This window comes from Hyalella azteca, unplaced genomic scaffold, assembly GCF_000764305.2.
Source record: "Hyalella azteca isolate HAZT.00-mixed unplaced genomic scaffold, Hazt_2.0.2 contig6464, whole genome shotgun sequence".
Lineage (NCBI taxonomy): Eukaryota > Metazoa > Arthropoda > Malacostraca > Amphipoda > Hyalellidae > Hyalella > Hyalella azteca.
Window position 1 is genome coordinate 14,634 of NW_025936625.1, and position 72,089 is coordinate 86,722.

At 37.2% G+C, this 72,089-nt stretch overlaps 2 protein-coding genes across 6 annotated transcripts; one reads left to right on the forward strand and one right to left on the reverse strand.

Annotated features, from left to right (window-relative positions):
* The first annotated feature begins 5,162 nt into the window (after window positions 1-5,162).
* LOC108679160 (putative carbonic anhydrase 3) lies at window positions 5,163-26,035 on the forward strand. The gene is made up of 8 exons (XM_047880846.1): window positions 5,163-5,539; window positions 7,654-7,683; window positions 8,860-9,036; window positions 21,198-21,336; window positions 22,556-22,728; window positions 23,010-23,176; window positions 24,419-24,505; window positions 25,609-26,035. Exons 1-8 carry the CDS (start codon window positions 5,488-5,490, stop codon window positions 25,633-25,635), a joined length of 852 nt encoding a protein of 283 aa, XP_047736802.1. The 5' UTR covers window positions 5,163-5,487; the 3' UTR covers window positions 25,636-26,035.
* A 3,516-nt stretch (window positions 26,036-29,551) lies between these two features.
* Window positions 29,552-39,424, reverse strand: LOC108679162 (splicing factor 3B subunit 1). Of its 5 annotated transcripts, none has more exons than XM_018167744.2 (4): window positions 39,303-39,424; window positions 35,165-35,244; window positions 31,626-34,940; window positions 29,552-30,524 (listed from the first exon to the last, which is right to left on the reverse strand). In XM_018167744.2, the coding sequence occupies exons 1-4, from the start codon at window positions 39,406-39,408 to the stop codon at window positions 30,345-30,347; spliced, it is 3,681 nt and encodes a 1,226-aa protein (XP_018023233.1). In that variant the 5' UTR covers window positions 39,409-39,424; the 3' UTR covers window positions 29,552-30,344. The 5 variants fall into 5 exon arrangements, with proteins under 5 accessions (XP_018023233.1, XP_018023234.1, XP_018023236.1 ...); XM_018167745.2 differs by having other exon boundaries at window positions 35,165-36,918; window positions 39,303-39,366; XM_018167747.2 differs by having other exon boundaries at window positions 35,165-35,981; window positions 39,303-39,347.
* Between the last annotated feature and the right edge of the window lie 32,665 nt (window positions 39,425-72,089).

Genomic DNA, 72,089 nt, shown 5'->3' on the forward strand with positions numbered 1-72,089 from the left:
ATCGCAGGTGCATGATATTAAGAAAATATTGCAACAGTATAATACAGTTGTTATCATCATATGATGAGAAATCTAGGAAATGAAATAATAGAATGAAAAAAGAAGTAGAATGAAAAGAATGAGAAATGTTGATAATATAATTGATGAAGGAAACAAACTAGTATTAAAATAAGAGGGGAACAAACACATCAAGGCGAAAAACAGATCGTCACGTTGTACATGGATTCAATGCTGACCGTTAAGTATAGGTTGATCAACTTTTCGGCACGCAGAACATTTCCGTGTGTACAAGTTGCTAGCTGCACTATGTGAACTTGGAGCCATTTAATGGCTGCTGCCGTCCGTTACCCATTGAATGGCCACTAAAGCTTTCCTTAAATGTCGTGAACTATAAACTGTTGGGTGCATGGGGCACCGAGTAAAAATATCTTCATGAAATCAATCAAAGACTTACATGTGTAATTGTTAAAATTATGAATACTATTTGACCTGACTTGCCTAGTTCTAATCTGATTTAATAAGCTTTCAGCACTTTGAGTCATCAAACAGTTTTTACATATTATGATCGCATTGACGTTGATATAATTGTTAGTTTCATGGTCAGAACTACACTGATGATTAGAGAAACAGCAGGTAACGCTGAAGGTGCCTGCGTATTTGAAATAATATTTCCTTCGCGATGTAGTGCATATCTTTTTGTGGCACTGCATTTGTTCAATATATTAACTTTATGGTTTGCTGCTCTCCATATATTAAAGGTATATGTTTTATATTAGCTATCTTATGGATTAAATTTTCACACTTATACTCTTTTTCATCAATTATTTCAGAGCGAAAACAATCAAACTATCCATGCGGCAACATTTCTTCTCGCTTCGAGTCACCGACATGTGGAACAGCCTCCCTGATAGCATCGTTGACGCTCCGAGTATGAACTCCTTCAAAAACAGACTAGACGAAGCTATGCAGGAGCATATGTTCAGTCTTAAAATGCCTAGCAAATTACGGACCAGGCAATAATTGTAATTCCAGCAGCTATGGTGCTAAACTTATTGCATGCTGGACTCCTGCAGCTATGGTGCTGGACATAACAATCGTCAGTTATGGAAAGATCGGGTTCCAAAGGCCGGATCCCTTGTGAATCAAGTCACGAAAAGTACAAGAATCGGCAACAGGCCAAGGGCCTATTTCTTCAGTAGGCCGACACTTCTATTCTAACTATCATTTGGTTGATAACAAAAAATAAACACATTTTATGACTCATGACGGTTACATACAGAAAAATGATAGAAAACTCAATGAATTATTAAGTGATCTTACATGAGTTCACTATTATATAGAAAAAGATCGGGTTCCAAAGGTCGGATCCCTTGTGAATCTAGTCATGAAAAGTACAAGAATCGGTTACATACAGAAAAATGATTGAAAATTTAATGAATTATTAAATGATCTTTCATGAGTTGAGTTTCACTATTATTGATTGCCTTACAAACGTCAATTATTACACGTACGCTTATGAAGTTTTAAAAAGCAAAATATACGTATTATTATAACATAAATCATAATCGTGCATAATAATAAAAATGAAGATGAATAAAATCTAGTTTAAACAGAATGCTAAGTGCTAAACATAAATTAATTGTAATTCTAATTTACATATTGATTGGCACTCGAGATATTCTGATTGAAATAAATACAAACATAGTAGCCTGAACTTTATTTCTTTTCTCTGAGTTGCGGGAGCTGATGGAGTTTAACGTGCTCACCTAGAACATGACTGCTCTAGAACATGAGTGGTCAGCAGTCTGATCTACGCGGAGAAGCTGTAACGAAAATGTTATTGCTCACTATTTTTGAGCACTTGATAATTGAAAAGTTATTGCTCACTATTTCTAGAAAACGCATTGAAAATTCATCCGATAAATCCCGATCTATTAGAGTAGAGCATGTAAATTCTCGTTATGTACCAGTTAATTCCGTGACCAATATTGGAGTTTTTATCATATAGTTCACACAAAAACCAAAATTATTTTAGAAAATCGGATTATTCATAACACTGCAATTTTTTTTGCTCTCAATCTGAAAATTTTTGCATTATGTCTGACTTAAGCTTGTCAATAATCATGAAGAATAAACTATTTTCCTTAATAAGCAAACTGCAGCACATTCACTTGATATATCTAATTAATGAGTGCACTGGCATGCGAGCATGGGCATGTCCACGCCAAATTTCCGCACTTGAGCGGGCTGGCTGCTCCAAACTAAGCGGTCGTTTTGGAGCAGCCATCATACAACGCACGACAGGCAATAGAGAGACGCGAGACAGGCACGGCGAGAACGAATGACGATGGTGACATGCTAGGAGCATGACAGAGCCTACAAGATGAACTTGTTTATAATATCAGCCTTGGTATGAAATCCATGTTCCGTTTGATGTACAAGCTATACCTTTTCAGAATGTTCCTGGTAAACGGACTGCATGTCTGCAAAAACCAAAAATCGCTGGCTTTTTTGTCCTTTCTAACTAATTGGTTTTGACTAGCCGATGTTGCGAAACATGAAATTTATAATGTTATTTCAAATCAGAGGCATGAATTGGTGTTAACTGGTCAGTGTTCAGTCTACTGACCCAGTTTTCTTAAGGTTGTATTGTGAAAGTTCAAGGGCTGCCTGCATGGCGGGGGTCAGATAAAATATGAAATTTCTACTTTTAGCCCCTCAAATTATTTGCATTATCACAAGGACTTGTTCCTGTATTTTGGATATAATAAATGATTTTAATTTTTGGGGAGCATCGTATAATTGTGTGTTCTATTCTCTCTTTTTATTAAACATGAAAGTATAATCGAAGTAATTTTCGACAAGTGTGTCAGGTGAGATTGAATGTTGATATATGAATAATTGGTAAACTAATGTTTATAACAATAGAACAGTATGAGTTAAGTCGATTTCTTTATCTATGTAACAATCGCGATAACTGAAAAGGATGACAATAATTGATGAAATAAAATATATTTTATCTCTCTCGAAATTTACTGAGCAGCTTGTAGTCAACCAACGAATTATTCCGGATGCAGTCTACCACGGCTGTGGGTGCGAGAGCGTTTTGTGTAGCGCGTTCGCCGTCGACATGACCCTGGCTCACAAGGCGCTACTTTTAAAACTCGGTGAGCTGAGATGGCAGGAGCATTTGACGTGATATTGGAGCATCGGCGAGCGGTACATGCCTGAGCTCTCACGTGGAGCCATATTGAGGCAGCGAAACATACACAGTGCGATTTGAAAGAGTGATACAGTTTGTGCCTGTCGCTACATTGAGGCAGCGTGTCGTGCATTTTGAGCGCAGTCGTACATGCCTGAGCTCTCACGTGGAGCTCCAGATTTAGATCCATAACACGCATTGAGGCATCGAAATACACAGAGGGCAGTTTGAAAGAGTGATACAGTTTGTGCCTGTCGCTACATTGAGGCAGCGTGTCGTGCATTTCGAGCGCAGTCGTACATGCCTGAGCTCCCACGTGGAGCTCCAGAATTCGATCCATAATACGCATTGAGGCAGCGAAATACACTGAGTGCAGTTTGAAAGAGTGATACAGGTCGCTACATTGAGGCAGCGTGTCGTGCATTTCGAGCGCAGTCGTACATGCCTGAGCTCTCACGTGGAGCTCCAGAACTCAATTCATAACACGCATTGAGGCATCGAAATACACAGAGTGCAGTTTGAAAGAGTGATACAGGTCGCTACATTGAGGCAGCGTGTCGTGCATTTCGAGCGCAGATTGAAGAGAAAATACTCTCTGTGTCTTTGATCATTACGAGGTAGCATAGCACTCTAATGGACGCAGTTTGGAAGAGTGAATTTCTTTGTGTCTTCGGTCATTTTGAGGCATCGTGCATGACACATTTAGACTAGTACGAATGCAGGGCGTGGGCTTTACTGTGATGGAGACAGGGGCAACGTCTGAAATTAGTTTGGAGGAGTGATAATTCATTGGCTTTCACTTGCTTTTTCGTATTATAGTGTAGAACAATATCTAGTCTGAAATTTAATACCTTTTGACAGATATGCTACGACATTTTTAAAGTCGATCTTGCTACCTGATTCTCTAATATAAGGAAATGAACTCTGTGTTGCAAATTTGCGCTAAAATGAAAAACATTCTGGTGGAGCTCAAATGATATATTCGTGATTAGCAAATGATATTAATGTTGCTTATGTGGCAACCTTAGGGTGGTGACACGTGGTTAACGCGCTGTAACCTCACCATGGTGGTAATACGTGGTTAACGCGCAACATCACGTCGTGCACACGCAGCAACTCAACGAAATATCTCCAATGTACTAAATTTCTCCTCGTACATGTGACAGTCCACACTCGCACTCTAAAAGAAAATATTCTTAGTTATGCAATCATTGGATTTATGCCTAGATGAGAGTGTTTTTATTTATACAGCTTACGGAAAATTAAAAGCAGGAAAATTAAAAGAAGCTATAACGCGAAAATTTTATATATTGTTTCTAAGGTGATCACTGTACGTGATGCCGTGAGTGGGTTATTCATAAACTTGATATTTTATAGCCAAAATGATTTTTTGTTTCGTTGTATTTAGTAGAAAATATTCAATGAGGCCAAAATCTGATGCAAAGTGAAATCAGTAAGATCGTTATAACCTAACGACTAACTTGTAAACGTTAATAGTTTATGAAAAGTTAAGAGTTAATGATAGATTTAGAAGACGATATGTGAAAGTGAGTAACAGAAAATTATTATTCGACTCAAACGGAAAAGCTTACTTCTAATCCGTTCAGAACTTCACTGTGAATGCGATTAAGTATAGACAAAAGTCATTTTCTAGAGGCATCAGTGAACATATTTGCCTCTTGATTTGTGTCAAAGTTTTTGCTTTGAAGTATTTATCCTTCTTATTGAAGTATTAAATTTTTCATGCTACGTAATTTACTTTATATAAATTTGTCTAAAATTTTCATTCTTTATTAGATTTTATTAATTATTTTTGTGCAATAGAGAATAAGAATTCATTATAGCAAAAAAAAAATAGTTTATTCATTCGGATGTCTTTAATGGTACCCAAGCTCATTATTTTATTACGAGTATGTGTCAATTCTTACAAAGGTCATAGAAGCAAATCTGTGATTCTTGAAGTGTGACTATCAACAACATGGCATGAAATTTAAAAAAATTCGCTGCGTTGACGAGGAAATGATACTTGTGTTGTGACATTAACATTCTGCTCACTTTGCAGGCGTTAGCTCCCAGTTCCAAAATATAATGTGTATATTTTCATATTCTTCTGGTAAATACGCAACGTTGTCGCTCTAATTTGTTTGTCGCTCTAATTTGTCGCTCCATGAAAATGTACAAGAGAACTTTATTCGCATCCACACTATAAAGTTTCAGGTTTTTATTGTAGAGTGTGATATAACTTCGGGTGCAGCATCAGCGAGTTGAATTAATTGACTTACAGGATGATCTCTTCAGTGATATTCTTGTTCATTCTCTTACTGGCCGTCAGGGAAGGTAAGTTAAACGCATATTATTTATTCGGATGGTTTTCATATTGTTGATTAGTTGTCTTCATGATCATGTTATAATAAGTCGTGTTCACGTCACCCTACCAAGACTAGAATAGCTTCATCATGTTAATAATGCAACATTTGCTCTGGAAAAACGTGTCATATTTGAGCGTGGTAATTAAAAACATGCAAGGGGGATTTCGGTTTCATTCTTGAATACAAAGTTGATGTCCGAAAATAGAAACGTAGAAAGTCGTCACGCCCCGTCTCCATGTCACATAGTTGTTGCTATGATAGCAGCCGATCAACCTGATAGCAGCCGAGCTCGGGCACAATAAGGTGAGTATAGGGAACTATAGACCGCGTGCGCTAGCTGTTGCGCCTGCACGAGTCGGGTGCTAGGCAACAAGAGCGCATGCGCTAGCTGTTGCGCCTGCACGAGGCGGGTGCTAGGCAACAAGAGCGCATGCGCTAGCTGTTGCGCCTGCACGAGGCGGGTGCTAGGCAACTAGAGCGCGTGCGCTAGCTGTTCCGCCTGTACATGGCGGGGGCTAGGCAACTAGAGCGCATGCGCAAGCTGTTCGAGGGCACAAGACGGATGCTAGGCAACAAGAGCGTGTACGTTAGCTGTTGTTGCTCAGCATATATATGATTTCTCTAGGTCTCGCGCTCAACGATACTTTCACTAGTGTTTAGTCAATAATTTTTGCTGTATTGGTACTCATGAGAACAACCTTGAAATGAATCTTGAATAATATAATCTTAATAGAAATATTGATGAATTGACATATATTAGTTTAAGTTAAAGTTAATGAGTTTGATAAGTTAAAAAAGTTTATGTTGAGATGAAAAGAGATAATAGAGTTGAAGCAGTTAATATATACAGTATGTAGGATTTCAAATTGAAGCAGTTAGTTTGTTGCGCCGTTATAATGTAAAAATCGAATAAACAAGTCTATGTATACATATGTATGGTAATTAGGTAGTTCTCGGGTGTTCTTTTCAAATCGTGTATACTAATGATAATTATTATCACTACAATAGTGTCTGAGATGAGAATAATACAATATCTTAAACATATTCTCTTTAGTATAACTTGCACTTTTAATAATCTTAACACCCTATATGAACAGTTCGCTTGAATAAAAATGTTATTGGCTAGGAATAAGTTGCTTAATATAAGCCAGATTTTAGAATGAATAAGTAAATCTCTGGCAAATCCAAACAAAAAAGAGACTTAAACTACAATATCATAAATTTAATTATGAATGCTTCTAATGATTAGGTCAATTTCAACTTCTCCTGCTTTGTATTATTTTGTAACGTAGGCGATTGTGTTTTGTTTTCAGCATTAATGTGTCAATACACACCGGTGTATTCAATATGTTAATACTCATTAATGTATTCAATTAGCTAATACACACCGGTGTATTTAATGTGTCAATACACACCTGTGTATTCAATGTGTCAATACACACCAGTGTATTAAATGTGTCAATACACACAACTGTATTCAATACAAGGACGTAGATGAAGCATTTTAATCTCTCTGTTTTTTTCTCTCACTTGTGTCTGGCAACCTCAACCTAAAATTGATGGTTTCTTCTTAATCATTAGGGCTAAATATAAGCCAAGGTTTAATGTCAAGACGACAACCTCAATAATGTCATTGAGATAAAACTGGCGCCTCAAAAGATAAAAATCACAACAAATGCTCACTGTGTTCTATATTGACTGTTGAAGAAATTAGAAACTTTCGTTAGTACGAAACCTTTCACTACCGCATTCTCCTCAGATAGTAATGCCATATATAGTAGGTTGAAGGTTCAAGATCAAGGATTGTAGTATTTATTTGGTTGAGACGGGCAGATGCATTGTACATTGTACCCTGTTGTGATTAGGTCAATTGAATTAATTTACAAGGAGAAATCATGAAGTTTCACTATTCACTAGAATTATTGTTTACTGGTAACAATTTAGTGGATTCTACAGTAAATGTATCGTGCAGTAGATGGTGAATTCTTGAATTGTATTTACTCGAATTGTATTTATAGTCTAATAACAAAACATTGAGAGTATATAACAATGTCTATGCATTGATTTTTGTATTTATTTCAGGAAACCCGTCAGTGCCGTGGGATTACGAAAGTGAGTAAAGTTTCTTGCGGCTCTTCATATTGTTTTGTTTAAAACCAAGTAAGTTTTTAAACATTTACTGTGTATTGAAAACCATTGATTATGAAATTGATGAAACATAAGTTTGACGATGACAGGAGTTGCTTAAATTATACATTAAATTTATGCGTTAAACCTTCTTAATTTGTTTGAATAAGAATTTGATGTGAGGGAATCAAAGCTCAACTCAATATAATGAACAAACACTGCATATAACCACGAATTTGTAAAAAATTGTTCAATTTTCAAATACTTAGAAAAGCAATGGAAATAAGTAAAATCTCAAGTTCTTTGCTGAACGAAAAAATTTCATCTTGACTCCAATGACAAAAAAGTAAGGATATTATGTATGAAAATATGAGTCATCAGACGAAAATTTAGAGAATTTATTATATATTCATAATCTAATCGTCTTTATTTAATCATATGCTTATATAATAAATCAACATGCTCAGATAGCAATTGCTCATAGTAAATCAATATGGCATAATAAAACTTCAAAATAAGTCGTTCATTAACGTCACTTCAAACAAATCAGTATATTAGTCTCATTCAGGCCGATAGCTTTTCAGAAACAAGGATTTATAATGTGGTTCTCAAAAATCTGTGCCGATCTCAATGAATGATATTGAAGTTCATAAAAAAATTGTGAGTCCTGACAAAGAAAAACAAGGTCGCGTACGTAAAAAAATGTCTCATAGCTCGCATCGCAACCTTGCGAGCAGTCGTCTGTCACTTGGCTGATATCGAATAAATAGGAATAAATAGAGCAATATCTGAGCATATGTTGTAGGAGTTTGAATTGATGATTTTCATGTCTAATTCATGTGTCGACAAGCTGCCTGCTTTATTCCGAGGACTCAATCACATAATTAATGCTTAAGTACTCGTTGAGACCAATTGGTTTCGTAGTCTTTCATTTCTTATATATTCGAAATAATTTAGCTTGTGGTCAATAGTTTAGCAAGCTTTGCTAAGTTATATTTTTATTTGCCTGTAGTGATAGGGAACATTCATGAGATCAAGTTTTCTGAGAATTGCTGCTTGTAGGTAAAAAACTAGATGGCAGTCATTCCATTTCATGTTTATATTTTATAAATAACTTATTCAAATAGTTAATAAGTAAATGCTTGAGTCTCTTGCATGCAGCTAAGGAAGACTGGCCGCGACAGTTCCCCCTATTCTGCGCTGGCAAGAGGCAATCGCCTATCAACATTGACAGATTCTCAGTGCAGTACTCGCACTGGGTCGGCATCTACCCCATCTACTTCTACAACTACGAAGTTATCCCTGAGCAACAAATCGCCATCAACAACGGCGAGCAATGTGAGTTTAATTGTCCTGTCTCCATGATTAATTCCTTTTGATAATTTGTTTCGGACAAGATGACACAAAGTATCATGTAGACTTTAATTATGATTTTGTTGCTTTAAGAATTTGAAGGTCTGCTTAGTGAAAGATTTAAATGAGATCAGCTTGTCCCTTAGCATATCGCTCAGACTTTGCTTGACTGTAAGCAAAAAGCGTTTGCCTATCAGAATTAGTTATAAGATTTCAGTGCATTTCCTCAATAGTTCGGCGACAAATGTGAAACGATCGCGAAGTGAAACGAAGTAAAAAGAGGCACGAACTTAAAAAAATAAAAATAATGAATTAAATCAGCACAATGGAAGGGATCTCACTTTGCGTGAAAAGTTTTGTGTATTTTGATATATGCAGCAATGAATCCCCACACCCCTTAAAAACGAGATAAATTTTACCATTTATTTATTCAGGAGTGCCTAGCTTGATAGGAATTTATTTCCTATGCAAATATGGTAAACTTAAAAATTATCCCAACCGACTTTCACTTCCATCAAAATTTTTGGTGCTTATTATTATGAATTTTTAACATTTGCAGCAGACAAATTTTTAAAATTTGCAAAATTCTAAACCCGAATAGTTGCGCAATTTTGGTGTGAACGTCATTAGCCACCAATCAAGTTTTAAATTTCGTCTAAAAAATGATCGACTGGAATAAGTAATATGCTTATGCTTCCTGGCCTCCGGTCTATTCGATAGCAAAGCGTTATTGTTAATATTGAAGGGGCTGTTTTGGAAATCTACTGGAGCAGGGAAAAGAGATTTATTATTCAATTATTTATCCACGGCCAGTAGATAAATTAACTAAAACATTTGTTTACATGCATGACGAGAAAATGGTTTCTTTATTGAATTTTCGACGATGTGATACAACGTATAAAGTCGTACGCAGAAAAAAATTATTCAAAGCGTCATAAACAACAGAGAAAACCAAGGCAATGCATGAGCTGGATAATTTTTGGCGTCAAACAAAAAAAACTTCTTATACTGAACTTACCTTTCATTTTATTTTACTTTGATGCCACGCATATTCATGTCCAGAAAATGCAACATTTTAAGGGTTCAAGCAGTTCTGTTCTGTGATGACCGCAAATGAAATTCAAAAGGACTGCAGTGCTTCCTTTCAAGTCAACATTTTTACTACGTAACCAAAATATTTAATGCCCGGTTTACGGACTTGAAGATTTTTCATCTCATTGCAACGAAATATTGGAGACTCGCAGATTAACGTTACATAAGCGCAAGAACCTGACTAACGAATACTTATCTTGTAAATTTTGAGAATAAGTATATGGAAGCTTACCTCTCCGATCCAGGCCACAATGGACAATGCATCCTTAGCAATAAAGCTCTAGCGGCTCACGAGACGAACCTGATTGCTGTCTCTGCAGTTACGTAAGAACCCGTGACAACTGAGAGGCAAAATAAACAGAGTGAAATAACGAAATTAACGAAATCAGACCGTTTGTAGAGTGTAAATTTTTTTACCCTAGATGACTTACCGAGGTCCAAATCCCATCGGCAGTTCGACTAAATTAGCTTTGGTAATTTTGAAGAAGTTATTACCATTTCGGATTGTTTGAAAATCTTTAAGCGTCCAAATTTTCATCGTTGCCTAGCAACGATCATTTTTCTTGTCAGTGCGCAAGGTTTAAAATGGCATGCCAATCCGGAAATCAATATTTTAAGACTAACAAAACTTGTTAACTCTCCTCATTCATCATCTGTTTTGCATTGATTTTGTAATTTACAAAGGTTCCCAAAATGTTACCGAATGAGTGAACGCTAATATTTTCGAATATTTTAAGTCGTAACAGTTTACTTCAGAAACAAGTGTACAGCTAACACGCGAAAATCTGGTAACCATTGCAATTACCATCCATCTGGTTCTACCAGCCTCTATTCGATCGATTATGAATAAATTTTTGGATAATTGTTAGCGTATGAGGTAAAACAAAAGACAATATTATTAATAATACCTATTATCGACTAAAATACGCGGCGTGTCGTACGCGGTACGTTTGAAAAAATCAAGCTGAAGAAAGATCAATCAATCGTCAGTTATGGAAAGATCGGGTTCCAAAGGCCGGATCCCTTGTGAATGAAGTCACGAAAAGTTCAAGAATCGGCAACAGGCCATGGGCCTATTTCTTCAACGCCGACACTTCTATTCTATTCTATTCTAAGATTTTCCAAACAATGTTTGAAAAATTACTATCAGTGTCATGAAGTCTCATATTGTGCAATTTTCGTTTTATAGTTTTAGATTGTGAAATTCACTATATAAAATCTAGCGCGCGATGATTTTTGCATGACTTTCAAATTTCATACTACCGCTGTTTTTTACTCAATTTGTGCAGCATCTAGCAATTTGAGTGCAGATATTCATCTGCAGAGATTTCAATAACATTCTTTCTAGTAAGTTTCAGTTATCAAAAACTGTCATACGTGAGAATTACTTGTCTCGTTCCGCGGCTTTAGGCATCGGCGTGTCAAAAGAAGAATTCACTTCAACACAAGTCCGGTGTTCAGCATTTCACCATCTAGCAAAGGATAAAAAATAAGTAAAATAATCGTGAACACTTCACTGCCGTTGAAACCCATAATTACGCGTAAGTTCGCAATTCTGAAAATGTGAAATTGTTTGAAATGCAAGAAGTAACACGCAGTTTTCCGTTCGCTATAGGTTTGCTTCAGAAAATTCTTCCCGCACCTCAGCCTGCATGATTGACATTTTCTTCATCTGGAACATGCCGGATAATTATTTCCTGTCTGCATCCAGTGTGTGCTCTTTGACTGAAGTGAAATGTAGTTTTTGGAAATAAAAACTGACCGCATTTTTCACAAAAAATGAAGGTCATGTTCTGATGGTTGCATTGTTGCTTCAACTTAAACGGTATGGCGCGTGTGTGCAGTGTTAGGAATTGCTCTATGTAAGAAAGTGTCATTATTCCGGAAGTTTTTCCGGATACTTTTGCTCAAAATAGTTTTTACGTGCATTCCCAATTTTCATTACTAAGACAAATAAAAACTATAGAATAATAGTTGCCAATCGTTTCCATTTCAATTATTTTTAATGAAAACTGGAGTTTACACATTTAGTATAAGATCTATAATCCCGTGACCAAGTTCATATTCAGAAGGTCGGTACGGTCGACAGCGTGTACTGTGGAACATAACGATCATCATAAAATTAAATCTGGATAGAATTTTTCATATCAACACAATAGAATTACTCGATGTTTTCCAAATGTCATGGTAAGGTCTACTTAATTACAGCTTTCAAAAAACACTTCCTGGAATTTCTTTTATGTTTTTATTGTTCTCCAATATATGCTTCTAATTTCGAGTCAAATTGCCAAGAAAGCTAATTGAGGTTTCTAAAAAGCACGGAACGATATCCTTGTATATGCTTTCTGTGTTACGTACAATCCTTTGTGGCGGAAATCAAAACGTATACATTTTTACCAACAGCAGTATTTTGAGCGATTATGCAAGCACATGCACACATCTCCTTACAAGGCTTGCCATAGACACAGCGCACTTATTTCAACAGTCATCATGGCGCATAAAATAAGGCAACGACACCACGTATTGGGTCATTGTTAACTTTTCTCGGCAACTGCGCTGATTGTAAAAATGAACTCCGCCAGGCGCTCGCGCAAGGTGGTTCACCGCAACTCCTGACCGGTTTCTGCGGCCCCGTAATTGAGTCGCGCTGCACAGGCCGAAAATCAGTGACGTCACAGGCGAACAACGAACTACATCCACAAAAATGGGCTTCTGATGGGTCAACCTTATACTAGTTCAACTATGGGCTGAACCTTCGTTGGAAGGTTATTGTGCCCTGCACCGCATAGATTCATAGATTATTTCGGTAGACTGAAAACCCAAGATGGATATATCGTATTTCTTCAGAATATACATGTATCATTACACTTTTTTGCAATATATTTATTCACCATTCAATATTAACTTATTATTCTGTTGAAATTAACTCTAATCCAACAACGATCCATAAAAATATGAGTGAAATTCATTGTTCAAGATAAATAGGTATGAAAATCATCTGTTTTCCGCGATTTATTAATGCCTGTTTGAAAATGGCGTGCTGCAATCGATTAAATTCACTCTTAGTTATATAAAAGCACTGACTGCGATTATAGGAATGTAATTTATGCATTTATTTTATTGATGTCTGTTCACCTACAGTGTTTAAATTAAAACGCTATTGCTAAAATTGAAATGATACGCATGTCTATTTCTAAGCCCAGAAATGCATGGGAAGGATTTTTAGAACCACACGCAATATGCGGCCTGCCGTAAAATATCTCATGAGCTAAGCGGCTATGAAACGTGCTCCGCGTGTCGTTAAGAATTTCCTCATGTCTGCACTATCCGAATTTCAAGTCCACAAGAGTCTTTTATTTGTAATAAAATGTTACGTTTTTCTGCATTTTACGTAATGTGTAGTTCATCACATGCAATAGTCACGAGTTAAGTTCACGCGTCCAAAGGAATGATGCATAAAATGCTATATAGTTGTTGGTCTCGGCCAAGCGAAACAAGTTTTTAGTTATTAGTTTAGATTCTTATAGATGTGTTCTTGTAGTAGTTATAACATGAAACAGATCATTCCGTCCGAGATATCGTTGGATATAAATTCAAGTCATTCAAGTTACACTTCAAAGTTATTCAATTCAAGTTATTCAAGTTACACTTCAAAGTCATGTCGCCGTCCACATGCCATAAGTTTAATTGTTACTTCATATCAGATTAACTGCTAATAAATCAACATAGATTTTAAATCTCAAATTATATATTTAATTTAAAGCATTTCATTCATTTTTACTGTAGCAGTCTCCAATGAAAGAACTTTTTTTAATCTTTCTATGAGGGTGGCAAACTGCTAATTAGTTTTAATTATGCATGTGTACGTTAGAATATAATTTAGTCATTGAAGATCTCAAATTTCATAAAAATTTGATAAGAAACCTGCCTTGAGTATGCAGGAAATAGTTGAGAATTTATTTCAGAGGCCTTTTTTATTTTGCATTAAATTACGTGCCTGACGATGCATGGGCTGCTGATGGCGTGGGCGATGACCCAGTTCCAATAGCCAATTGTCTGCACTGATACTTCAGGAGATAAATACAATCGTACAGATACAGCGGTAAAACCACGAAGATTCGTTTAAAAATACAAAATCTTTTGACTTAATAAAAATGTGTTAAAAAGAATTCATATTGATATGCCCACAACTTGCATGTACGAGAGCGTTTCTGTTCGACTAACTAGTAAATATGTTGTATTTATTGTGCGTACAATATGCAATGCCGCAGTTGTAGCCACTTATACGGGTCAATCGGCGATCGTTCACAGGGCTTATATTTGATTGAAATTGTCGATAAAATTTAGCAATTCATTGAGGAAGATTCTGTTAAACCTAAAAGTTCACTAATCTAAGCAGGGCACTCAGTTTGTGCCCGATGCTAACGGCAATCCTTCTAGTTCGTTTTTCATGCGTCAAGGACAAAATTCGTTACAAAATAGCAAAGTAAAATTGAAGTGGCCAAAACAAGATAAAATTATTTTAGTTTTTTTACAATAAATTTACTATAAAAAAACTATAAAATAAAACTATACTATAAAACTAAATACTAAAACTATACTTTACTATAAAATTTACTTTTTTTACTATAAATTTTAGTTTTTGAGTAAAAGGAACATCAAAAAACAATGCTGCTTCTATATTCATTTCAATGAGGATAAAATAACAGATGCGATATCGATGGCCATTTGAGAGAATGCAAGTGGACTAGAACTCGGATCATATGATGATACAAAACTGCGTGTACATAACATTAAAATTATATTGTAATTTACAGTCATCAAGAGAAAGATTTATGAAACCTACCTTGAATATGCAGTAAATAGTCGAGAATTTAAAACATAATTAAATAACTAATTAAGAAAGTCATGTCACTTCGATTTGTAAAGGGATATATTATTTATATAATGGTGAGTTGACACAATTAAAACAGTCGAAAGTCATCTGTGCATGGAATTTCTTGAGAAGAAAGACGTGGGGAATTTCACAACGAGTGCGAACAAATTGCTTTTAATCTGCGCCCCACGTGAACCGAGAGGGAAAACGATCCGAACCGGAATTGCAATCAAATTTATCACATTCATTTGTATCTCAATTTCAATTACCGCTCGTTTAATGCCGTTTATACTCATAATTCAGACAGAATTACTTTGAAGGGGCAATTTGATCAACTAAAACATCTAGTTGTTTGATCTGAATGAGGAGTGAATTATTAAATAGCGAGGGTAAGGAGTGATAACCAAAAAATTCAGTCAATAATTACAAAATTCATCAACGACGATAGTGTATCGTTATTCCTTGCTTTAAAATGCATCAGGCAGGGCTAATAAATGCATGAAATTTCATTCTGAGAGTTAAATTTTTTCGTTCAATCATTCCTGATGGGCGATTGGAACAAACGTATTCATGGCACCCAATTTGTTACAATGAGCACATCGACGAAGTCATGACCAAGCTTTTGATAAGTTCCTAAAACACGAATTTCTCGCATATGAAAAGTTCACCAAATCATCACAACTTTTAACCCATAACGTAGTATAGCCCAAATGCTGGTTTAAAATCAACACCTAGCGAGTTTTACTTTTTAGCTCATTTTCTCATTTATGGAAAAAAGGCGCTATTGTGCTCGTTATGTCCGTCCGTCTGTGTCTGTCTGTCCGTCCGTCCGTCCGTGACCACGTTTTCATCGGCGAGAAAATGCGTTCTCTGTCACTCACTGCAGTGAGTACTGAGTTATATTTTTTTTACATAGTAGCATTCTTTAAGTTCGCGACGAATAAATTTCAAAACAACAAATTTCGGTGAGCCTTGGGATGACTTTTTATTAGAGCTTAAGTTTGAGCTTTGAGGTTGAGTGTGGACGAAAAAGTGAGGACCAGCATGAGAGAATATACGGAGTGTCATGTTGAAACAGAAAGTACTTGATGGATCGAGATTAATTACTTTTTGTTTTCTAGAAGTCTTCATTTCCAAAAATATTTTGGAAATCTTATTATAATTTCAAACTTATAACTTTTGCGTTTTTGAAATTTTAACTGCAAAAAGTGCAATATAAATTCATGTTTACTTATCACGTTTTAACTTGTTTCTTATCGGAAATTGTCTGGCTTTCATGCAGACCCGGAATCGAAGAGTCTTCGACATTTATTTCTTCTTCTTCTTGCGATGTAAATATCAGTCGCAACAACGAGTCAACAAATCATTATTTATTAGATGTGACATTTGCCGCTGCTATGGCCTCGAGATTAGTCCATACAAAGAGACACTATAGGTCGCGTCTCGTAGCGGTCTGCTGTTTTTATCGCCCGTCTAGCCCCTTCTGTTCGGTTCATGTTACACGCCTCTCAAAACGACTGTTTGTGCAGGCTTTTAAATAGTTAGTTTAAATATTAATTTAGTTAGTTTGACCTGATATTATAATCACGTTTTTTTAATACTTAGAGCAGGTCAGGAATAAAATGAGAATTAAACATGGAGCAAAGCGAAGACCCTACTAATGACAATGTGATGTTTAAAAAAAGTGTCGATGTAAAATACTCAATTTTTAAGTGCGCTTGAGTTTCATTGAGTTTAATTTTAGATGAATAACTCGTCGATGCAGATGATGAATTCCACTAAAGCTCACAACATGCAAAACGCAAACTATTGTGTTAGCTGTTCTATACTTCAAAATCGGACTACAAGCTGTGAGAAGTCAGAAGAAAAATCTCGCAGCTTGCTGTACGATTTTGAAGTATAGAACTGTTAACACATGTGTTTGCGTTGTGCATCTTGTGAGCTTTAGTACACATCGTACTAAAAATCGTACAGGAGAAATTTTCTTCATTGCTTGATTGAATGATTTACTGACTCAACCATCTAAGAACAGAATTATTAATTTTACAGCTAATTGTGCCAGGCAAATGGCTCAAAACTTGCCTTTCCTTCTCCGTTGTCAGTTTTTGCAAACTGGCCTTTAGTCTACAGCGAGGAGCTGTGATCCCTGCAGCGTTTCCTGCCCATACATTTCGGCCAAATTTTTTTCATTCAAGCTCGAGCGTTACGACGTGAGGAGGGCTTGTGATCGATCGCTCGGCGTATAGTGAAATGCCAACGTTAATTGCGATAGTATCCACGCGCAGAAAAAATAATGGGGCAAATAGACCAAATAATGGTACACTTTGATACACTTTTTGCCACTGCAGGAGCAGAGTGCGGTCGTAGCACTGATGCACCCTTCTGCAGCGACAAACTTGGTCTTAATTAAGTAATTGACTGTAGCGGCTACTTACATGAGAGTGTTATGAACACTGAGAGAAATTAAATGTTAATGTATAAATGGCGATGCACCTTTTGCCTTTCACTGAGTCATCCTGATCCGTAAGAGAGCGTATCTGTGCTACGGCCGCTCTTTGCTCTTAATGTATAGTGAGTTGGTATTTGGACAATACGAACCATCTATTTTATAGTGTGAAAGAGCGTTAGCTGGCGCCATCATTCTATACTTCGGAAGTAAATTTTGTGGTAGAAGTAAACATGATGCTCATCATTGAAGATGATGATGAAACATGATGCTCATTACTGAAGTTAATGATAAAACTTGATGTTTCATTACGGAAGATGATAACGAAACATGATGCTCATCAAAAACACCATTGATGAAACATCACTATAATTGCCGACTTGTCCAGGCAAAAATCCTTTCGCTACTACGGCGGTTGATATAGGATATTATATTCAAGTCTCCATTCTTCGATAATTTATTCCAAAAAATCCTGCCTGAGCGGATTTTTGTGCGTTTATCGGGTAGGGCTTAATAATATATTCATACTTGAATTGTATATTCATATCATTAGTTAATGAATGCAAAATTCTTCTTATAATAAATTTATATAAATACTTGAATAACAGTACAAAAATTAATTACAATCAGTTCCCACGATGATTAAAATTTGGTCCAAACGTAAATTTTTGATGGCCTAGGTTTGCGGAAGGAGAAATTCTATTTTAAGGCCTTCCAATAATTTTCTTTCGTCCTTGAAACATGAGTGCAATATCTTGATTCTCACTATGACCTGCGAATCGAGTTCTCTATTATACTACAGAAGCTATTGAAATACGAGTGCAATATCTTGATTCTCACTCTTAATCGGGATCAATAATACTACAGAAGCCATAACTTACTACGCGCTGCAGGAGATTGGCAAGATAGTCCATGATGTAAGTATATAGCATTACAATGAATAGCCTAGCAAATTGCGGATAATATCTTATAAAAACTACGGGTCATTGTATCAACCCTCAACGAAATGCGATGTAATACGCGCGGCAGAAACAAATTGAGAAAGTTTTGATGTGCCGTGACATTCCACCCTTTCATGGGTAATATTAAGCAAGAAATGTAAAAAAAAATTATTATGCAGTCTCTGTGAATTCAAAGAAGGTCTGAAAAAAGTTTCATACATTTTACTGCCAATTAATCCCCAAGCGTACAATTTTGGATGGAATCTTCGTAATTTAAAAGAAAAACCTTGATCACACGTTCCACGTCAATTTCCAGATCGACAATAATAAATTATCTGATGCACCCGAAACCGTGACCATCGCGTGCGGAAAGGACGAAAGTGTGCTCCATAAATTATCTGTCTGCGTCTTGTCGAGATCATGAGCGCTTATCTTTAGTAATCGTAGGGAACACAGTCAAGCCGTCTGTTTCAGAGGCCGTTGTTATTTTAATGTACCAATAATCAGTGTGATCGAGAGTGTATCTCTACAGTCGTCGGTCCTTAGCATAGGTCAAATTAACAAGATATTTAAGCGACTGCTGTCAGGATACAACGACTTTCGATGCAGCAAAGAGTGCTCAGTAAACCTTGAAGAGGCGATTTCTTTATGCATTTCACTATTCGTAGTTTCAACGAACGTGAACGTTTTAGATGCATATATAAACAAACGTACCGTATTCCGGTTTCCAATCCTGTTCGTTTGACCAGTTAAATTTTTTTGACATCCAAAAACCGCCTGAATTTGAAATTAATTGAAATGCTGAACTTTCTGTCATCTATAGTGTATATATTGTTTTTATTTTTAAATTTATTTTGACTTTAATGAAATGTATTGTGACTTTATGGGGGGTTTAATTGATACGCGTAGCCATGTTGAAATTGACGAAGCATTATGGTAATCCTTAATAAAATACTATAACAATGAAATGTTTCGAGTTGCGCTGAGACGAGCCTGACAGCGAAAAAGTCCTATCAGCAAAATATAGTTTGACACAATCCCTTGAAAATTTGAAATGGAGACCATCCGAATTTATGAAGTCTTGCTCACGAATTCATCCTGGAAACGTAAGTGATTTGCCGATAAATGCGAGGTTCAAAAATTTTTAAATCGTACTCTTGTATTCCCGTCGATCAAATCGATTCACAGGTGAAAATATTTCGCCACGCAGCAAGCTAAATATTTTACATTGTGAGTCTCGCAAAATAAATTGACTGGAATAGTAGGGAGTAGAGACTACAATGCAGAGTTTCCAGTTCAGAGTGAATGCTTTCTTTAGATCTTGAATTCCCAGACTGTGCCGCTTGCTTGTTCCCATTTGCAGTCCAGAGATTTCTTAGGCCGGCTTTGACTGCAACAGGTCACCTGCGAACGATTGTTCTTGCGTACGCCAACTGTGAACAAATTTTTTTTAACAAAAATCAAATGCAGACGGGATCAACAATTGCGAAAAAAATGACAGACGAAACAACAATTACGAAGTCTCAAGTGAGAAACGGGCCTGACCTTCAATGTTGAAGCTCACAATCATATAAAATGTTAAACTGCTTGTACAAGGCGTTGTTTGGTTCGATTAAAAAAATAACGCGACTAATATGAGGTATGAGGCTGATCTTAAATATGTGAAATATATGGGCCTATTTCTTCAGTGCCGACACTTCTATTCTATTCTAAGATATATCAACTTTATATCTTACACGTTAAAATTAGATATTTTTGTTGAAAAAAATACACTAAAGTTCATTGCAACAGGTTATTAAAAAATATTCCGTTTCATTAATGCTCACTATTCCTTATGCGTGTTGATCACAGTTTTTATAATTACTTCAGTGGCCTCCGAATTTTCTCAGCAAAATGCAATTTCTTAAGAGATATATTTGGTTTTCAATTATTAGCAATATATGTCAGTGCTGCCCATTTTCCTGTTCATGGAACAGCTTATAACTTATCATACCTTAAATCACAGTTTAACAGACTGTTGATAAAAACCTTTTTATTGTAAGTTAATAAAGTCAGTTCTGTCGTCGAGATAAGGTAACTAAATGAAACTGCATTCGCTTCAAGCACAAATTATTTTAATGGAGCGTGTCAATTTATTTTTCAATTTTTGGTTCAAAGAGCATGAAGTTGATAGTTTGTATGCTTGCATTGTATGACCGCAGAGGAGCCATTGGTTTTTATTTTTAGGTCTATTTTAATTTATTATATCTAATGATGAAGCCGATTTTTCGGCGTCGCAAGGCTATTCATTGTTTCACATCAACGTTTGAGGACATTTTCCTTTTACTATTTCCTTTTCGAGTTTTTGAATCGAAAAATAACTTCTAATCTTCTAATAATAAAGGTCACGTACTATTACTGTACCCAAGAATGAGAACATATTTCAGAATATGACTTGAAACATGTTTTCTATCTGAGAAGTAAACTTGCGTCACTGAAGGTGATACACAATAGTATTGTGATTCCCAGTATCGAAAGAGCTGGTCTGCACGGTACCTACAAACTGTCGCAGAACGATCATTTTACAGAAGATTCAGGGAATACATATTCCAGGGTCTGTATTGAAAAACGTTTGCTAATTGATAATTTAACTTGTGACAGTGCAGGTGATACACAACAGTATGGTGCCGCCCAGTATCAAAGTAGGTGGTCTGCACGGTACTGTCACAGAATAATTTTGCAGAAAAATCAGGAAATACATCAGTGAATGTATTGTAAAACGTTTGCTAATTGATAATTTAACCTGTGACAGTGCAGGTGATGCACAACAGTAAGGTGCCGCCCAGTATCAAAGGAGGCGGTCTGCACGGTACCTACTTACTGTCGCAGTATCACTTCCATTGGGGCTCCGACTCCTCCAAGGGCTCCGAGCACACCATCAACACTGTCAGGTGCGTGCAATCTCACGGGTCCATCTAAAAAATATATGCATTAATGATTGTTTGTAGCATCAATTAGGTATATTAGGTAGACTAAAATATATTAGTATTTACAAAAAAACATTGCTCAATTTTAACTTACATGTAGCTGTATCATCAGCTCCAGGATGGAAATATTAATAGCCACGTAGAAATTCAAACCTATGAATAAAACAAATTGTCATATACGTTTTCTGAAGTTTAGTCCAAGTCTGCAACAATCTAAATTTATTTGTTTGCACTTAATCTGTCATGGCGGACCTTTGCGGTTCTGAATATTGATTAATATACAGGTACTCGATGGAGATGCATGTAATTACGTAGGGAATGCTTGCTATTTCTCAGCAGATACCCACAGGAGATCCATGTAATTACGTGGGGAATGCTTGCCATCTCACATCAGGTACCCGATGGAGCTGCACCTGGTGCACTACAAAGCCCAGTACGGAGACATGATGAACGCCCTGCGATACGCTGACGGCGTCGCGGTGCTGGAATCAGATACCCACAGGAGATGCATGTAATTACGTAGATAATGCTTGCCATCTCACATCAGGTACCCTGTTGGAGATGCATGTAATTACGTGGGAATGCTTGCCATCTCACATAAGATACCCACAGTGCCATCTCACATTAGATACCAGTTGGAGATGCATGTAATTATGTGAGGAAAGCTTGCCATCTCACATCAGGTACCCACAGGAGATCCATGTAATTACGCGGGTAATGCTTGCCATCTCACATAAGATACCCACGGGAGATGCATGTAATTACGTAGGGAATGCTTGCCATCTCACAGCAGGTACCCACAGGAGATGCATGTAATTACGTGGGGAATGCTTGCCGTCTCACATCAGATACCCACAGGAGATGCATGTAATTACGTAGATAATGCTTGCCATCTCACATCAGGTACCCGCAGGAGATCCATGTAATTACGTGACGAGTGCTTGCCATCTCACATAAGATACCCTGTTGGAGATCCATGTAATTATGTGAGGAAAGCTTGCCATCTCACATCAGGTACCCACAGGATATCCATGTAATTACGTAGGGAACGCTTGCCATCTCACACCATGCAGGTACCCGATGGAGATGCATGTAATTACGTGAGGAAAGCTTGCCATCTCACACCAGGTACCCACAGGAGATGCATGTAATTACTTGGGTAATGCTTGCCATCTCACACCAGGTACCCGATGGAGCTGCACCTGGTGCACTACAAAGCCCAGTACGGAGACATGATGAACGCCCTGCGCTACGCTGACGGCGTCGCGGTGCTGGCGGTGCTGTTCGAGGTGTCCTCGCGCGACAACCCGGCCCTCGCACCCGTCTTGCAACAGGTCCAGAACATCAGACGTGGCAGTGAGTCTTTAACATTTTTAGAAGAGTGAAAAACTTCTTAGTTATATTGGCCTAATTTCTTGATACCACGCCATTGGATCCGGATAATTCACTCCTCACTTATAGAAATTTAGCCAAGTTAGAGTCACTTCCCATTCCCTAAGAACTAAATTTTTAGTTAACCTGATGGACAGTAAACGCAAACATTCCATCGTGATATCTTGCTCGATAATTTCTATTAATTATATGAAAATTTGGAATTATATGGAATAAATACCTTTCAAATCTTATTACATCTGCAGGAGGGACTCCAATGACGCCCGTTAACGCGCCCTACGCGGTAGCGTCTCTCTTGCCTGACGACACGAAGAGCTTCTACAGGTACGAAGGCAGCCTCACCTCACCCCCCTGTAACGAGGTCGTCATTTGGACGGTCTTCAAGGAGCCTGTGCACGTATCACAAAATCAGGTATCTGAGCCAGTACTGTTGCTTTTTTAATGATTTTGACCCGAAAAATAACTATTCTGAATTTAACTACCGAAAATTGTTTAGTAACGAGGATCACTTCAAGAAACGAGGATAATCAGTTAGGAAAAGTTTTTCCTATATCTGGATTATTTTCAATAAGCTGATAGTTAGGCTCAAGTCCGTTGAAAATTTGAATTCGATCCTCAGTTTCAATTCATTTCCATGTTAATTTAAAGCTTTGGGTACACTTCACGCAAAATAAACTTTTATTTTAATTCTTTTTGAAAATATGTAGCACTTCTGTGAAGGTTTGGGAGAAATAATGTTACTTAGATACATTTTGGAAGCGTCTGTTTCTATGTTTCTATTTATGCAGGCAGAAGCAATGTACACAAACGTTTCATCTGCAAAGTTACGAATTCTGGATTGCATTTTTTGAATATTATAAATTTTTATATTTTTCTACAATGTTAGGCAAAATTATTGGTTCCTAAACTACATGTTAAAGAAAGTAAAATCTGCAGGTTTCATCGTAGCTCATTTTCGTTTTTTAGTTTTTATTTTTAAAGTTTGCTAGGTAACGCTGAAAGTTTTAAATACGTTTCGCGTGGACGTCGCTAAAATGTTTGCATGCCTTACCAACTTTGTTATAGCTCTAATAATTAGAACCTAGAACTGTTCATCGGAGAATGACCATTAGATGACAGTCGGTCATCAATAGGACTGCAGTTCATGCATAGAAATGATTATGCTTTCTCTGCTCAGGCTTTCACTATTATTTGGGGTCCAGTTTGACGCTATGTGCCGCAAGCGATTGCGACTTCGTTGCAAAGACTTAATTGTGCAGGATAAATCAATTAAAGCTTTCTTACTTTCCTTGCCGTTCAAACCTCTGTTTGGCAGCATTGGCGATGTTAAATGTATACAGACCATATAGACCCTTGAATTGCATGTGCTGATCCATTATTGGGTAATTAGGTCCAGAAATCTAACTGCATTTTTAGCTTCAATGTGAGAAACACCTTAGGTTGCCAAATTTCAACTTGCTATGATGTTTTCAACCTGTGTAGTTGAATGTGCCTAATGACAACCAAAACCTTGAACTTTGATTCAACTAATAAGAATGAGTATTTCATCAAGAAGAGCTTGGCTCGAAGCATGATTTAGTCTCTAATGAAACCATACGCACGCAAGTAAAGATACAATGAGTTTATTTGATAACAGGACTTATTAACATTTCAGCTGGAACTAATGAGAACGCTTTTGGATCTGCACGATGAACCCATCGAAGACAATTTTAGAAATCCACAGCCCCTGAACAATAGACGGGTGAGTCCAGTACTTCTCTTTCATTTATTATGGAGCATTCCTTTCACTTATTATGGTACATTCCTTATTTATCTTAATTAAGGTAGACTGTGCACTTTATCCCAGGTTGTGTTCTCTAAGGCTTTTAATATTTTTTCAGCGTAATGAGTAGATTTTTAACTGGTCTGAAATTCAGGAGCTAGTCATGACTCACGAGTCCATCATTAGTAAAATTCGTATAAATATCAAGGTATCTGCATGGAAGCTCAGGGTCAGTGCTAGTATAAACAGCCAGCACGCTCCTTCTATATACCACAGACGGGCCGAATTTTTAGGGATTAAAATTGTTCTGAAAATTATCTTGTTTTTTTAGGTCTCGAAGATTTTGATTCTAAATTTCTCTGTTGCATTGAATCTTAAATTTCTCTACATTAAGTATTGGGGCCACAATCTTTTATTACAATAGTAAGATCTTAGGTTGATTCTAAATATAGCAAATGTACATTTGATAGAAATTATATAGATCCGACAGAGAGTGAGTTTAAAATACCAGCGATACGATTTCAGAAACTGAATGCCTTTGGAAATGGAATTTTTTTTTGTGCATTGCAATGTTCGATCGACGATGGGCTTTGAACTAAATTGCGAACATTTATGGTGGTAATGGTTGGTAGTACTTTTTTTTTTGAGGATGTGTCGCAAAATCAAAAAATGTTTGTTTTCTGTACCCTATTATATCGATTATATCGTAGTACAAATAAAAAAAATATCTGAAGTATAATTTTTTGACAATCAGAACTCTGAAACAGAAAATTAATCGAAAAAGTGGAAGGACGAGTGTCTTTTTACCTTAAACTTCAACAAATAAAATGGTTAAATATTTGCATGCAATCCTCATTGTATACGCCAGCAACAGAGGTAATTTGGTTGTTGAAAATATTGTTAAGGGCAACTTGCCCGATGTTTTGAGAAAAAATTATTCTTTCATTTGACATTATAAATGAATAGCATAATTGTTTGCTACTGGTTCTGTTAAATATTCCCGACATTTTTATAATAAAAACAGATTTTGGTAATTTTAATATTATAACGAATTTTAACGCAATGTTTTTTGTTTTTTGCAGGTTTACAGATCCTTCTTCAAATGGTGACCAAATTCTGTACAGGCACACTTCAGTTTAATGACAAAAGATGTGAAAAGTTTTTCATCGTGAATTCGGCTGTGTAAATTGTTAGGCACAAGCCTAATACTTTCTGTACAAACGCTTTATGAAAGGTCATTTTGTAAAAAAATGGTTATTTCATATCTGCAAGCTAGATATATTTTTTTGATAAAAGTTATGGTTGGAGCTCAGAATGTGCGTTTTCCAACGTGCGTGATGTGTTTATAATTTTCTGGCAGTGGCTTGAAAATTTCATTTCAACCACTTACATAACCATTATTATTAAGGACCCTCTATTCGTACATATACAAATAGGACCATAAATAAAGAAAACTGAGGCTCCTACCTGTTCAGGTATCAGAAATTTTCAAAAAATTCGAATTACGAATTGATCGATTGATGAATTTGAATATGTAAGTTAAGGAGAAAATAAAAAGAATTTTTGTTCCAAAAAAATCATCCAGTAACAAAAAGAAAAATTTTCGAACTTGAGCGGCAGAAAAATTTCGTACATCTCTGTGGCATGCACTGCAAAATAAGAGGCTGGTTTTGCTTAGAAGACCATTAGTATAAACAATGAACATTCAAAAAAGCTCTACAAATTCCTTCTAATTTTAATCTAATTCCTTCTCTAATTCTATTTCTAAAGAGCTCTAAATTTCTTCTTTCTAACAGAGCTGAGTTAATGAGGTCAATAATTCATTTTTTTCGACATCTCCCTTGCCTCTTGCATTGAGAACGTCTAATGATCGATCGCTTCATTTGAACGATTATTTGCCAGGATATTGGAGTGAGATTTTGCAGCCTTTAAATCTCAATAGGTTTAGTAATCAAATGGAAGGTTTTTATGAATTCTTATTTGCAAAGGCTTGCAAAATTCTAAACAATTTTCCTTTATATTTTGATATAAGTTCACGTGACGTAAATTTCTTTGTGAATACAATGTCAATATTGACCGACAAATCCAAATGATTAACGAAAACACGTTTGATTTTCATAACAGCTAAAAATATATTTTGGGGTCCCTGCATACAGTACAACTCCGACACAAAGGAGTCAGATTGTCAAAGATATCTGGAATCATTTCGATGATCACTGGGAAACATGGCACGTTTAGCGGAGACTCAACTTTTTGGATTATAATATCAAGTGTCATGTGGTACAATTTAGAACAGTTGACCCCTCAATGCATGTAGAAATCTAGCTCAAACGCATAATAGGAGGAAAAATGATGGTTCAATCATAAGGAATATAAAAAAGTTATTTCCGGATTATAGAACCGCGCAGTTGTCTGCCAGAGCTTAACCCTTTAGCGTCCATCTGACCGATTCGACACTTCCAACCGATTCGACAAGTTAGGTTTTGCATTCGAGTTCGCAGGCGAGTTCGCTGAAGTGTCGAATCGGTGTCCATCTGTCCATAAATGTGCTCCTTTTTTTGTTCATGTATGAAGCTCATTCGTTTGTTGTGACTCGAATTAATAACTCGCACTATCATTTCTTGGGAACGTCATAATTATTTTATCAAATCCCCAAGCTCGTTGAACACCATTTTTGTAGCTTCATGTAAACGTGTTAGCTAAAATTCAACTATTTACTTCAATCTTCATTATTATTCCATTGTAAAATAAAAAATATTTCCATTTAAAGCATGAACAATATTCATCTAATTTCAGAATACTAAAATTCAGTTAACGACAAAATAATTTTACGTTCACAATAGGGTCATTCAAAATTATGAATTCTTTTTAGACTGCGCCAGCGGGCAACATTAGCCAGTTATACTTAAGGGGGAGGTATACCCTAAAATTTTCGGATTTGGCTTTTATGGTATTTAGTATCGTCTTAAAGCTGACATTCTGCCCTATCCAATGATATCACTGCGATCGCTGTAGGTGAATTTATACTTATTTTTTTCTGGCCCGTACATAAGGGGTAAATAACCACCAGGGGTAAGCTGCCAAGTCAATCTTTAGAATTAGATTCAGATAATTGTGATTTGATATTGCCAACATGATAACTGAATTATCATTTGTATACCCAATATTCTTTCGATATTGTTGTTATTCCATTTTGTTCATGTCGTGTCTATATTCTACCGAACACCAACACCTCAGGCGTTGGTCGGCGGCATCATTCTTCAATCCATCAATAAACATATTGAATCTTCATATTCTTTACTCCAACCTACTTAATACATATTTGCACTCCAGGACGGCCGTTTGTAACTTCCATATCCAATCTCCAAACCTATTTAGCCTTCATCACGCTCAATTGGACACATATATCCCCTTTAATTTAAGGCTGCGGTATTTTGATAATTTTTTAATTATTTTAAGGCTGCGCGTTGATTATGTACGTCAATTTTTAATTAATAAACTTTTGCAATGTGGTACGGACTCAATGTAGTATTTTAGATTTGCAAGAAAATACGTCGCAAAAGTGTTCAGTTTAATTACCGCATGATTTGCCATGATTTCAGCTTTTGAGTATCTCGCTCGGGAAGTGGAATTAACACTACCAACGAAGAAAAAAGTCCCTATTATAGCAACTTTATAAAATAAAATAAAGCCGTTGCGATGAAGCTGGCAGATACGGAGAAACGTTATCGATGCGATGAAGTAATAAGAAGCTACCGATAAATAGCAATAAGAACGAAGACACCAATACAATACGTCGCCTGCACGAGATGTCGGCCGTCCGCACGAAATAGAGAAGAGAAATCCTGCCTGCATAATAACCAAACTCCACAACTGAGACCGGCAGCCAGACACTGCAAGCTTTGTGGTGGGGGCGCTCAGAGAACAATACGCGCTGTAACTCGAAATCCAAGAGAACTTCTGCAGAGAACAGGCTTGCTCCGAGGTCTAAGCGATTCAACTGGAGACAAATGCCTTACTTCCCTTCAATTGCATCGGTCATAAAAAACTTTGCTATAATAAAACTCTATTTTGATGATCGAAGATAGCTAGTCACTACTCATTTTGTATTCGTTCTAATAGAAGATGTTGAGTTGACTCACGTCTGCCTCAATCCTCAACTGGAGAAATGAATTTTCTTTTTCAAAGTTAAATCCACTACATAAACTCGCTACCTGAACGGGAAAATGTTGAGCTGGCGGCAGCCTTAACTGAGGAATATGCAGGTGATTTTGCAACCACTTGCACATTTCACAAGTTCTTGAAGATTGGCTTATGCACAATTTTTCTAATTTTCCCATCGTGTCAAAAATTTCCAACGTTCTTTAATGCCAAAAAGAAAATAAAAACTCACTGACTGGTCTACACTTCCTCTTAGCGCAAAACTTAGTTCGTGTACGAATTGAACTTTATCCATGTTATTCGTATCTAAAGCTCAAGGCCAGATCACCGCAAAATTGAAGTGTTAAATAAAAAAATGATGGAGCATGATTCTAAGCTCTAAATAGCCCACTTTGTCGCTTTCTGGCGTGTTGATTCCAGTGAACAGCCATTGAGATTCAATAATTTTTCAGTCAAGCGCAGGTTAAAAAATTTCAAGACCAGCAACCAGGATTACCGCGAAAAATTTTACGTTTCCAATTCGCATAAACAAACCGTTGGAGCACACGCATGCCTCTCAGTGAACGTGCAAGTTTTAAGCGCCTTTAAAAAGTTGAAAATTCAAGTTTATGACCAGCAGCTTAGGTACGAACAAGAAATCTTAGTTCATGGTTCCATTCGCGATTCGAGATAAAAATATTCCATAGTTAAAATTAACACTGCAAATAAATTTTGAGAACGAACCTCAAACATGCAAAACCAGTCAGTGGTTAAAAAGCTTTATCTGAGATTTTCAAGTCCAGCCGTTCGAAGATCTACGACAGGAACAGAAATAAAAGTCAGCTCCCAGCATTAGAGGCGACTTGTCCAATAAGGCGCACATATAAGAATTGCAACACATTTATTGTTATAATCATACATATGTGGTCATTCATCCCCGTTTTCTATACCCCGCAATGCTTGAACGCACAAGCAGCACGCTTCAAAAGGATATCAGTTCATGAAACATTTAAGCACTGAGGAGTTCACGAAATATTCCCAGCGCACAAGTAGGTAAAGGGTAAAGGAGCAATTAGGAAAGGATCTTCTTAGAAATATTAGAACAGGCATAGAAAAGAACCAGTTGCAAATCTGTGAACAAAATCATAAATATGCACAAATTATGTACAGGTACTACTTACTCTCAAGCTACAAAGAAGGCAAGCTCAACATTAATAAACCATTAACTAAAACAGCATCAAGGAGGTTGAACATATTTTCGGAACATGGACAGAGTAGAACAATGTTCAAGCTATCAGTGCTATCCTGAAGAAAAATGAAAATTATTTACATTTAACCCAAAAAATTGCATGATAAGATTAAAGACTCGGACAACTTAAAACACTCGAATTGATGCCGCTTCACATCCAGGACGTTTATTCCGTCCTTAATTATGAGGAAATAACCTTTTCTACATAATCACAAAGGGAATACTTCTTAAATTGAAGATTGAAGAATTCAGTTGAAGGCCTACCTTTCAAGCTATGAGGCCTCGATAAACACATCTTGAAAACTGAAGCATTGATTTCACGCTCTACATTTACGCAAGATTTCCGCATTAAATTTACAACAAGATTAAAAATGATAAATTGTAAATACAGGAGTCCCTAACAATCACATACAGAAGTCGAGTGTTAATTTAAATGAGATAATGAAGTTCATCTCTGGTGTAGACGTTGTTCCCCATGTTGTTGATGATCGGGTAGCCGGCCACGAGAGCGTCCTGGGAGCCGATGTAGAGGTTGTTGTAGATCTTCCAGTAGACGTCGCGCACTTTGCGGGCGGGGTGGAAGAGGCCTTGCAGCACGTACTGTAGGATCTGGGATAAAGAGACATGCTAATGAAAGACAAGAGTGACCTGAGTAACAAGCAATATATCGAACTTGAAATACGAACTGCATGTTTTACCTTCCCGGGCAAGTTAACTTATATGATCACTTAATATCGCCTACGTACCCCAAAAGACTCACCACTGCTCTCGGTTTGTGCTTGCGGCTCAGCTATCATGGTATCGTGGCGCACACGTCGCCGCAGTCTATACGTGGCTACCACTTTATAAAATCCTTATGTGATCGTTTAGTTCGGTAGTACTATAACTTCGTTACGGAGGATAAAATGATCACACACAATGGCATTGACAATTTCACCAATCATCTGACCGTCATTCCGTACATAGAATTATCCCTTACCATGCCCAATAATTAAAATACGAGCATTTGAATGAGAGTTTTGACTCTTAACAATGAAATTGACGTTCTTTCCACATTGTTCAAAAAAGACGGTAGTAGCAATATATTTTCAATTAATTGATTTGACTAAATGATATTGAATTAAATTGAAGTTAGAAGAAAGTAATTCTTCATATTAGAATACTAAATTGAAATAGTACGGTATATTAAATGGTTCATGAGTGATGACCGTATTTAACAGACTTTTCAACAGCGAATTACTGCTTTAATATGCAAATTTAATATAATACATTCGAGTAAATATATCTTGAGATTGTTTATTCATACTTTGTTTTGTACTAGTTTCAACAACTTGAATTTCTGAATAGTACTTCTGATCTTGCCCACAAAAGGGTCAAGACCATCGTATTGCATCACACAGAATAGGCAATTTTCAACTTGTTAAAAAATAGGTACATTAAAAATAAGTTAAGATCACTAAATAAGGTTTACAATATAGAACAAATTTGAGATTGCATTATTAATATTATAAAATTCTTATGAATGAACACATTAAAATATTCGCCGGAAGGAACAATTTGAACTGTATAGGATTGCTCCAAAGACAGGAACTGGCCAATGAAGAGAAAAATATAAATTTGTTACACGACTCTTACGAAATAATTTCTAGATAGGAAATAAAATACAACAATGGGCAGAAAACAAATAGCAGTTGTTGAATGTGAACTCACTTTGAGGGGTCCTAGCGCGACTCTGAGGCCTTCAACGCTGTCCATAAATGCTTGCACAAGATGAGGCGATGTCTCGAAGATGTTGGGCCAGACGTAATTGAGGAGATGGATGAGGGCGTCCTCGCAGCCGAAGCCGTACACTCCGATGGCCATGTGCTTGATGGCTGCGCACGCAGTCTGTCGGTGAATCAAATCGCGATCCATGAGCGCGTCTTCCAGCAGGGGAGTGACGGCGTAGATGTAGTCTTTGCCCATCTCACCTATGTACTCGAACAGGAACGAGAGGGACTTGAGAACGCCATTCTGGACGTTCAGTTCCGGCACTCGGTACTCATTCATAAGTCCGGGAAGAACAGTGAATGGTGAGCACGTCTCAGCCACGATAGCGATGGCCACGGTGGTGCACACGCGGTTTTGGCGCTCCTGGACCTTGAGGTTATTAAGTAAAGTAGCCAAGACATCATGAGGACCAATTGCCTTAGCAATGTAACCAAATGTGTTGACAGTGGCACGTCGAATTGCCTTCTTGTGGGCTTTGAGAAGCTCGAGAAGTTCGAAGCAAATGCGCATCCATTCCCTGGGGCCCACATACTCAGGACCACGGTCAGCGATACGACCAACGAGGTCAATGCAGTTTTCCTGAACTTTTTCATGTCTGTTCTTAAGGATTGGGGTGAGTCGTGGCAACAAATCCTTGATGGGGGGATTCATCTTGTGCATACCTATGACATTAACAATGCCCTTGAGAGCTCCAAGAATGGAGCCCAAAACCTCGGGATACTCCTCGCCTAGGTACTCGTAGAGAACGACACCCAAATGTCCCATGAGCTTCTCCTCTTGACATGTTTTCATTACTACAGCAATACGGGAGATAAGATCAGCGGCCTGCTGACGAACTTTAGCAGACTTATTGTTCAGACGCCAGAGGATTGTACCGCAAATCTGAGGAAGGTAAACCTTGACTCGCGAGCCGAGAGCGTTTACTATCGTACCAAAACCATTGAGCATAACTACGTCTTCGGTGGTCTGCTCCTGGAATGCATACAAAATGCCATCAATGAGCTGTTCCTCAAGTCGAGAGTCGATATCAGCAGCTCCCAGGTTGGCCATAATTTTTTCAATGGTTTCCATTACCATCTTTCTGTACTGTTCATTTTCATCTTTTAAATCGTCGACGATTCGGTTGACTATTTCAGACGCGCCAACTTTGTTGGCAATTTCAACGGTTGTATCAACCAATTGACGATAATTCCTGCGGTCGAGAGCCATGCGATGATTCCAAAAATGTTTGAAGAAGTTTGGGAGGATTTCTTCCTTGATGTAGCCAGACTCAACGCCGTCGGTTGCACAACACTGTTTTACGACCTTAAGTACAATCTTTTTCATTTCTTCGTCAGGCGACTGGAATTCTCGGATGAGAATCAACATCACTTCCCTGGTGTAGTAGTCAGCATATTCTCCGTCCATGAGAGGGATGAGGTAGCCGATAGCTTTGAGGAAAGCAGCAAGGCCTTTACCTCGATGCTGCCTAATACCACGCCACAAGGGCTTCAGCACGGAGTCAAAGCTCTCGATACCGTAGGGCGTGGCAGCTTCAGCAAGAGCAGCTAAAGCCAAAGCAGTGATGGTTCGCACCTTCTGCTGTTCGTCTCCAAGTCCGTGCTCTATAATCTCGACAAGAGAACGCAAGTGAGGGAGTATAGCACATCCCATCAAGATAGCAATCTGTTGAACAATTTTTATGCCCGTGTGACGTGCCTGCCAAGATTTCTTGCTCTTACAAACGGCTTTAAGGAAAGGCAGCAAGGATGGGATACCAAGGGCAGAAGCAACCACAGCAAAGGCTCGAGCAGTTGTGTTACGCACATACTCGTCTATGTTATCGATGTCAGGCCTCATGGTGGAAATCATAGTAGCCAACCCAGCAGCCTTCGCCAGATTACTAATGATTTCTCGGCCCTCGACACGAGCATAATAGTCTTCATCAATTAGAAGTGGTTCAATAACAACAAGAATTTTGTGGACGTATGGACGTACCAGATCATCCAATTTGTAGAGAACACGATCAATGACCTTGACGAGCAAATGCCGCTCCTGATCTTCCAAAGTAGGGGACATGAGCAATGGAAGAATTTGATTGAATAATGGGCCAGCACCAAACTCACGCGCCTTATCGGTAATTTGACGAAGAGCCGCTTTGCGCATGGGAGGAGTTCCGTTCTTTATTTTAAGAAGCAGCTTCATAATACGTCTCTCTTTCTGCTCTTCAGGAGGAAGGCTATCCTCATCAACATCTTGAAGGAGTTTATCGAAATACTGAGCATCTTCAGGTTTAAGAAGTGGCAAATTTCCTTTGGGCTGAGATTCGTCCGAATGTTTAGGAGTCATTCCTTCCTTTTGCATGAAGAAGCCTTGAGGCGTGCCAATCATTGGTGTTGGAGTAGCCGTTAGTTTGCGAGCAGGAGTCCTTATGGGCACATAACCCTGAGGAGGGGACAATATCTCGTAGCCGGGAGGAAATAGAGAGTTCAACTCTTCGTCTGTCATTGGTCTATTGCGTTCATCGATCTCACGCTCCCACCTGAAGGCATGGATTTGTTCAGGTGTCATGTTCAGGAGCTGACCCGGAGTGGGTGTAGCCATACCAATAGCTCTAGGCCCGATGGGGGTTGTGCCTCCTGGTGTGATACCACCTGGAGTTGCACTTCCAGGCGTGGTTCCTCCAGGTGTCATCATCCCCGGCGTCATACTAGGGGTGTGCGGTGTGGTAGGAGTCATTGCGCCTGATGGGGTTGCTCCAGGGGTCTGCGCTGCAGGGGTTTCATCCCACCTAGACCGCCGTTTGCTAGCAGCGGGAGTCGGAGTTTCCTGTATCAGGTCTGCAGCACCTCGGTCAGTGCGAGGGGTCTCAGCCCAGCCGCTGTTGTGTCCCGGCGTCTCACCACGATCCGTCTTGGGGGTTTCATCCCATCGGTTCCTGCGTGCGGAAGGCGTTGTGTGACCAGGAGTTTCACGTCCTGGAGTTGCATGCCCAGGCGTGGCCTCCCACATTCTCGTGCTCTGGCTGGGCGTTGCACCGGGAGTTTCACCTCCCTTCTGCCGTCCGGGAGTCTCTTCCCAGCGTGCTACGTTTGGAGTCTCAGCTTCCCACGTTTTCTTCTTAGAAGGAGGTCCCGCCTGGTGGCCTGGCGTAGGCGTGTCACCAGTAGTCTGGTCCCAACGACCACGCTTACGAGGAGCCGCTGCCGCAGCCTTGCTGGTGTCGGATACCTCGAGCGTGCCGTCCTTGGCGCGGTCCACGATGGTCTTGCGGAGCTGGCAACAAAATCAGGCTTTTTAAAATGAGAAGATAACAAAATTGTGAAGATATGCAAAACGATGATGATAAGCCCTCATCTATCTCAGAGGTTACAATAACAAATGACATTGTTGAACAAATCCATTTTCGAATTCAGGTCATTTGAGCAAAGATATCATCACACACTAGCTGAACTGAAAATATACCAAACTGACACATATTGGATGAGCCTTCTACTCACAGCGTGCTCCTCTCCTTTGAGCATCTGCTCCCGCATGATCTGGGCATAGGTGCGGGCATTGACCTCAGGAGTCTTTCCACCTGTAAAACCAAGGCACATTTATACCATCAATCTATAGTAAAATTTTAAACTTAATTTAAAAAGCTGAGAAGAGAAGGAAAAAAGTGTTGAATGATTTGCAACAAGGCAGAGAAATGAGGGGAATGACAGAAACATTTTTGAGCCATAACTAGATGATAAAGCAAATTGCTTGACTTCAGATCGGCTTAGGTTGGGGAGTTGATGAAAAAGAATTTCAAAGAGAAATGAAAGGGATAAATGAAGATAATGATTATAAAAGAGAGATTGTGTAATCTGCATGAAGGAAGAGAAGAGGTCAGCTTAATCAACAGCTTTGCTTTACCTTACCAAACAGCTCTGGCAGCACGGGAGTGTTTTTTTATCGAGCACACAGCACTCTTCAACAGAAATTCGTCTTTACTGCTTCACTTCAGCAATTACAAGGACCAAACTTGAAAAATTATTGCCACTATTCTGTTTGAATGAATGGCGATGCTGGCAAATTGTTGCAGAAGATTCAAATAGGAAGACTCTCTTAGCAATTAATTAAATTAGACGTCGTAATTCACTGGCTAGTAGAATTTCAATAGCCAAAATAAGCAATTGAAGCGTATCAAAGAACAGCTTCAACACCAGAAATTTTATGTGATCGCTACGCCCCGCGATGCCAGAGCTGTGCTGATGCACTACAGTACGTACGTGTCTGCAAACGCCACTCCGCTGATCGCACCCTTGTTCAGGGATGCTAGTTGATTGCCTAGAAATAAGCTTTGTGATTAGTAATTTTCGGTAGTTTGTGCAGGCACTCTTCATTCACACGCTACAGGCCTACCTACACAACGTATGAATATCACAGTCCATAAAAATGGAGCCGATATCGAGTCACAGGGAATCTATCCCTAATAGTTACCTGAGAGCCTCTCTTATATGTCTGCTCTACTACCACTGCAATGACATGTGATTCAGCCGGGATTTTGGTAAATAGTCAAAACGAACAAACTTTATATAAAACCAACTCCAGATTAAAGAAATAGTTGACGTCATGTAAGTATATAATTTCCTTCCAGTGGTGAGCATTGGCTTGATCATAACGTAAACTTTTAATCAATTAAGACATATTTAAGAAAGCCAGAAGAATGTTTACTCGAGCAAAGACGGGAAATTAGTCAGTACGGTAATAATTTCATATGGCTTTAGCGAGATGTTGCTTGAAATCTTTTCTCAGATATAAGAACAAGACTACACAGAATATCAAGAGCAACTGGCTTCATGAACAGTCAGGCAAAGAATGGTTTGTGACTCCTATAATCCCAAATCGAGCCAGGATCTGAATTCATCAAATCAAGACTTTGCAAAAATATTTACAGCTTTGGTTTCTCGAGCTTGGAATTCGATTCAAGGGTAAACTCCATAAGTATCAGAGTTTCATATTGGATAAAATGTCTAAGACAAAAATTATTTTCAAGTAAAGGGTGGCCATCTTACGCTTAACGAGATGAAACATGACGCATGACGCTGCAAGGCAAGCAATAGATGAGTTACCGCCATCCGTTACACTAGTGTTCAGAAGCCAGGCTCGGGGGCTTGAACAGTACCTCCTAGCCACTATCACCGAGATTCCTAAGAGCGCTAAGCAGTAAGCAGACAGAGAGGCTCATGATCATGTGAGCGACGCCTTGTTGAGAGGACACAGCCTGTAGTGCGACACACGCCGAGGCAGGGGAAAACAGACGGGTCATTAGTATACATAAGGAGACGAGCTAATCTCGTCGCTTGATTCCTTACACCAGTAAAATCTCTTTTCTCACTAATCGCTTCATGCTATCATAACTCACAATGGTTCAAGGAGTTGTTGCTGATATAAATGTCGAGAGGCTTCAGGATGAATCTAAGCCAAAATAACTAAGGCTAAACAACCAGTTCAACCTTTAAAATTGGATAAAATTTGCAACCAGTCTTCCAGAGGCGTTTCAATCACATTACTTCCTAACTAGGCACCTAACCAAAAATTTTAGTTGCACCTTCAAATGAACGAATAAGGATCAAGATGAAACATTGAAATGGTAGTGAAGAATCAATTAGGCATAGCTCTGATTACAGAAAAACATAGATGATGATAACGTTCATACCCCCTCCCCTATCTTATGGTTTTAAGGCCATTATTGATCGTGACGAGTTCAAGTCGTTCTGCATTTTAGATAAAAAAAAGCTATTTGATCGTGACAAATAATTTAGGGCGTTTTTTAATCTTGTATTAAAAAATTAAATATTAACGAGGTTCACTAGTTTCTGACAGTATACGTGGCGCACGAACAAAATTTATTTCCTGAATAAAATTCGAGTAGGGGGAAAACAACGAGTTTGGTCCCACGGTGTGGTAGCTTCAATCAGAAAAACCAAGTTCATGAAAAATAGGTAAAATCTTTACTATTGATCAAATTACAAATTATTGTAATATATTTTGCTGCTTTATGATGCAACTTCAGAAGGGGGATAAAGAATTAAATTGTCAATATTCAACTGCGATAAAAAGTTCTGCTCAACAACATACCTACGCATAAAATTAAAATGCTGAAAAAACAAGCTTCTTAGGTAATTTTTTTGTGATACTTTTATTCCGAGACGCTAAGCACAATAACAATCAACAATCCAAACGATTACCATCTCATGTATAAATTAAGGCAATCCCATCAACTAATTTCAAGTAAATAATTGCTGCAAAGTGGAAGACGAGCTCTATTTAGGGATAATAGTAAAATGGGCTGGAAGTCGGCACAGCATTCACCTGAAATATACACGATTGGATAAAAAACTACGCAATCAATAAAAGTTGTAATGCCAACGCATTTCTTATCAATCAGCGAATGGGAAATTGAATGAATGAGAATTCAACATCACCAATCACCATACTTTCTAGGCAATAAACTTCTTAACTTGGTTTGCTTTTCAGGTCCATATGCAGGCTTCAAATATTAAGATGCCACAAAATACAGTCATCCACCACACACACCACTTGGGCAGGGTGAACTCGGTGTCTTGTTATGCCACACAGAATTGCAACATTACATCGCAAAAGCTTCAACTGAAAATACGACTATCATGTAACAAGAAAATTTAAATACAAATTAACCCTGCCCAAGGTAGGACATACATTCTTGCATTAAGAATAGATAAGCACATACAGTGCTTGATGCAAGAGTTAGCCATTGCAACATGTTTGCGCTCAAGACATCACAAGCTCTGCAGCCACTAACTCGGGTCTACTGAAGCTTAAGGTCCCGAGCAGCAAGCAACCACAAGGATCAACTGAACATCAGCGTGCCTTCATAACCTCAGAGATGGTTTACTAGCGACATCAACCGATGCAATCAATACCATGGGCTTTGCAATGGTCAACTTCTGCCAATAAATTACAGTTTCTTAAATAAAACCTGATGACCAATAACAACCAAAGCGGCTACTCATCAAAAGAAGCACTCTGCGGACAGAGGTGACAGTATTAAAGAGGGAATTGTTTCACTCTAACATTGCTGCAGGTGAAGCATTTGAAAAACGCAGCTGATGGCTGAAAGTATTGGGATTTTGATTGGTCACAAGGATTTTATACATAAGAAAACTGACAGTAATTGTATAATCATAAAGGCTTAGTGTAGCTCATCTCCTACATTTGATAGTTTGCATTAAAAAGCTTCTTTCTTTTCTTGATAAACGCCCATCAGAATTGATGGCCTGTTTATACCGTATCAACAAAATATGAAATACAACCTAATAATGCTGGACCAGTATAATATATAGGTATATTCTTTTCTATCACTGCAGTTCAACAGTTCAATTTCCCCTGAGAGGGAAACAAAATATCTTAAATGTTATTGAATTTAACACAAGCTACCTAGTACTTATTTATACAAGGTACACATCAGGAGGATATACAACTTTGACTGGCCAACAAATTCAATTGTATCATTGATATACAGGTCTTTCTAGAGAGGAGATGAACTTCACTTAGCCATAAAATCTGACATGACATTGGATGAAACTTATTGCTCAGGTAAAAAAATATGAAATTTCAAGGACTTACCATCCATGAAAGGGTCAATTCGGTCAGGTGACAGCACTTGAGCTCTACGGCGAGCCCTGTAGTCATCTTCACGATCAGCAATAGTGGGACGCTTGTACTGAGCCATGGGGTCATGGTCTTTATCAACCTGAAAATGATAACCATAAGAAGGTCTTCTAAAAAATGTAATTTAATAATTGTTCAGTTGCCACACATTTTAAATAAAAAAATAAGTTTACTAATTTTTTTATGCACACATTTAGAAAGCAATGGCACAGAAAGCTGTAGCTGCAATCAAGGATAAATAGTTGCGCAATGGCAGAGCATGACTTCAGTTCCACATAAGATTTTTGTTCAATGGAATCCCAACATCATCTTCATCATCCTGCAGATAAACATCTTGATAAACATTTGATGAACCAATCAATACAAATCATCAGATGGCAAGATTAAAACATGAAAAGTTCAAAGTTGGATTGTAATTATTGAATTGCATATTGTATTTATATAAAAGGCTAGTGTTGCCAGAAATAACCATAATTTATGATAAAGTTTAATAATAATTAATTCTCTCTTCAACTTTTAATATTGTCTTACAGATCTTAGCCAGAACTATTGTACATGGAAAGCCATTCAAGAGCTGCAAACTCTTCTGCCAGTTTAATTACCAAGCCGTGCACATGTCTTCTGCCAATTCTCAAATTTTACCCAAGGAGAAGCAAAACAATTTTTTTCTTCACTTAAGAGGCATTGAAGAACATGATGTTTTTGTTGTCAAAGCATCAAGGCAGTTATAATGCCATTTAACATGACACAATTGCACAATCATCAGCAAACATATTAGGAGCAATCATCATCCAGTACATTTTGGAAGAAGCTTGGTACTGAACCACAGAAGTTTAAAATTTTGTAAAATGACATGTTAGAAGACAATTGGAATTATCCTACCAAATCTTGCTGCTCTACAGTGAAAATTTCTTAATGCATTACGAATGTGAATATTTTCTACAAAATATTTGTTAACAATTAATTCACCAGGCAAGAACCTTGCTTGATGAATCTTAGAAGTAATTCATCAAGCAAGAATATTGCAGCTCCAAAAATGATTGGAAAGCCATAATCACAGTTTGACAGGTATCTATATACGTATACCTATTCTATGCTAGTTATTTCCAACCAAACCAAACTACTACATGGCTTAGGTCTTTGGCTGCAAGATTTCATACTTGGCATAATAATGCAATACCGTATATATTAGAGCAGCACTGCCGCAATATTTCAGTAAAAATAGGTAAAAAATAGTTTTTCCAATCCTGCAAATTGCAAGTAAAGCTGATACTAGAGCTTTCAGCCACCACCAAATCAATGAAATACCTGTCAACTGTGATTACTTTTACTCAAAGGCATATTGGCAAACCAGAGATTTTTTATTACCTATCCTACTCATCCATTCATTCTTAATATTCCCATTTATGGTATGTACTTAATATTTTGATTAATTTTCTTTGTATGATAATGCTGATATACAAGATACTTACTAGTCTACTTTTAGGACTCAAGAATGAACTTGAGAAAGGGCAACACAAATTTTTCTCCTATGCCACTATGCTTAATTGACAGCTCAAAGGATCCTGGTACAGACTGGCACAACATCACTCAAGTTGAATCAACTTGCCACTCCTGAATATATCCTACAATAACAACCCTTAGTCTAGAACTATAGCCAGTTGGGAAATGTCTTACTTTTTTCTGCAATATTGTGGCTCTAATATATAAGTTTGGTAGGTATGAAATCACATAGCTCTAATGTCATGTATTTTTGTTTGATTGCAAAAATTGTAGCTTGCACTTTGCAAACATGTCATTTCATAAAATTTTCAACTTTCACAATCCACAGTACTTCAACACTCCTGCCCAAATATTTTGCCCCACCCTAATGTAATGATGACCATTGACGAGTCGACCCAAAATATTTTGTTGAAGATCAAATAGTTGCAGTTACATCAGAGCAGTCAGACTGCATTAGGTACAGTATGGGTATCGTGTTCAGTTGCCACTTAAGTAGTAAAAGACAAAGATAAATATTAATGTTGCTTTTTCAAGGATATAATTAAAGGTTTGGGGTAACACATGTACAAAACTTTTTAAATAAGTTTGCAGCCCGTAAATGGCTCTTCATGGCCAAGATATGGAATTCATGCACTATAGTTATTATAGTATATTTAGCTAATTTTAAGAGTTCAATCAACATTAACCACCATACTTACATATCAACTTCAATCTCACAATTTCACAATAAAAATTACCAGTTAGAATGTTAGTTTTGTTTGGAAACCATTCTTATTGATTTTCAGTACCGTAAAATGGGGTAACTTAGACCACTTTTATTTTTATAAATGATGCCATTTTTTTACTAGCTAAATTAAACTTGAATTGAAACATGCAAAATACAGGTCTATACTCTAGCTTCACTCACCATAAATTGCTGGCTCCTGCAACAGCAATCGACAAATCATAATTTGAATATTTGCTCGAACGATTTTCATAAATTTCTGTGTCATAATAACCACCACCATCCAACCGAACTCTTTCTTGTTCGCCATTTGTTGGCTCCTCTGCGTTGCCATTTCTTTCTTGAACTTGTTTCAGATGAGCTTCAATATCTGAAATAAATAGACGAGATAATATTAATAACTATTTGTAGTTGGTTATTCGTCAGTGAAGGGAGCTCGGGGATAGCTTCATTATTTTTCACTACGTCACGAGTCTCGATAATGACAACTGGTCCACTGGACATTTGAAATAAACATGAAATTTTGAGATATAAATGCGAGTTCATTTATTTACATATATGACCTCCTTGATAGTGATGAAATAGCTACAACATTTCTCAGCTCAAATTCCATTCTAAATTTACCTTGTACAACAGGATGTTTTGTGTCCGCCATCTTGACAAATCGACAACGTTAGAGACTCTGTACCATTGAGAACAGTAACCTGTGTAGCAGTAGCACTGCGCATGCGCCGACTGAAGATCGAAACGTTCAAGTTGGCCTCAACCAAATGGGATACGCCTGGAGTGGATCCCAGAACTTCAACTTGATTGCGACAGGATTGAAAATTCGTAACCGAATTATTTTTGTATTGCCATAAGAGAACAATATAAATAGAACTTTCAGCTCTGACAGGGAAGCGATCATCCTAAAATAAAGCCCGAGATGATCTAAATCCGCTTAATGGCGGAGTTAGCGTTGAAGATTTGGCCATTGGGCAGGTTGCCTCATGATCGAACTAATGCAACTAATATATTAGTTCAACTATGTGTTGCCTATTCTGAACTTCGAAGAATTTTTACAGCTTGTTGTGCAGATCAATAACAAGGAACTTACTGTTTCAATATCCACTATGCCCGCACGGCCATCTCGCCGATATCGACGAGACTTTCTCACAGCTGGCTACTCGTGCCCCGTGAGCGTTTAATGGTTTAATGCCCCTCCCATGGTTAGATGACTTCAACAGCCGCATGAAATATTGACTTTGTTATATTCTTGAGAATCTACAAAATAGAGATTTTATTTTACCTGAATATATATTTATAGGATTGCTTGAAGCACTGAACATTCATGGGCTATCGAATGGATTTGTAAATGCAGAACCTCATTATGCATATCCCGAATAGAAAAATATTTCCATTATGTTACATATTCGCTCAATCCATATTCTTTGTTGTATCGAAGGTTGGGTCAAATTAAATGTACAGACGAAAAATGTTATATTATGCAATTGAACTCCATCGTTCGGAAAAAAATGAAATGCCATTTACCTTGAGGACAGTCGCGCATATGAAGGGTTTTTGAGAGAGGTTTCGATAATGTAACAATAATTGAATAATACTAATTCATTTGACTTTTGCCATTAACGATAAATGTTAGAGTTGTTCATTTTCTTGTTACGTATAGAGAAAAGTTACTCGATGCTAATGTGATTGCTGAAGCCATCATTGCTTCTTTGACCAACGACGGTTCATGTGAATTTATCTCAAACCCTTATCTGGGTATTAATAGGGAATTATAAAATGTTGAGGACATGCATGGTACGTGACTCAAATCCAATATTAAAGCATCTTTTTTCCTTAATGCGACATCCAGCTATTTCGTAATGCTTATGTGTGATATTTGATTCAGTGGCAGTGCTGTCATTTTAAACATTATGTCTCTCTTCAGTTGCTATTCTCATGTCCTTCGTTCATGTCATAGTTCATCACCTGCCGCGGCTGCGACTGAACTTATTGCAGAATGCCTCCTAGATTGCCCAAAATTAATCGGATGATCCGCTTTGGATCGGATTTTGTAAACTACCGAATATTTTTACGGAATTGATCACTGCTCCCGCGCTGGGTAGTGGAGCACACGGAATTATAATGTGCCTGCACATAGAGGGCGTTCCCTTCAGGCATTAGTATTGGAGAAACCGCGTTCGTTCTCAATTTATTTCGCAGTGAATCAATGTAATAGTGCTTATGATGCTAATGACAGGGCTTCCGAAGTGTAAGCTAGAGGCTGCTGCGTGCCAACCTTGCTGCTATTTCTCTTCGACCAATATTCCAATCGCGGTAATAAGAATTTACTTCAGACAATACATTGGCTGATCTGAGAAACTGAAACTGCCTTGAACTTCTATTTATTACGACCAATTAAATAACAATACTACAATGTATACGCCTACAAATAACTTAATATATATGCAACGAATTTGGCTAACAATAAAGTATTGGCTTACCAGAGGAGAGGCTGTTGGATGCAGAGACAACAAACGCTTGCAGTGCAACTAACAATAATTATTCAAATGACATATCGAATGAACGTAACAATTTAGCGCCAGCGTAAAAATTCAAAATTTCATGAGAAAATTTAAAATCACGGGCTACACGTATTGCAAATTAATAGAATTTTCCGTGATTGAAACGATCGAGGAACTTGCTGCTTCTGGTCATTTGTTATCTTTCATTATTTCCCTGCAGTTATGCAGAAATGGTTGCGAGGAATAATTTATTATTAGGATTAAATTGGTTGCTTCATTGTTTAAGGAAATATAGAGCGCAAAGTTAAACGAATAAAACTTCGCTGCGGTTTCATGTGAGTATAGACGCATCTCACACACGGCCATAAAAAATAATCGTAAAATCTATTCGCTATGGAAAACAGCAAAATGTAGGTAATATAATATAGTGTATAATATTATTCTACTTATATTATTTTTGCAGAATAGCGTGGCATGGATGGCATCTAAGTAAGAACCCTCAGACGCTCCTTATGTAAAGGGCCCAAACTTTGTTCGGATAATTCAATTAATACGAGAGAAGTTCTGAGTAGAGGCTTGCGAAACGCAATTAATGTCTAGAGATTAGATGCTAATGAGGCGTGGATGTGAACAAAGCTTCCACAGCTCCTGTACTCAGGACCCCTAATGTTTTCTGTAGTTCTGCACGAGGAGTAAATATTGTCTTAAGAAGAAGATGATCTTAGGAATCAATAAAATTCATGAGCATTTTGTTACATTGACGATTGTTTCATCTCTACATAGAAATTCTCTCCCATTCTGTAGCGTAATGTTAGATTACGCAATTCAGCAAACAGCTCATGTACGCATACAATGCATTGAAGCAAATTCAAAATCATATTCTTATGGAACCTCAACAATTAATTCTAACTTCCCAGAATTTGTTCGGATGGGTCGTAAATTTGACAATTTTGAGGCGATTTGTTGGGAAAAATAGATTTGTAGCATAAAGGCAGGCCATGATAGTAATTTTAGCACATGAAAATCAGTGGAACAACATTCTTTTAAATTATTCATTCATGAGTTCCTCAAGTTCTATGAAATTGTTGAACGATTTAGTGACTTTCATTCATTAAGGCCACGAACATTAGAATTCGTATTTCAGCCTTGGTTAATATTCATGCAATTTTCGCTCATAACGAAATATTCCAAGACAAGAAACAGAAAAGTGCGGTAGGAATACGCTGGAATTTTTATACGGAGAGAATTTTTGTAATTCGTTCGTCTTTTGAAGACACTTCACCAGTAACGCAGTGCGAGCTGGCCTCAAATTGTCTAAAAGTCACGAGTTTCGACGGACATTAATTAAGGACCTCGCCCTAAAATAGCCAGTCGTCGCAACAGTTTTGGAGCGAGGTTGTCCCACTCAAAAATTTGTGTCATCTTTCTCACCAACCAAACACACACCGTCGCGGTCTGAAGCAACGGACAAGTTTTTATCTCATTGACAGTGTAAGTTTCAGAACAGCGCTGGGCTAGTGCATGCATGCAGGCTTTCTATATATGCATGTACGTAACGCGAGACGCTCCGCAACCTGCTCAAAATTCAAGTTTTTAGGGTCGAAAAGTAAACAAAAGTGCGCTCAAAATGCTACGAGGTTCACCGAGAACTACACAACTGACATCGCTTATTCTTGTATTCTTTTACTTCGAGACATTTCAGAAAAAATCCATTAAGGAGTCATGAGAGAAGTAAAAAGTAGCGGTGCCGAAGATTTTATCCGGATTTTAGGATTTTACTGGCAACGCAAGAGAAACAAGGATCTTGGTAATGATAACAGAGAAGTAGTTTGGCTTTTACAATTTTAACAAATTTGAATTTTGAGATGATAAGCGGAGATATTTTTATTTTATTTTTTTAAGACAATGAATCTCTTCCCCGCATTACTAGTATAAGAATGAGTGCGATTGCGGTCAGCTAACTACCCTGACGGGTTGATACAAGAAAATGCGGCAGATGAGCGATCGACCAGAAAAAAACAGCTCGTTGGGGAAATTTTTTTAGGTCCAAATGAGGTAATCTGGTCTCCGAATATCCAACTTAAAATATTATTATATCAATTATCCAAATATTACTGTCGTCTATTCATTTCTATTATTGACAAGTTCCTTCATGCAGAATTGAGTATTTGCGCATGGGTTCTACATTCTAAAACACATCAGAATTATCACATTCGATAAACTGCAGGTTGCGAACAAACACGGCAAACACAGCTGCAGTGGCACCGCTTCGACCACAGCAACTCTAGAGCTCCTGTGCATTTCTCTCTTTATTCCTATACTACGGCGAGACTCCATATCTATGGCTACCGATACGATAGTGCCTCATTATTGTAGCCTCATTTTAGGAGGGACATTCAGCTTGTGCAAGGCTATCGGTGGTTTATCGGTGGCCAATGCCGAATAAACCACATGGTAGTTTGTTACCCCAAAACAGAACGCCGCGACTAAGCAGACCGCAGAGAATGTAAAGTACGTGAGTCATAACGGTCAGCCATGGAAGGAAGTTTCGTTCACAGTGCGAGGGCGAAACTTGCTGCTGCCACACAAATATCCTTTCAACAACTTCGGTTGAGTTTGCAATTTCAAAGTTATACGTTGGTAGATGATAGAACGTAACTTTATAACGCTAAAGATTAAAAGAAAGTGATATTTTTGCGAACAGTTATGTATTTTAGAGCACGGTTGAGGCCAGTGAACGTGTATAATGAACAATTGCTTATGAAAGTTTAATACGCAAACTCATAAGCCCCACATGTAGGAAGAAACATATGAGCGATTTTACATATGTGCTCGCGACAATTCTTATGGTTTTTAAAACACCAATTAGAGGAATATTTTGCTCTTCTCAAGTTCTGCGGGATCCACACACCATTGATCAGCTCAATGTACTCGTTCAAAGATTTCAAAATGAAATAAAATTACAAGCATAATGCAAATATTTTTGCTTGTGTGTTTTAGATGATTTGCGAATACCGAAAACAATTTTTACCTGCAGATACCGAAAACTGCTGCCCATTTCTAATACTGTAAATGCAGCAGTCATAGTCTCAACATAACATGATAGTCTTGCGTAATCTTATGCCACAGTTTATTAGATAACTTGTCGGGATTTGTGAAGGCCTGTCCAAACACATATGTAAAAAATTATCATGGTAATAAACTAAGAAATTTTCACAATTATTTATTTGACCAGGACCTTTTCTCAGCGCTTCGATGCCGAAGGCAAAATAAGCAAGCAAGGTATAACTAACTGATAGTCTGCTGAATGATATTCAAGGAGGATGTTCAAGCTGGAAAGTTACGACTACACACTACACATGCTAGACGCATTGTACAACTAATCATGAATAATTTGGCCTCATTAGGCAGTAATACCGTCCTAGCACATAGAAGATCTAACCTGAGAACAGACTCCAGAGCAGACCTCCTTTCTTCTTCATCGTAGAGTCAGCATCGCTCGAGGCGGGACGTTTGAGAAGAGATTGCAGCATCAGCAGTCCGGCGAACGTAAAGTGCCATTGAGTATTCACCATAGCAGATAAGCTATTAATTGGTAAGGAGACTACTTCGCCAAGTAATATATTCTACTAAGATGTGAGGACTGTTTGAGGCCGTAAGTTGTTCACTAATGCGACGAAGTTAGAAGAATTATACCATCATTGAAGTTTACATGCTCTCTGCCAGACATTCATCGCGATGGTTCTGTTCGAACTCTGACAAGCAAGTTCTTAGAAATCCGCGTCGGCTAAATTTGTATTTACTGCCGTCCAATTGTAATTTTGAATCCCAGCCCAATAAAGTGAATGTCTGACTTTCTGAGATGAAATCGATTCAGATGGATTTTGGTAAGTTGAGTTATACGATATAGTTTTCACTAACTATTAAGCTCTAATATATCATTAAGTCAAGGATATATTTACATAATAGTGTCAATATTTTATACCTTAAACGACGCGTCTAGTGTATCTAGAATTACTCGAACTTTCAAGAAAAGTAATTTTCCTATATAAACATGTTCAAGCTATTAAACGAAAGGCGCAAATCCGAAGTATATTTGATATTACTCACTGATATTATGAATTAATAACATTTTTTATTGTGAATCTTAACAGGGGCAGAGTACCCACAAAAAACTACGGTACAACACATACATTTATACAACATTTGTTTGTTAAACTAATTCAAGCGCTATGTTTTACCGGCCATCTTTCCACGGAGGCCTGCCTGCTCAATACACTATTTGCCGCAGTCCAGCTTGGGTTTTATCGGGCGTCGCAGCAGAATTGCAATGCTCTCAAAGTTACTCGAGCACTAATTCAAATTACACTGAGTCTTTAGATCGTGCAGTCAGTTTAAAGGAAACTTCGCTCGTTACGCAATTGTCTGCAGAAAACATCGCTGCATCAAGGCACGAATGTTTGTTGACATCGTCATTAGTCGTAGAAATGCAAGCGCTTGCTTCACAACGAGCGCTACGTCACGCACTTCTGAACTTGTTATCTGCATTGTTATCGTACAAGTTTGATTCGCAAGGGTTCGTAATTCAACTTACAGATGAATTCTCCCACACTCAGATGAAATGACCGTGAATTGTGATTCAATTCTGGAAGAATAATGTTCTTCCGTTTCGAAACATTGCTTCAGTCAGCGATATTTCACTTTTTAAAAGCTTGCAGTAGCACAACACAAACAAGGCTTTCAATCAAAACCTTGTGGACGCTGAGCTTGTTTTTTATGGTGTAATTTTTGGCCTGCAATTGAAATCGTGCAATTAGACATAACTCATATCACACTCTGATTGAAACTCAGTGCAGCAGATAAATTGTATTTACGCATGACTGTTAAATTAAATATGAAACATATGGCTTTAAAACTGCAACCCTTAATGTGAAATAATTCAAATGTAATACATAGAAGCAGCATGGAAAGCGGCCTGGCAGTCTCAAATTCGTTTGTTTAATTTAGTCAGAGATAGAATTTGCACTAAAATGTCTTTTCATCATTATTGAAGGGCGATAATTCATTCTTATTTTCCATTCTGAACAGTTTTATTATTGGAGGAACAGTTTCATTTAGAAGTGCCTAAGTTGACCAAACTTCGGCGAGTTCTATATTTCATGCAACGATCGGAACTTGCTCGTAGTTCCTAAAGAATCGCGTAAACTTTTTAACATAACTAGTATGTAACTTCTAAAAAATTATTCACGTATTAATTACGCAGCCCATAATTTTTTATCGTGACGTTTTCGCCATTGATGAAGTTCTACAAAGATTTTCGAAATCAAACACAACCTGCTTTGGTACCTCAATGACAAGGCAACCAATTTCTATTTATCATAATTTCCAGGAATTTTTGCTGTACTGGAAAAAACTATAAGCAAAAAAAAATTAACTCAGTACTCACTGCAGTGAGTGTTAGAGAGCGCATTTTCTTGTCGACGAAAACGTGAAGTCACGGACGGACAGACAGACGGACGGACATGACGAGCACGATAGCGCATTTTTTCCATAAATGAGAAAATGCGCTAAAAATCACACAATTGAGTGTATTTGACATCACATCCTCGTCACGTTCATGTTTGGACAATCTCTCGGGGCTGAACGGCTCGATCAGACGAGCACGCCTTGTGTCCGAGATGCACTGTTTTTGTTTGTAGTTCTTTATTTAACTTTACCAAACTAATGCATCACTGGTATTTTCCATTAAAACTTACATACACAACACAACATTTACACAACATTAACATTTATTTTATGGATGCATTACCCATCGGCAACGCTTTTCGTATAGCATGACCTGTTAATTAGAGTTCCCGTCTTTAGAAGACTGGTCGAGATATTTTCACAATAGAGATACAGTAGAGTAATGGCCTATGCTTAGCTTAAGCCTTCCATTGATATTTGAGCTTAATTAAGTTGAAATTCGCAATCGTTCATCAAAGTTGCTCAGAATTAAGCTCAAATTCACAATCGTTCATCAACATCGTTTGGTGCGTAAAATGTTTTTAAATGCTAGACTGCCTACCCTAACCGCGTATCTTCAAATCATATCCAGCAGCGAATGGACGCTTATTAAGTTTGATCGATGAAAAGTTGCACGTAACTAAAGCTGAACTTGTCTATTAGAAAATATGTAATACTTAGCTATTCCCAACGTTAGCGTATGTGTGCGTAGCGTGGTCTTCGGTAAATTTTTTGGGTTCGTTTTCGCTGATCTTGCCAGTTATCGTACAGGATTTATTACCATTTCAAATCAACATCTCACTGATCTCAGGTTCGATTGCACCGTATAACTTTAAGGCAAAATATTAAGTGCAGTTGAGTTTTTTTAACGAAAATAAATAAATTCGGTTCCAAGTTACGTTCAAGTCAAGACTATATATGTTTATATACCGCATTGCGGATGGTTAGGATCTGGACAATGTAAACCGCCAATCCAAGCAACGCCCTATAAAAGCTGGAAAAAAGAACACCAAATAAGAAAGCAAGTTGTGGAAGTAACGTCAATATATGTATAGGCTGTCGAAAAAGATATCAAGAGTTTGGCTAGTTTAACATATAGAATAACATTAAGTTCCAATTAAAAGCAGTTTCGATAGTAATTTGCTTCATTTTCCCACCCTATTTATGCTACGAAATGTTTTCGCACAAATATCGTAGACGTTCACTTCAACATTTTATACAACTATGCGGAGATAACCTGCACTCCTGCAGGGCAAGAAAAACAATCATCACCTTACTTTATCACGCTCGTCAACGCAGCAGACGTGTCACAGGGTTCGGCTGTAGAACTAACCCAAAGTTATGAGGGATCTTCCTTAGAATAAATGTTTTCATTTTTACGCCATTCACGTTGTCAAAATCTGCATCGCTGTAAACTCCTGCGAAATGTCGATGTAAGCCTTGTAAATGAGGACAATCTTGCCCATGCTCTCAGGAGCACTGTCGGAATTACGTGAAGCAAGTTTCATTCTACGAGATCGTTTGTAGGAGTCATTAGAAGAAGGCCCAAGTGAATTGCTGTAGCATGCTTACGTTCTTGGTAAACACGCAGCAAGCGAAGCTGTCCGAATGAGATCTGTTACGCAGCTGCCCTGTGTGTGATATAAATTCAATCTTCTTCTTTCGGGATGAAGCAAAAATATCATTCTCATAAAAAGCTGGTTTACATTTTAACTTACCCCAAAAAAATTGTTTAACTGCAGGCTATTGAAGAGTAGATGTTATTATAAAAAAATTTGCGATTAGATGGAAACTAAGGATTATGAATGGATTATGAATATAATTTTAAGGAACATGATGTTTTAGTGGTGAATATGTCCTTAACATGATGTTGTAGGAGTGAACATGTCCTTAATATGATGTTGTTGGAGTGGACATGTCCTTAACATAACGTTGTAGGATTGAACATGTCCTTAACATGATGTAGGAGTGAACATGTGATGTTCTTAAGATGACGTTGTAGGAGCGAACTTGTCCTTAGCATGACGTTGTAGGAGTGAACATGTCCTTAACATGACGTTATAGGAGTGAACATGTCCTTAACATGATATTTTAGCAGTGAACATATCCTTAACATGATGTAGGAGTGAAAATGTTCTTAACATAACGTTGTAGGATTGAACATGTCCTTAACATGATGTAGGAGTGAACATGTCCTTAGCATGACGTTGTAGGAGTGAACATGTCCTTAACATGACGTTATAGGAGTGAACATGTCCTCAACATGATGTTATGGAAATGAACATGTCCTTAACATGACGTTGTAGGAGTGAAAATGTCCTTAACATGATAAAAAGTTTTCTTCATTTTTAACCCCGAACGATTTTGTACAAGCAAAAGTGTCAAACTTTTCATAGGTGAAATAGTGCGCGGTGGCAAGCCTAAAGGCAGCGGCTCTTAATTCTGATGTTGGAGGATAGCTCGGCGCCAGAGTTAGTATCGCAATTCACGCACTCCTCGAGTCCAAAGTCTTTGGAGTATGAAACCTGAATAATGGGGCGTGAGCAACACATTATTGAGAGGCATAAATGTCGTCCAGAAGTATCTAAAGAGGTAAATTATAACATAGTATCTAGAGTTCAGAAGTATGTAAAAAGCGTGTAATATAACATAGTATCTAGAGTCCAGAAGTATCTAAGGAGCGCATAATATAACATAGTATCTAGAGTCCAAAAGTATCTAAAGAGCGTGTAATATAACATAGTATCTAGAGTCCAAAAGTATCTAAAGAGCGTATATTATAACATAGTATCTAGAGTCCAGAAGTATCTAAAGAGCGTATAGTATAACATAGTATCTGGAGTCCAGAAGTATCTAAGGAGCGTATAGTATAACATAGTATCTGGAGTCCAGAAGTATCTAAAGAGCGTATAGTATAACATAGTATCTGGAGTCCAGAAGTATCTAAGGAGCGTATAGTATAACATAGTATCTAAAGTCCAGAAGTATCTATAAAGCGTATAATATAAAATATTTAGTATCTAGATATCATGATCAATATTCTCGGAAATAAACTCTGTCTCTGTAATTTTATGCCATGGCGTTCATGCCTTTATAGACATGAAGAAAATTTAAAGGAGAAAAATTACGTCGACTTCTTTTTCCTACCTTGTACGAATAATAAACTGATATTATGTAATGAAAGTATATAATGTGGCAAATTTGAATTGCCAGCAAAGAAATGGGGTAATTAACGGTTTACCTTGCGTTGTCTATGTGAAGTGATTTTTATAATTAGTAAAAAACGACGCTCGTAACTATACAATGGCAGCCATGTGACTATATTGTTTGTTAACGCTCGTTTGTATAATTTTGATTCCATATGTGACGCATATTATACATCGACTAAATCCGGTGTATTTGGATGCAATAAATAGATTGTTTAATTCGCCCTGACTGTTAGGAAATCATTTATTTAAAAATATAACTCAGTACTCACTGCAGTGAGTGACAGAGAGCGCATTTTCTCGTCGACGAAAACGTGAAGTCTCGGACGAACAGACGGACGGACGGACATGGCGAACACAATAGCGCTTTTTTCATAAATGAGAAAATTCGCTAAAAAGCCTAATTATCGACAGTTTTTAAGTTTTTTGGAATTACAATTATTTGTTTTGGGATTTAAAGCACAGTCATTCTTAAAAACATTTATTATTAATTGATTATATTGTGTAACTGATAGCCAATCCAATTGAAAGGCGGTCAAATGATGGCAATTTCATATTTTGTTTTTGCCTAAAACATTTGAACTTTCAAGTAACGCGTAGTAAACGGGTCAAAACCATAGGATGATAAAACACTCCGGCAAAATCCTGCATGATCAAATAAGCAGTTAAGTGCATTTTCCTCACTGAAAACTCAATAAACTTGAACTCAATCACGTAAGGCAATATAAAAACTGATAACTCTTTATTTCTTCGTATCACAGCGCTTCTCCATGATCCGAAATTTTTGTGTAAGTTTGATTGGTGGTCTACACAAAATACGCGATTTTTATCAAAATTTTCATCATAATATACGATGCGATGCTTATGATACTTTAATTAAATTATCCAATAAAATCCCTCTACAAGATAGGATTAAGAATATAATTATAAGGAATTCGAACTAAAAAATATAACTTCATTTTGAAATCAGGCAGCAGTTGCTCTTTTAATTATACATACAGGGATATCAGATGGTACATTATATTATGGATGGCTATCTCTTGCCGCTCGGTGGAGATCGGCATTTTATTTAAATAATTAGCATGAAAAAATACATTAAAAAACGCAAATACATTAAAAAAGCGCATATTTGCAGAAAACTGATCACTGCATAGATTTAACGAGAATTCCGCGGTCCCATAATTCCAATACAAAGTTTTATTGAGTCTGAAACAGCAAAATACTATATTGTAGCATCTTATTCGTTACGAAGGATTTGAAAACGTAACTTTTCGTACTATGTTATTAAAATCGGTTTCTGCGAAACAAACAAAACAATGGGGAACATTAGTAAAAATTAGTATTGCACATGTGCTAACTAAGCTAAGTAAAACACTTTATTTCGACTATGAACACTTTAATCTTAAAATCGCAGGTAAATATTCGGTGCACGATTCCTAGTTAAAATACGTACCAAATATTTCCCTCAACCAGGTAAGTCGCGAGCCAGCATCGAACTGAATCATAACCGTTAATTAAAATCGACTAAAGCTATATGCTGTGCATGACACACACGCGCCAGGCGGACAATAAATTTGACGAAGTAGCGTAAGAACTTAAAACTTACCATTAACAATACCATTATAATAGTAGTCATCAAAAATGATAAATTACCCTCTTAGGGTGAATGGTATGGTAATAGCACGAAGGTAATGGAGTAGTAATTTTATTTATTCAGTTCACATCGACGACACTGACACGTAAGAGAGACGCAAAATGCTTATTGAGGCACTCTAACTTTACGTGATAAAAAAGTTCAAGAAACTACACCAGTTATGGAATACCTCGTAACATCGAACGGATCAAGCAAGGGAGCCGGCGCCGAGTTGGTATTCAAACTATTCACATAATAAACATTTACCGTTTGTGTTACGCAGCGCAGCAATTCTCGGCGTAGCATTGATTAGTCCTGAAATGGGAGAAGTTGGCCATACACTTTGGGCGCAAGCAGACGAAGGATCTCATTATTGGGGCACATCAAGTCGAAAATGTAATCTCTGCGCAATTCAATTATGTGCGACGTTGAATTTCGATACTAAATCATGCGTGAATTTAGCGTGATTTTCGTGAAATAAGTGCGTGAATTTCGATACTAACTATGGCGCCGAGCCATCCTGCAACATCAGAATTAATTAAGAATTGCAACATCAATTATATGCAACGTTAGACTTTACAGACGATTATAAATCGAACTAAAGTATGTGAAATCGGCGTGTCGGTTAAATTGTACTTTAATTATTATAGAAGCAAACTGGTGAGCTTCATTAGTTCAAAGATAAAATAATAATTGGGCGGGACTTAGTGAGAGTCTTGAGAAGACATTGCAGTGCACCACACGCTGGTCGCTAAGCTCCCTCCTAACGCATTCACTAACTTTTGATTGGCTTAGCCGCGGGATCGCTGGGATCAGACAAGCTTTCACCAAACTGTAGTTAACTTGGACCACTGCTCGTAATTTGCTATGCAAGTCGTGAGATGAACTACAATTGGTGGTCGTGAGCTCAACCTCGCTGTGACATACATTCAGAGTTGTATTTGGTGCCACGCATTGAGAGCGCGATAATCTATGTAACAAAAGTAAAGCTCTGCAAAGATTTTGGAATATATGGAGTGAATAAATTTGAAAAATTGTACTGAGCGTGAAGGAAAGTGCTCAGATATCTGTACTTTGATATCTCATGGCATGTATATTTAGAATACATCTTATATGTGTGAATGCTTATAACAATACGAGGCACAATATGAAGCATTTGAATGTTTATTTATTATCATACCATAAGAATCACAACTGTTCATAAAACTGAAAACAGTACCTAAATAGTTCTTGAAACGTTTGCCGAATTGTGTCGGTGTGAAAGGGACTTATTGCTCTTGATAATTCACATGATTAACATAATATGTAAGCGATTTGATTGAATTATAAAGATAACTAAAGTGTAAATAAGCTATCACCTCCAAGATATTTACCAATACTCAATCTAATCCCCGTCATAAATCCTATACACAAATCCCAACACTGCCAATTTACACAAAAGATGCCGGCAGTATCTCTCTGGATACCATTGTACAAATACAACTATCACTTTTCACGTTGACAACCTAACCCTGAACAAGCATTGTATTCGTAACCTTTGGACCGAAACGCATATATAGTTCGTACACCGGCCGAGCCGGGACCCAGCCACCCATTATCTGGCAGGGGCATAGATATCGGGACCATTCTTTAGCTGCAATGAAAAGCAGCCTCGGATGAAATAAAATGTCCTAACTAATGCGGCCTGCCGTGACTTCGCCCGAGTCTTCGTCTAAGGTTCTTGGCATCAAGGCCGTTCATCCTCACGCTGCTTGTGCACCGAATGGATGACTATATTTACTCGGCTAGACGACGACTATTTACCGCAGAACCTTAATTCCCACCTCCCTGAATAATGACTATTTACCTCGGGTTTATATTAATAAAGGAACACAACTATTGGCAGACAAGTTATACATGGATTCATGTATACCTGGTTGGATAATAACAGTACATGTTGCTTATATTGTCTGGCTGAATCATACGTATTCTACCTGACCTGGCTGGATGACGACATTATATCTACAGTTATATATGCAGGGTTGAATGATGATATTTTACCTGTGATTAATATTAACTTAGATGTCTGTTTTTCATTTTAGTAAGTTCCACATGCATGCTATTATTAATGTACCTTAATTCAACAAGAATCTTCATCGACAAACTTCTAAACACTTGCGAAAATTATGAAGAAATATCTACCGGAACGGGAACGGTGCTTATAGTTGGAGGGGAAATCCTTGCACAACCTTCATACCTTGTACAATTTGATAACACGTTTTAATTTTATTTTATTCTATTCGCTAAAGCCGATGTGCATTTCTAAATTAAATTTCAAATGAAAACTATATTAAAAGCTTTTAAAGTAGTTATGCGTTCTTGCACCTGGGGCGCGCTGTAGAATTAGCCTAAGTAATTTGTTCCCTCTGACGCATGGCGTCAATAGTATTTATATGTAGGCTACGAGCGACCAAATTGAACACCCAACACGCGGATGTCAAACCAGAAGAGGGTTTGCAGGCATTTATAGCGCTGTAAAGGATTTGGGTGTTCTGAGAGACCCAACAGCGCATTTTCCCATTTATGGAAAAAATGCACTATTGTACTCGCCATGTCCGTCTGTCTGTCTGTCCGTCCGTCTGTCCGTGACCTCAAGTTTTCGTCGACGAGAAAATGCGCTCTGTCACTCACTGCAGTGAGTACTGAGTTATATTTTTTTATTGTTTTTTTTTATCGATAAAGAGTCCCAATTGTCGCGATAAATAGTTCAAGTAGTACCTTCTTGAGACATAAATTTTTAGAAACTATTATACAGCTAACTTGCATTCAAAGTTTCCATCTCTTTAAACAGCTAAAAAAATCATTCATGCGCTTGTTAGAATCGATGTAGCTGCCATCGATGATGAATGCTTTCATCTCAGCAACTCGTGTGTCAAGGAGGATATCACATTCTTGGTAACTTTACGACCGATTCGAAGATCCTTGGAAATTACACGCTCTTTTGTGGAGATTTTCAATTGTAGTTCGGACGTTGCCCGAGGCTGATTTATGCCACGGCAAAACTTATGCTAATGCACACCCGATACACGGCGGCTCTTCTTTGCCTCGAGAAGAAGCGATTTTTGCCCCATTGTGGCTTTGGGCCTATCCAAAAAATAGCCATGCTTTATTGCAAGACAAATGCGCCTAATTTATGGTTAAAATAACCAAATGTCCAAGCTTCTTGCAGTGTTTCGACAACCACAAATATGCGCATGAAAGATACTTTGAAAGATCTTGTAGAGAAAATTATGACGTTCATCCAAGTATCTACATCAGAAATTTATAGTTTCCACATTTTTCAATCTTTATTTTGTTTTGAGAAAATATTTCACAGCAAGAAATTTTTCTCCACAACTCACGCATACACTATGACCATAGTAAGCCTTCACGTTGAATTGTTGATTTTTACTGTAATAAACATAACATATTTAATATAAGTTGACGATACGCATATGGCAGTTGTTGCGTAGTGATCTAAACCAACAGCAATATAGTATTAAGAGAAATTTTTCGATGTTAGAAATCAGTAAATTTATTTTTATTATAGTTACGCAATTTCCAGTATAATGTCGATGCAAACTCGTTCATGAGATCAAGAGCCAAGCAAACAACGCTGGACCGGCCAGAGCCAGCCCGCGTTCCATGCAGTGACCGCGCGGCCTCTGCCATGTGAGACGTGTCATTCTGAGACCCAGTGAAAATTTACAGACGCGTCAGCTTCTGATTTGGATTACCAGAAGCTGGGGCGACTCTAAATTTTGTTAGGGGAGGTTGTGCAGCGTGAATGACTTATAAATGACTTCTCTTTGATAACAGCAAAAAAATATACATTCAAAAAATTTACGTACGGAATTTGCCGTGCGAACGTTATTATATTTTATAATTAGCGTAACGAATTCTGTATTCATAAGAATACATATTTATATTTGCATAACAAATTATTCATTAAGTGTTATACATTGTTTGTAATTAGCCTACCGAATAATGCAGTCCATAACAGAATTTTTATAACGTTTTACAATATGTAAGTTTATTTCAGTTTGATATGTTATAATCAACTTCCACTTTATTTATTATTAACCTGATCATTTCACAAGAATCTTGTTACAATCGTGAGAATTAGCTTTCGCTAAGGTTACAGAATTGGCAAAGCCAAACAACTGTTAACACAGAAGTGGCAAAGTTTGACTCATTAATTGCATTCATGCCTCAAATTACTACTTTCATCTAAAAAATCAATGTTATAATAAAATTGTACATTTTTAAATGAAGCGCTCGAAAATTTGTTAGATGAAAATCAAATAAAGTTATAGAGTTGACGCAACAGTGCCATAATTGAGTTGACGCAACGTTGCCATAATTGAGTTGACGCAACGGTGCCATAATTGAGTTGACGCAACGGTGCCATAATTGAGTTGACGCAACGGTGCAATAATTGAGTTGACGCAACGGTGCCATAATTGAGTTGACGCAACGGTGTCATAATTGAGTTGACGCAACGGTGCCGGGATTGTCTCGACGCAACTCTGAGTCTCAACTTTCACTTTGGTATCTCTTTCGAAAAATCAGCTTTTTGCAATCGTCTCCGGCAACGACCGTCACGATGGCGCTGTTCCGCTAGTTTTTTGAGTGAGGCTTGAGTTTGAGTTCATAACAAATACGGCGCGTTGCAGCTCAGAAACTGTTAAATTAATCTAAATTTTTTGCCCCATTTTTAGGCTATGTTTCAGACAATTGAAACAGAGGGAAGGTATAGTGAGGTCGACTTGTTTCTCGTCGCGGCAACTAAGACAGCGTTAATCAATATTCATCGAGTTTTTTCTCGCAGTTGTGTCTGAAAACCGGACTCGTTTGTACAGTAGCAAGGAAAAGCAATTAAACTGCTACTCTCAGCCATAATTTTAGCTGTTGTTTCTTTTTCAAAATCTTATTAAAAATGATAGAAGAATAATTATTTTCCACCTACAATGGAAGTTCAATGACCAACTTTGAGCCAAAAAATTAATTGAAATGTTTAATTTACTAAAATCTTCTCGCCAGTATTTTATCTTCTTCTTCGCTGTTATTCCTCACCAAGGTACACGTGAACACTTTTGCTGAGTTAAATTAAAAATCATTTTGTATTTTTGAAAACAACGAGGCGAAATGTGGAGGGTCGTGACGCTTCCAGTAGAAATGCAAATATTTACTAAATTATAATTAAGAATGTCACGGCCTGACAAGCAGAAAGGGTAAATTTCCTATGCGGTACAAACGCTCTCCCCACAAAACAGTCCAATATTTAAAAGAAATAATAAAGGCTAAAACATATTATGGATGATTTTATTTCGCACAATAATTTTTTTAACATAATTAAGGTTTTGAAAGATACAAAAGAATCCTTTTGCCTCTCCCGATGGAAAAAGAGTGAGAATTTTGAATAAAAAAATTAATTCCTTATCTAATGCACGCAACCAAAAACTTTTAAGTGCTTTAGAAATATTCACGAGTTAATATATATTTCATGGCATCGTAAAAAACGTTGCGAAATTCGTTACATAAAATGGATATTTTTTTCTGGAATTGCCGAGAGAACATTTGGGGTTTTCATCAGTAATTTGAATCTTAATGTCTTTTCGCAAACTCGTCACCTAGAGCCAAAAAATGTCAAGCATTTAGTTTGATAACCATCACGTAATTCAAAGTTTCACAGTAGGAAATGTACCTACCACTGGTCAGAGCGCTCCAAGCATATCATGAAAAGAACGAATTTATAGCAAAATTAACTCTTTCACGTGCTCCTAACAGACATTTGGTTCGGTAACTGCCATTTTAGGCGTTTAACTCTGCCTAAGCCTCCATTCCGGAACGTCCAACGGCGCCAGTCTGAAGTGCAGAGTCATGGTAAGTCATTGCGGAATTTTCGCACGCTGAGCTACCTAAGTCAAAAATCCCCGTTGCGTCAGGGACAGCAATCATCGGCTACTGAATGGCCACTGATAATCTGCCTTTGATTTTTATTTCTTGTGTAAGACGGACAAAAGCCAAGGTTTATTCATGGCTGGTGATGACATTAATATGGTGCCATATAACTGGTCCGCAGCCACTTATTGAGAGGGAGGTGGTTTGTGCCACTGAAGCTGTCGAGCAATGGCCGGATTCCATGAGCAAAGATTTTTGATGGAATAATTAACCATTTTCCCTAACTACCTACTGTAATTTATTCCTCGTTTTTACATGATTACTGACATGAATACATGAAACACTTGGGGGTTCATTTTATTTACTGAGGGAAAATATGCGATCAAAAGAAATTTCCGGGAAATAATGAAATACTGCAGCAGGTCGAGCTTAGGTTCAACCGGTTACATTTAGGAGAAACCTGCAGAATATTGAGAGTGTGATCTAAGCTCAGTAAAATGTGCATGATTAGTTTGATGATCGATCTATTTCACCAAGAAGGACCATTATTTGGCATTTTCCTATTGGATATAATTTAAATGATGAAATATGCACAGTGTTTTTCAATTTTAGTTTATCATCTGCACTCACAAATGAATGGGTTAAAGTCTTGGTTACTTGCAAACTTTTTGATCACGCAAAATGTTCAAACTGTTGTGGTTTAGTGAGTGACCTTGTGCGCTTTGAATCCAAACTCAGTCGTTGAGTTTGTGTGTTTAGTGTGAAGCCAATTTCTCGGAATGCCTAATTGCAATGACCTTAAGGGAGAAATGTATTTCACAAACAAGCAGTTTGGGCGAAAAATTGACGAAAAAAAACCCTTGCTTTTTCTTTCTTTAAATACATGAAAAAAGTTTGATTTTATTTGATATTGAAGTCGAAATAATTGTGAAAGAATGTTGCAAATTTAGGTTTCATTGAATCTCGAATTTGAAATTTGTCTCAAATTGATCGTGTTTTGAGATCTTATAATTCTTATATAGACACTTTCACAATTTCCATTGATAGATTTTCATTTTCCCGAAAATTGTGAAGCTCAATTTGCCGATTATCTGAAAAAATTTCCATCATTATTTAATTAAGAATAGTAATCAGAGTCGAGCTTTTTTATGTCAGAGAAGCAAATACATAAAAAAGTAAAATATAGAGGAATATATAGAACATGAAATTAACTATTGAAATAGAAGAATATCTTCAAGGATGTTTTCTACACCATTTATAATATGTACTATTTTCATATGTTCTCAGTAAGTACACAAACATGAAATGGACGGCTACAACAAATATTTTTGGCCTCAAGTAACATCACTGACTTTGTCGTAATTGGGACACGAATTTTTAATTTCACACATTCTAGTCGTAATTTTAATTTACGTGAGATGTTGCCAGAGTTTATCCACAATCGACATGTGCAGAGTTTCAGTTAGACACTTTCCTTAGAGAAAAATACAAGTTAAAATTGAACTACATTTCGAACTTGGGTGTGAAGCTTATCTTCTTGAGCAAGTAGAGCAACTCTTGCCGCGCTGAACGATGTACGCTACGAGTTGTGTGAACCAAAGGCTTCAGATGAAGCATAGGATCTGCATTCCATAAGACGATTACGTGTCATGTTCCTTGCATACGAGAGCCTGGGTTGCATTTCCACACTGGCTCTCAATAGCTGCTTCTTCCTAGCCGTGTAAAAGACTTGGTCTTGCGTGTATATCGTCCGCAGCTGCGGCATTAGCTTGTCCCCTAACAAAATTTAGAGTCGCCCCAGCTTCTGATTTTGGGTACCAGAAGCTGGGGCAAACACAAATTTTGATAGGGTCGCTGGATTTATTCCGCTATATCGTGCACCACCGAAATCTTTTGATGGTGTCGCAGAGAGCATCAAGTTTGTAATGTGTGACCTGCTCTTGATGTGCGTTGAGAAGTTCTGGTTTGTCCTCTAATGTGTTGATTTTCAACGCAAAAATCAAGCCTTAAATCGTTTTTGCTTTCAATTGCATGGTTCAAGAGTGAGATGAATCGGAGCGTTTGCATTCAAAGGTCGCGGCATAGCGTGGAATTATATTTTATAAAATTTAATAGAAAATTATGAAGCGCTGGGCAGTTATTCAAGATTAATATGATTCAGAGATTATCATTTCAGAAAAATAATTTACGATTTTCTGTAGAATTTAGAAGGTCGACCAAATGAACTTCGGAAAAAATTGTATTGAGCCACTTCCATTAAAGAGTTTGAAAAGTGAGAGAAATTTCTAGAAAAGTAGAATGGAACGCTGAGAAAAACTAGTACAAAAACACATATTCCTGCATTGAAAAAAAGTTTTGAGAATCAACTATACATTATGTTTCAGGCGTTACAAGTTACATTTTCAAAGGAGGAAAAAAAACTTTTTGGGGTCTGATTTACTTCTGCATTTAAGTTTTTCAGCGAGATACTTTACGATGTGAAAAATTGATAACAGTGCTTCTATGACATGACTTTTCGATCAGAGTATTGACGTTCAAATTACTTATGGATTTTTTAGCGAAACACAAGCTTATTCTATCGAATACTGTAATTGTTTTAATTAAAATTTTCATTTCATCCACGGTATGTTAAAATTTAGTAATAAATGTACAGTTATCAATACACAATTCGAATGAATATCTAAGCAAGCAATGATTAAAAAAATATTTGATTAGCATAAGCGAAATCTTGCGAATTAAAACGATCTAACCGAAGACACTGCCCAAATCTTGTTCGTTCAGACGTCTTGGAATGAATGCCAAACTACCGAATTCTGGTGATGAATGCAGGGCAGTTTTGCACAGCCCAGTTGGAGGAAAACTGATTGGTTTTATTAGTTCATTGAGTTATGTCACTTTATGGCTTTAGCGTCACTTTATGGCTATTCCCCTTTTATGGCTTCAAAGGGCTGGTGACATTTTCCAAAATTGTAAAAAGAATTGAAGGAACTACACTAAACCGTGCGTAGTTTGATTGTTTCGTGGCTGAGAGCCTGACCAGATTAAAAGATCTTCTTGAATCTTTCAAAGCTTGCGACCTGAAAAAAATTTAGCTGGATATATACATCAATGTAGACCGATGAAAATATGAACTGGTCATGATATATATGTTATTTTTCGCTTTACCTATTGCTTTATGAATTAAACAAATTTCAGACAACTCAATATTCTTAGTACATTGTTTCTGTTTTTCTTTTAGGACGTAGTCATGCACAAGGGAATGCCTTAGTCTTTTTAGGATTGTTGTGAATACTTGTTAATTGAACTTTTTGTTAGCTGACGAGTGTGACGATAAATTTTATTTTGACGCTAGTAAAAGAGCTTTTACGCAGAGTGAAAAAAACGATTTAAAGGTCTTGGCCGGAGGTCAGTACGCACACAATTACAATTCCAAATGCAGGTGACAGAATCGCTGATATTAAATTTCGTAGCGATATTGCAATTATTTCTCAGCTTGTTTTGTTTCAGCAAACAACTAAGGAAACAATCAAATTTCAAAAATTTCTCAAATCATGGAATTTGTCACCGCACTAATAAATCAGGAAACTTCGGAAAATCCCGGCTAAAAAAATGTCTCGGTCTTTGTCTGGTCAGGAAAAAATGTTCGAGCTCGGATGGTCCAATATTGCCACCTTTTGGACTCGAACTTGTGGAGGAAGAGTGTTTGTGAAGAGCCAACACACCCGAGCTGCGGTCCTCCTTACAGCCTAACTGAAGGTAGAAAGCTTATCACCTTATCAGTGCCTACCATCCACGGGTAAAGTAGTGGCCACCGATACGCAGGCCATTATTCCCGTAGTGTGTGGTGCTCCACGGAGAAAAATATCTTTTTCCGTATTTGTTTTTAAGTTTAGAGGAGAAAAAAAATGAATAAGGGAATTTGCAAAATGGGTTAAAAACGTGTAGCCGTGAAAAGGAGTACCGGATGACAACTTCGAGATAACGCCTGAATGAAACACGGCGCGCGCTCGCGACCTTGTTCTTTCCCGTAGCTTGAGCTGCAGCTATTGTGAAGTCACAATGAAATACAAAATATATTTATACCAGTCGCATTTCATCGAATATTGTGCTTAAATAGATCATGCTGGTGATTAAAATCGCAGCATTGCTACATTGTGTGCGGTTTAATTGATCTAAAAAATGATCCTAACGAAAATTTATTTATTTACTTCAATCAACTCAATAGACTAATTGACAGGATCACGGGACAAACACAATCACGGGATGAAAGTTATGTCTAGTGAAGGTAGTTCCTGGTGGTAGATCTTCGACCAAAACACCCAAGTTAAACACATGTAAATTAAATTTTCTTTATCGATACATTTTATAAAAGACTTTTTTAATTGTTTCATATCCTAAATTAATTTAAACTAGCAGTGACATATGTTCACAGCCACATTCAATAATAAATAAACAATAATCTTCAGTTTCTACTTTCTCCGCATTGAAGAGGAGGCTTGGGCAATGAAACACAAAGAAGAGTACCAAAATTTCTACTGAAGCAAAGCTGGCACTTAGTTACATGTTTAAAAATACAAATATGACGTAATCATTATCAATCAATCTTAATCTTTGAAGATACTATTTTACAACCTCTCAGCACACCGCAATTTTGAATTAGAATACTATAACATTCATGGCAAAGCTTTAAGAACCTGCAATGATGTCTGTAATAAATTTTGAGACTGACATACCATCGCATGAAGATCTGAGAGCTCCACGCTAACTTATTCCTAGCTGTTCCTTACTCATATTCGCTGAACTCGACCACACTACAAAAAATTAATTCTACCAAAGACAACAACTACGGAGCATTCAACATACTGAAAATCAACCATGAGCAGATGAATATTAACGGCAACGGCCATTGAAGGAACGAGGATAGCGCATTAAATTCAATAATCCTTAGTTAACGATGTATAATTATAAACTTAATGCCGCAAATAAATGATACCAATTAACGTTGTCTCTTATTGTATTTATAATGCAAAACGGCTAATAATTTCCATAAAAAATTTATATACTGCATAAGTTTACGTTCTAAACACAAAAAATTTTGAATTCGTTCTAAACACAAAAATTTTATAACATAAACTAGAAACACTATTACGAAATTTTATTATCCATTTTTATAACCAAGAAAATTATTTGGTAAACTTTCTGAATAAACTCGTGCTATAAATAATATTGGAAGCTATAATAAAGTGGTCAAACGACCTCACATCGATAACACTAGAGTAACAACGCTCGATGTCAACAGGCAGTCGAAGTTTCTTCGAGAAATGGCAGCAAAAACTTTGTTTGAGTTCCAACACGCGCGCTGGGGAACATATGGGTGGTATCCATGATACAGCGGCGCCCCTTCGTCTCCAACACAAGTACACTGAAACATTCCGTCGACCGTGCACTTTAAATTGAATGAGCAAAATGAATAATTCTATTCGACAAACAATTAAGTAAAATTTAAAGAATCAATTTGTATTTTTAGACGATAACTGTCGTAAACAGGGCTTAATCAATTTAGTTAAAGTTCTTTTCGTAATATCTGTTTTTTTCTTGTTGATACCAAATAAATGCATATTTTACTTGCTTCAATTAATTGACAACGTGCACCAGCAATGGGCTTTGTGTTGTTAATAGTACGAAGTTTGATTGGAGCCACAGGGGTGCGCTGTACCGCTGGGTACCTCCTCCATACAATTCCTCGCAAAACGCACGTGATGGACAAACTTTCAGGTACAGACGCGAGAATCTGCAGGGATATGCGTCGCAGCGCTAGAGTGGCCTCAGTGGCCTGTTCCGGCCTCCACTGGTTTTAGTGTTTCTGTGCTGTAGGGTGGCTGGCCTCAGTGGCCTGTTCCGGCCTCCACTGGTTTTAGCGTTTCTGTGCTGTAGGGTGGCTGGCCTCAGTGGCCTGTTCCGGCCTCCACTGGTTTTAGTGTTTCTGTGCTGTTTTTTCTTCACTTGGTGGCCGCTACTGGCATGCAGTTTGGCAGTTTGCTAAGGCAACCTCTGGCCATCGGCATCTGCCAAGCGGCCAACCGATGCGATTCCAGCATCTCTCATTAGATGACATGAGCATTTGGAGCACTGTGCCTCAGTGGCCTCTGAGAACCGGCGTGAATGGCAATGAAAACAAGCTTCATGTACAACTGCTCACTTCGATGATATATGTGCAGAGAATTATCGAATAGATTATTATCTACATCGTCTATATTATGAAAAATGACTACATATTAATAAATAGATCAATCGATGCCACTAGAATTTCATTTCGAGAATCTTTTTCTGCTAATAGAAATTGAAAACAATTCATTTATTCTGCTTTATTCTATCATTCTCACAAAAAAAAACTTCTTTTATTAGATTGCATGTCCAGGCAGAAGCACTTCACTTCAGATAAGCGCCCGATAAAAAATTCTCACCGATGTCGAGAAAATTGAATCAGAAATAAAATAGAATTAATTAATCCTAATACACCCGGAGTCGTAAAACCACGAGTCAGGGAATTCAAACAGCTATAATCGGTAATAAATGCGACGGTGCTGGCAAGCAGTGAACCACCTCAAACTTATATTTTAAGTGAAGGCAAAATATTTACTGACCGTGATGCGGTCCAATATAACCTTCTTATACATGCAAAAGAAAGACTCTGATTATTAATTTGTATATCTTTATTAATTATCAAATATTATTGAAAGCCTCAGTTGATAGCAAATAACCAATCTCTGAATTATTTTTAATATTATTAATCTTAGAAAAACTTGAAATTTCACGAAATGTTTTGATATTCTGTGGAGTTTAATTAGGCTGCGATTTGGTCAATAATTTATTCTGCCTTCATTTCATTCGAGCTCCCAAGTGGGAAAGTGAATGAAATGTTTATAGCTATAACTGTACAAATCACCACATCAATGTAGAAAAAACACTTTACTTCTATACAACGGCGCCAGCAGATCAAACGGCTATCTTATATGATACACGAAATTTCGCTCATAAATTTTCCCTTAGATCACATCACTCAATTGGAATCACAGATTTAAGTTCATGGCAGAGATTTCATTCGAGCAGATTATGTACATAGGAATATTATTAGTAGATTTAAGTACTATCCATATTAAAAAAAAACAAATTTTACAAAACCAACAATCGTTCTGCTTCAATCATGATTAATAATTCAGATTACGCTTAGTCTATTTATTTTCATTATTAATAATAATATTGCTTTTACGAAATTGTTCTGCACATATGGTCCAGGGCCCTCTCCTTAATCATGGAAATAACTGCCGTCGGATACTAAGTTTAATCTTTGGGCTAAAAACTTGTTACATCAACTGAAAATTGATAATAAATTTAAAAATGGTTGCCTTAAATTGACTGAAACCTTTCGTTGTATGACCATATATTGAGGCCGCTTATGCCTAAATAAAGCGGAACGATAACCCCACGAAGCCACGAGTGAACCTCAAGTCGAGATTTTCTTCACACATGTAGCGAGAGACTAATAATATCCATAGACTGACTACAAAAAACTGGCACTTACGCATTCCTATTACTAACATCATAATGCTAATGATATAAAAAATAGTTCATAGGTAAATAATACACATTAGTAAACCATTGGAATATTCTACGAGCATTTCTATTCCAGCATTCGTGTTCCCGCACGAGAGGAAATTTTATCGTCAAGAAATTTTTCTGTGTGTCACATCAGATCAAGGCGTAAAATGTATGATATTATTAATATCATTTTCATTTAAATTTAAAACTAGGCTTTACTATTCTTTTAAAAAATTTTCGTTTATTTTTTAGGTCAGAATATAGATGGGTAATTTCTATGAAAAGAATACTAAAAATTTCTAGGTTGTGCTAAGTGAAGATGAAATGAAAGATTGTAAGTGTTAATGGGGTCACGATATTGATGAAGAAATTTAGACGTTAGAATATATTGGGTTAATTGTCATACATAATTTGACAATTGTTATGCAAGTTCTTTTCAGATTAGTAACTAGTAGTAGTAGGTGAGAACTATCTCGTATTGGAGACCGCCAATTCGCTACACTTCTCATCCCAATTATTATTAATTTTTATTCATATTATAATATGAAATTGCTTAAAATAAGTAGTTCTAAATGAAACCTTTCAATAATACTAAGATGATTCCGTGGGATCATGCGTCGTCAAAGGCTGGAAAGGAATGAAGACTGCAAATTATCGGGAAATATTTCAGGAATGGTGACTATGTCAATTTACAAATCAAGATTCATTTGGTCTGCAGAATATAAATATGAATTACTTTATCATTGAACGAAAATATTGTAAAAAATAAATATTGTACCAGGTAAAATAGTTGTAATAGAAGTGTTTAGAACAATTGAATTTGTAAGAAATAAATGAGCAGCACTTAAACCATTAATTTCTGATAATATTTTATCCGTTTCTCAATCCGAAAATTTAATTACGTGTCATTTACGTGTATGAATGTGTTTTTTTAATTATAACAATAGTGATTAGAGCACTAACGTGACATGGACTGAACTAAAAAAAGCATGACCTAATAATTTATGAAGATTGTTCAATTTCAAAAGAAAGAGGCCGGACGCAGCAGCAATCAGGTCTCTCAGCCCCCAGCGGGCAATGAAGTGCCTCTTAACGAACACTAGCAGCTTACCTATACCACTAACCCGCGGCATGACATAAATACCAAATGCCTACAGAGCTCTGCAAATGTTACTTGAATTGTTTTAAAATACATTTGACTCAGAATAATCGGCTGGTCGATTAAGGACTTTTGGAAACCCGGTTAACTCATTGACGAAGAAGTGCTGACAACAATTATGCATCTCAAGCACGATAAATTGAAAAATATTAAGTAATGTATTTAGATAATCGAAGCGTGTTGAGGTAATGGTATGGCTGGCAGCGGCCATAATTAATTTTGCTATACAATATACATTGAATTCCATTTTTATTTAAATGGTACAGTATAAAAGGACAAATGAGGCTTGAGACCAGGAATAGAGCTCTTCTAGGTAGCTCCTGCTGAGAGCTCAGCGGTCGTTACGACCAAAGCTTTGCATCTCATGGAGAATGCCCACCGAATGTGGGGAAAATTGTTTGATACAAATTAATATGACATAACCTCAGAACTGACGCAATCTCATCTTTATTACTTCCCTAAATTATCCCCTAGTCTCCCCTTATATTAGAAAATCCACGACTGACAGTTTTATACTACGACAGGTGCCATATATTTTATAAATTACACGAAAACTGTGTAATTTAGCCGTATGTATGTAAGTTGTTGATAAATCTTTTTCATTAAACTGCAGAGACTGCAAAAAATATCTTAATTATATATCATAAAAAAGTGACAACATACACAGAAAAACTCGATCTCTATAAGTAAATATTTCCTGATCACAATAAAAATTCTTCTCATTAAGATTAACTTACATACCGTTCTCATTAACATTACGACAGCCACCTAAGGCGCTCAGTTCAGTAAATTTATCCACTTAGAATAGAGATAATTATCCAGTTAATTTTAAGAGAGAAATGTTAATTAAAAGAAAGGTTCATGAGGGAGAAAGTAAGAGTTAATTGAGTCGGGCGGCGCCTGTAGCTCTTGTCGCTTGAGCCAGTGAACAACACGCAATCAGTCTAAATAATGCGCCAAGTAAATGAAACTTTTCTGCAAGCCTTGCACCGAGAAGTTGCAAAGTGAGCTCATTTACGTCAGCTTAACATCCTTCTTGGATAATTTCTTCGTCCCTTGTCTGATGTTGACTTATACCTGGCAATTCTTATATTAACATATATTCGATCGTAATTTAAACTACTTGTTAGAATGTTTGACTTATGTTTGGATAAATGATGTTGTCCATCGATACTTAATTTTACGGGATCTTTAATTTAATATATTTCTATCAGTAATAGGCATCACTGGTGAAGTTGAATTGAATAGCCAATCTGTGTTTGAGAGTTGTTATTAATTCTTTAAGCCGCTGCAACTTCTTCCAAAATTTTACTCGCAATTTCAAAGCTTGAATGGAAAGCTTGAATCAGTCAATTTAAACATGCATTTATTTATATGAAATATATGTCCTATCAAAACTCTGACCAAAACTTCCATGACTGCATAATTTAGCTTGTAGATTGCTCAATTTTGAACAGAAATAATTATAACAATTTAAATACGCGATATTTAATGTTGATACCTTAACAAACTCGCTTCCATAACAAGTTTAGCATACGAACATGAAATAGAATTTTCGTTCCACAGGCATTCTTTTTCTGGTGAAGGAAAGCTTCACTTGCCTACAGTTTGGCTTCGTACCGGTATTAGTTTTAAATTGTGAGTTTAACGCATGCGTGCTATGCCACTTCGAAGTATATAGGAGGCAGAGGAGAAAATTCTGTTAAAAATTAGGTCTCAGATTCTGAATATAAAAGGATCAAAAATCTTGTAGATGACGGATGTGGATATTCGAACGAAGGTTTTATCGAACTCTAACAAATATGATAATAATTGGAAGTGAACATTTTTCTATTTGTTGATGACAAAAAATATCTAAGTACAATAATTACCGCCCTGTCCACGTCAAGTTCCAAGTATTGCCAGAAATCAATTATTCTTGCCGTAAAAATCAGGTACATAATTAGTAACGTAATCATAATGTGTTTGCACGGGATTAAATGTAATTTCTCATGACGCATAAGGGCCAAATAATTTTATTCAAGCTTTCCTTCCTGATACTTCAGTGTCGGTGACGACGTAATTTTCAGTGTCGATGTCTATGTCAGTATCGATAACAATAAGGTCTCGGTGTAAATATCACTTTCAGTGTCGGTAAAAGTGTCGGCGTTTGTGTTTGTTTCGGTGATGAAGTTAGTGTCAGTGTACGCTTCTCTGTAGCGTAGCGTATGAAAACAGTGCCCATTAACACTGCACGCCCCTTAGGCATCAGTGAATATTTATGACAAAGTTAAATAAATTATAATTAAAAACCGAAACGCTATCCAATCATATTTTCTACATCGTATTCACATAATTATGTAATCGATCGATATAAGCGATGGTAAATTGGAAATTAAGCACCTCGAACAAATTATTGAAGATATGATTCGTAGTTAATGAGATTGGAAGTCTGTGAACTACCCTGGAAAGATTAAACAAAGTGAAAAAAGCTATTGCAATTTTCTCAATTCTTCTAAAATGGTCTGGTGGCCAATTTGAAGAGTTTAAAAGCGCGTATAAACTATAAATTAGGAGCATTATACCGAAATAATAAGATCAAATCGTGGAAGATCGACATTGGTGCATTAACAACGCTCCTGATGCATTAACAACGTCATTAACAACGTTCTTCTTTTTTCAGATTAGACAATGCGATTTGAAATGGCAACGCAATTTTATATCATATCCACAGAAGCATCACAACTTTCACATGGAGAATGAAAGGGCCCTAGATTAAAGCTCACAGAAAGTTTAATTGCTCAATAGAGTGTGGTTCAAGTTTCATGACTTCGATGTCTGAATGAAAATGCATAGAACACCGATTTCAAACCGGTAATTTAGATTCATGCAGGGCGTACAGATTCTTTGTTTATGAATAAAGACGCTCAGGACAGGTTTATACAAAAGTAAAAACATTCGACGTTAAAAGTGCGAAACCGATTCGACTAAATTGAGCAAACAAT

Excerpts from the sequence above, each read along its gene's own strand:
- LOC108679162 (XM_018167744.2), bottom strand. The coding sequence starts at position 39,408 with ATGGCTCAGTACAAGCGTCCCACTATTGCTGATCGTGAAGATGACTAC. Across the intron at positions 35,245-39,302 it reads AATTGACCCTTTCATGGATG|GTGGAAAGACTCCTGAGGTC; the intron begins GTAAGTCCTTGA and ends TTGGTTTTACAG. Across the intron at positions 34,941-35,164 it reads TCAAAGGAGAGGAGCACGCT|CTCCGCAAGACCATCGTGGA; the intron begins GTGAGTAGAAGG and ends TTTTGTTGCCAG.
- LOC108679160 (XM_047880846.1), top strand. The coding sequence starts at position 5,488 with ATGATCTCTTCAGTGATATTCTTGTTCATTCTCTTACTGGCCGTCAGG. Across the intron at positions 7,684-8,859 it reads AGTGCCGTGGGATTACGAAA|CTAAGGAAGACTGGCCGCGA; the intron begins GTGAGTAAAGTT and ends TCTTGCATGCAG. Across the intron at positions 23,177-24,418 it reads TGCACGTATCACAAAATCAG|CTGGAACTAATGAGAACGCT; the intron begins GTATCTGAGCCA and ends TTAACATTTCAG.